We start from the raw sequence: 71,335 nt of genomic DNA on the forward strand, positions 1-71,335 counted from the left end.
CAACACCCCATAAAGCCCTCTGTTTACCCTTTGACCCCCATCAAACCTGGACTACCTGAAACATTAGTAACAACATGTAATAGTGACTGTATGTATGTTGTATTGATGTTGATGTGTGCAGTCATTATATTTTAGCTTTCACTTACTGACAGCATGTTGTAAGAATGACTGAATGAAACGATGTTGTTGTTTACAAGATAACTCCATTAGTTAGCACATGTTGTGATCACAAGAAGAGTAGGATTCAAAAAGAGAATTAAAAACTAAAGGAGCTGAATGTGGATGAGCCCCATGCACACTGTGTTATAGGGCTGAACGATTTTAGGAAAAGATCTAATTGTAATTTTTCTGGCAGATATTGCAATTTCAATTCGATTCATGATTTTCTTCAAATCAAGCTTCAGTGCAATATTCATAATGTACAGTAACATTTACAAAAAGCTAAGAGCTATTACTCTAATGCAAGGATGAAAACTAAAGGTAAGAATTGCTACCAAATGTATTTGTTAACAAGAAACATGCATGTACATTATTTAAAGACCAATGGCAGTTATTACAACTGAAGAACTAAAAGAGCCATCTTTGACTGTTGTAACTTAAAAAAATGTAGTGTAAAAAATCCTTAACTGTGTTAAGTTAAAAAGTTAAATAAATCTCTCTCCTGACTCCCTTCCTGCCCCCCCTATTTTAATCCACCTCACTAGCAAACATGCATACAACAAAAAAAACAAACAAAACAAAATTCAAATCATATCACACACACACAGATCAGGTTTGGCGGGGCCTTAGTGTTTGGCTCGGCCCCACTCGTCGGGGGCCCATCGGGGCTGGGTGGGTGGCTGGTGTCCCTGTCACCCTCCACCCCCCTGCTGCCCCCTCCCCTGTGGGGGCCTGGTCCGCGGCTGCCCTCGGGGCCGGGTTTCCCGGGGTTCCCTCGCGGTCCTCTTGGGGGGGTGGGGGGGTGCGCAGCTGGGGGGGTGTTACTATGGCAGCCATTGGGGTGTCCCTCCATGCCCCCGCGGCCTGGTCCATCAGTCGCAGGGCATGGGTGGGGGGCGTGGCTTGGGGGAGTGGTCGGGCCGTCTGGGGGGGGCAGGTGGGATTGGCCCTGCCGCCTCCGCCCTCCCCCCGCTCCGGCGCGCCGGTTGGTGGGCTCTGGTCCTGGTCCTGCCCGTCTGCCTGGCTGTCTGCTCCTGGTGCTGGGCCCCCTCGGCCCTGGTGGCTCCTTTGGCTCCGTCTGGGGGGGCTGTGGGGGTGGTGTTGTGGGGGTGTCCCTTGGGGGGGCTGCGGGATCTCTCCCCCCTCGCCCCCCTTTCCTCCTACTGGGTGACCTGGCGGTCGCCCTGGGTGCTCCGGCGGTACCTGCTTGCTTCCGGTCTGGGTCCTTGGCTTGTCCCCTGGCCTGGGTCTCCCGCGGCGGGTTGGGTCCTTCGGTCTGACTGCTCTCGCGGCCCGGGTGCTGAGCCACACCGCTCGGCTGGTCTGACCCAGGTGGTTTCATCTGCACCAGCGGTGGTCTTGTTACACAAATAGAACACAGCACGGCGGCAACCCTCTGCGACCCAAGCTTCAGTAATGATTGTGGACACTAAGGGTTGCTTAATCATTAGTATCACCCCACGGATTTTCTTTTTGGCATCATGGTGAGATGGTCCCTCTCCATCTAAGTGTGTTTGGTCTCTCTCTCCTTCTCTCTCCCTGTCCCTTTGTATATCCTTATGTAATCTTTCTTTCACTTTCTCTTATTTTTTTTATTTTTTTTTTTTTGGCCCACCTAGGTGTGCATGCCCTCTTTTACAGAACATGATATTAGCTGCCAATAAAAGATAGGCCAGAGTTCTAAGAGGGATGGTGATGGTTGCATGCACACAGTCACAAGCACAGAAGAAAAAGGTTTTCTTTCTTTTCTTTTGCTGCAAGAATAAAGTGCATGAATATTTGACAGTTTGTGACAAACATGACACAAACCAGAAATATATATGCAGACAAGAGGAAAAAAAAAAGAAAAAAAAAAAAAAAAAAAAAGTTAAATAAAATGCAACACAATACAAAAAAACAAAAAAAACAATGTTAAATAAGTAATAATAAGAATAACAGAATTCAACAATTCCAATAAAGGAAAAAAGGATCTTGCCCAACAGTCTCAAGAGAGCTAGCTTATCAACATCTATAGCAGCAGTTCTTTATTCAACCCTAGATTAAGAAACCTGGACTGTCTGTTTCAGTGAAACTGAAAAGTAATGGTAATACAATAAAACTCTCATTAAATAAAATGACCCTAGCTCTGCCCTTCTGAAAAAGATGTCAAACATTAAAATAGGTGGGTCATTCATTTATGGCTCAGCAGCACCCAAACATTGCACATCTATTCTGTAAACAATAGAGCAATTTTCCTGAAAAACAGCAAATGTCTTTTTTAAACAGAGGCTAACACTACAAGTCAGGGTGAAGTGCAGAACAAATACAATCTCAAAAGTACTTCATCAACAATAATACTTGCTTCACTGACATCTCTACATCACTCTTTACTGATTTGTTGTCAAGAAAACCAACATGTCAACCTTTGATGGTTTTAGACATGAGCGCTGACATGTGACAACATTGTCACTAGCACTAAACAATCTCTCTGATGGTGAACTGGTGGCTGGTATGCACAGGAGTTCACGAGCCAGTTTGCTCAGCCATGGAAAGTTAACATTGTGCACTCTCCACCAGGCCAGTGGGTCTTCCTCTCCATCGATAGTGGGACTCATCAGGTAGTTGCCTAGTTCAGCTTTAATGGCATCCTCCAACTGCATAGTGGAGGAAGGAGCAGGAACAGCCTTTCTCTTGAGGAAGCTGCCCAATGACCGCTTTCCCTTCCTTCCGGTGGATGGCTCTGCCTCTGCTGCACCCTGGGAAACGAGCCCTCTTTTCCTGCAAAACACAGAGATAAGATGATCATTCAGTGTATAAATATATCACTTGTATTGATGTGGCATTTTGTATTACTAAACTACACAAAGAAACAGAACAAGGTACCTTTCGTGCCACTTGTTCCACTTCGATCTTCACTCTTTCTTTGATGTCTGGGACATTCACTGCACTTACTGTATGTAGTCAGTCTTAAATCTAGGATCAAGGAACAAAGTAATGTCCAGTAGCTCCTGTGTGGCTGGATCTCTGTATTTATCTTCAATGTAGCCAAGAGCTCTTGACTTTATTTCCTTGGTAAGATCTGTGTCCTCATCACTTTCAGTCAGGGTTGATGTTCTCAGGAGATAGAGAACTGGCTTCAGGTACGTCACACTTACATAGGCTTCACCGGACAGGGCATCTGTAGACTCCTGAAGAGGACCAAGGGCATTGTTTATTGATTCAAAGACATCTGTGTCCTTGAATCAACCTGCCAAGTGGGGACCAGGTGATGTGTCTTCTTGTCTTCAGACAGAACCTGAGACAACGCCTTGCTCTGCTCCAACACCCTCCCAATCATGTGTTGCCTTGAGCCCCATCTTGTCGGACACTCTGTAATCAGTGAGTGCTCAGGTAAATGGAATTCTTGCTGTGCCTTTTTCAGTACCGTCTTCTTTTTCCAGCTATGGGAGAAGACACCAACCATCTGTTTGCAAAGTCCTGTTGCCCGTTTAACTCTTGCATCATCTTTAACAGCATTTTCTGGACAAACAAAGAACAAGAAAAAAAACATTAAATGAGCATTACAGGCTAAGGTGAGGGTTGGAACGTAGACCAACTGGTAAATTGAAAGCTTTGCCTTCCAGTTCAGCTCCCTCTTCACCACAAGGGTCCGGTACAACACCCGCATAGCTGCTGATGCTGCACCAACCCTCCTGTCATTCTCTTGCTCAAGATACTTTAAATGCCTCAGCTGGTGCAAAGACTCACTCCCCAACCAGAGAGAGCAATCCACCGTTTTCCAACAGAGAACCATGGCCTCAGATTTGGAGGTGCTGACCAGATCCCACCTCAAAGAAGCCAACAGAACCACATTGACTTCAAAAAGCAGAGATCCTGTCCATGAAAATTACAAACAGGATAGGAGACGAGGGGCAACCCTTGCAGAGGCCAACTCGCACTGAGAACGTGTTCGACTTTGTGCGAAATATGCGGACAAGCTCTCACTTTGTTCGTACAGATACCAGAGAGCATGTAGTAACAGCCCCCGAACACAATACTCCTGCAGAACCCCACATGAGACCCCCTGTGGAACACGATCATAGGCCTTCTCCAAGCCCACAAAACACATGTAGACTGTGGAGGACCAGAAACAGCCAGGAACTCAGATCAAGGAAGTGATAATGAAACTGAAAACCCCTCTGAGCCTGAAACTAAAGACATTTGTAATCAGAGGAAGACTGATGAGCACAGGTCAGGTTTAAACTCCAAAAAATCTAAAGACAAGAGAGTGACTGATAAAACAGTGCATAGCTGCTCTGAGTGTGGTAACAGGTTTAAACAGAAACAGGGCCTCATCAGACACAAGGTAGTTCACACAGGAGAGAAACCCTTCAGCTGCTCTGAGTGTGGTAACAGGTTTAACCAGAAACAGCATCTGATCCCTCACATGTTAGTTCACACAGGAGAGAAACCCTTCAGCTGCTCTGAGTGTGGTCAAAGGTTTAAACAGAAACAGGGCCTCATCAGACACAAGGTAGTTCACACAGGAGAGAAACCCTTCAGCTGCTCTGAGTGTAGTGAAAGGTTTAACCAGAAACAGCATCTGATCCCTCAATCAATCTCAATCAATCTTTATTTGTATAGCGCCAAATCACAACAAACGTTATCTCAAGACGCTTTTACAAACATAGGAGGTCTAGACCACACTATGTCAAATTATGAACAGAGACCCAACACCAAGACAGGGTAAGACTCAGTCTGACCCCACCTTAATCCATCATGAGCATTGCACATCACAGTATTTAGCTAGTTACAGTGGTGAGGAAAAACTTCCTTTTAACAGGCAGAAACCTCAGGCAGAACCAGACTCATGTTAGACAGACATCATGCCTCGACTGAGTTGGGTCTGGAAAGACAGATAGAGGGGAGTAAGAGAGAGAGGTGATAGTGATGAGACGAGTCGTAGAAGCTGTTGCCGCTGGAGTCCAGCACATCCGTATCAGCTGGAGTCCAGATCGTCCGCAGCAGGAGGACATCTACGGCAGCTCAGAGGAATCTACGAGACAAGGGAGCTCAGGGACTCCAGAAAGGTCTATGGTTAGTAACTTTAATGGGACAGGGAGAGTTAAAGTAAGTGATGAAGGGGTTGGGGGGAAGAAGGTGAGCTAGGATCCCAGTGTGTCAGTGTGCCAGTTCCCCCGACAGTCTAGGCCTATAGCAGCATGACAAAAGCTGGTCCAAGCCTGATCCAGCTCTAACTATAAGCTTTATCAAAAAGGAAAGTTTGAAGCCTACTCTTAAAAGTGGAGAGGGTGTCTGCCTCCCGGACCCTGACTGGTAGATGATTCCAAAGGAGAGGGGCCTGATAACTGAAGGCTCTACCTCCCATACTACTTTTAGAGATTTTAGGTACAACTAGCAAGCCTGCATGTTGGGAGCGTAGTGTTCTAGAGGGGTAATAGGGCACTATGAGCTCTTTAAGATACGAGGGTGCCTGATTTTTAAGGGCTTTGTAGGTTAAAAGAAGGATTTTAAATTCTATTCTACATTTTATTGGGAGCCAGTGTAGAGAAGCTAACACTGGAGAAATGTGCTCCCTCTTCCTAGTTATAGTCAATACTCGAGCTGCGGCGTTTTGAACTAGCTGAAGAATCTTTCCCTCACATGTTAGTTCACACAGGAGAGAAACCCTTCAGCTGCTCTGAGTGTGGTCAAAGGTTTAACCAGAAACAGCATCTGATCCCTCACATGTTGGTTCACACAAGAGGAAACCCCTTCAGCTGCTCTGAGTGTGATAAAAACTTAAATGTAAACTGAACCTGATCAGTCCCAAGGTAGTCCATACAAGAGAGAAACCCTTCAGCTGCTCTGAGTGTGGTAAAAGGTTTAATCGTAGATTGAATTTGACTTCACACATGTTGGTTCACACAGGAGAGACACCCTTAGGGTGAGGGGTATACTACGAAGCCAGATTTTATGTTTATGTTTATTTATTTGCACAATTTAAAGAAAATACATACCAAAAAAAAGAGCAAAGATAAATAATATAATGTGCAGGAAGAGGCAGAAAACTCAGAGAGCTTATTTGAAGCCTCCAGCCAAATAGTGTTGTAATATCAAAAATGAATTTAAAAAATACTAAGTTGACACATATAAAGACAATAGTTGATACTAAAAATAAAACAACATAAAAATTAACAAAATTAACAATTAATATAAATACAGTTATTACATCAACAGAATTCAGAAGTACAACATGTGAATATGATGTGCATGGACACCTTCTCTATGAGTATTTGGTTGAGCATGATGAGTATATTAAGTAACAGTAAAAAGTTTTTTCAAGCATCTTTTATAACATTTTAAAGATTAACAGTTTTTCACTACATGGGAATAAATATTCTTAAATTTGCTGCTCCTGAAACGTATCGAGAATTGACTTCTACAAGTAAAACATTCAGGAGGATGAAGAATTAAAGTTTGATGAGTTGAATAAGAGTGGACCTGTGAATTTAATTTGAAGTAAGACTTGAAGTGATCAGGGATATTCCCTTCATGTTGTATTTTATATAAAAAAACACATATTTGAGAGATATTGATGTTATAGATATTAAGAAGCTGGAGTTTCTGAAACAAAGGAGCAGATGTAGACGTGAGGCTTCCATCGAGTTCCTGACAAAACGTTTCTGAAGGAGCAACATTTTATGGAGAGTCGTAGGAAAAGTACGAGCCCAAACTATATTCCAATATGAAAGATATGGATAAATGAGACTGTGATAAAGAGTAAGGAGATAGTTTGTGGAAACAAGATGACTAATCCTTCTTATAATAGAGAGATTTATTCGTTTTTCAGCTAACCCAATCCATTTGTTCTTTCCAACTCAGATTCTCATCAACAAAAACTCCAAGGAATCTAGAAGCTGATACCTGAGGCATCTCAACAGAGTCAATATGAATTTTAGACAAATCTTAGAGTATTTTTTTTACCACTAAAAATGATAAAAATTTGATTTTTTAATATTCAAAGATATTTTATTTAACCTGAACCAGTTTAGATAGGCAGATAAACCAATATTAGCATCCCTCATCAACACATTAAAATGTGTGTGGGAGAGAACCAGAGTTGTGTCATCTGCAAACATTATTGGTGAAACAACATTTGAGGCATTGAACAAATCATTTATATAGATCAAAAATAATAAAGGTCCCAAGATGGACCCTTGTGGGACACCACATGGTAGTCTGGCTTTGTCAGAGTAGGAACCCTCAACACAAACAAACTGGCTTCTATTGCAAAGATAACTGTCTAACCATTTATACATTATATAATGAAAAACATGTTTAAACAACTTCTGCAATAAAATATGATGATTGACTGAATCAAATGCTTTTGAAAAGTCTAAAAAAATACTGCAAGCATATTTGTGATTATCAAGAGCAGAGGTTATTTGGTCAGTGAGGTGAAGCAGGGCCATATAAGTGGAGGGATTTTTCCTAAAACCATACTGGTGTTCATAAAGAATTGAATTTGAGTCGAGATAAAAAGAAATTCTTTTGTATACAAGTTTCTCTAATATTTTTGAAAAGCAAGGTAAGATAGATCTTGGTCTATAATTATTAAAAGAGCATGGGTCATCTGCTTTAAACATTGGAATAACTTTAACAACTTTTAAATCCTCTGGTACAATCCTGATGCCATGGACAGAGAACATGAGCAAGTGGCTGCAGTATTGACTGCTTCACTTGTTTAACAATGAGTGCAGAAATATTGTCATGTCCAGGTGAAGATGTTTTTAACTCATCAATTATTTCACGTATTTCTTGAATTTCAGGCAGCTTGAAAGAAGACATAATGGGAAAAGTTCCTGAAATAAGTGGATTTCCTAAACTGGCAGAAATGTTACTGGTTAGTTCCTGACCGATAACAACAAAACAATCATTCCATTTTTGAGCTTTATCAAATGGATTATTGAAAACATTGTCATTATCCTTAAAGACTGAAGGTAATAGTGATGTGTCGGTCCCAAACGATCCGGCTCTGAGAGCCGGCTCTTTGAAGTGAACGACGGGAGTCGGCTCCTGACTGGACTGGGAGCCGTTTTTGGTTTTTTTCTCTCGTCTTTTTCTGTGAAAGCCTCACGTGATTGGTCAAGACATGGTGGCGTCTTGACCAATCACGTGTCTACATTGAATAGAACGGGAAGGGGAGGGGTTACAGACACACAGCACAGTGAGCACCAACAGGAGGGAGACGAGAGGGAGAACGTGCGCGACAGACAGAGAACGCACTGGAAAGGTGAGAAAACGAGTGACTGCAGAAAACACAGAAAACTTTAGACACAGTTCAACGGAATAGACTGTTCAAAAGCAGAGTGTAGACTGTGCAAGGTGACAGTGTCATCAATCAGGGTCCACAAATAGACCTGGAAAGGCACATTAAAACTGTCTGTGAAGGTTCTCAGTCATCCAGGTCATGGTATTAGAACTGTTTATCCATCAGTGCAAGAAGTGAAGAATAAAGACAGTGAAGGTAACCTGCTGTTAATGAAGGGGTTTAAAAGTTTATAAATGATATACAGACAATCAGAGATTGGACGTTTTGTCTAATTGAGATGAGTCTTGTTTTTGTACTTTATAATTCTTTTTTTAGACCACTGCTCTGTGTTGAGTATATAAATAAAGCCTTATGAATAAACATTTGATAGAATGTATGTTTTTACATTAGTTACTCATTTTACATTATTTTAGGTCATACATTAATTTAAACAAGAACAAATGTGAGGAGCCACTCAGGAGCCCAAGGAGCCGGCTCTTTGAAGTGAGCCGAGCCAAAAGATCCGACTCTCTAAAAAGAGCCGGGATTCTCATCACTACCCCCCAGTCCACAAAGTCAGACTCCGCCCCTTGGTTTGCCCCCCAGTCCACAAAGTCAGACTCCGCCCCTTGGTTTGCCCCCCAGTCCACAAAGTCAGACTCCGCCCCTTGGTTTGCCCCCCCCAGTCCACAAAGTCAGACTCCGCCCCTTGGTTTGACCCCCCAGTCCACAAAGTCAGACTCGGCCCCTTGGTTTGGCCCGTCAGTCCACAGAGTCAGACTCGGCCCCTTGGTTGCCCCCCCCCCAGTCCACATAGTCAGACTCCGCCCCTGGCTCCGCTCGTCTCAATGGGAGGAGCTCTTCCATATTCTATTGAAGCGGTTCCTCCATGTAATCCGAAGTTCGGAGCTTCGGTCTTCATCTCTCCAGCTGCAGTTCTCTAGTCCTCCTGGAGAACAGTTTGCTTCAATGTCCGGGTTTCAGGATCTTAAAGATTTCTTCAGCCGGCGGCTGCTCGCTGCGGTTATCAAAGACATTAGAGGACAAACCACAACATCTTTATATGAAGAGGAGCTTCAGCGCCAGAGAGAGCTGCTGAAAGTGATTGTAACACCTGAAATCAAGCTGCAGAGAGCAGGTTAGTGTTTGCTTCTTCTGATGGAAACGTGTTTGTTGGGAGGGTTTCAGGGAGCTGAGCCTTCAGCACACAGCGTGTTAGCCGCAGCTGGCTCCTGATGAAAATATCACTTTGTTGTTTTGGATCTGAAACTCTTTTCTGACTGCTGTGTGATGTTTGGAATGTGTCTGGTGGACATTTCCCTGTTTCGTCACGCTTACTCTGATTATTATCATTTCAATTTAATGAACCAGATTGTATTTGAGTTAAAACACACCTTTTCTAGGATTTCTGAAGACGATGAAAAAAAGGTGAAGGAAAGACCCCAGGGTAAAACCAGGGATCAAACTCAGACACATTCCTGGGAGGGGGTCATCACCCACACCCCCACACCCCCACACCCTCTTTGATGAGATGTGACTGACAAAAGGAAAACACCCTCTCATCAAAGAGGACTGTAATGTTATGTTGTATCTTGACCAAGCGGCAAACTCCAGTCTCAAATGATGAAGCCAATGCGGAAGTGCTATAAACTGCAATACATCGAAAATCCTCTTGAGGCTGGCTGCAGAAACACCGGAAACCACATAGACATGAATGGGAAAAAGACGATCTTTGCAGCATTAATAAACATGTTTACAGCCTGGTTCAAAAAAACAGCTTGGCCCTACGAAGCTAATCTCTCTATCAGCAAACCCTGTAGGGGGGGGGGGGGGGGGGGGGGGGTTCTAACGTGACGGTTCAAAAGATATTAAGATTACGAGTTTTTGCCCAAATAAGGACATGACTGACGTGACTCCCGGAGATTTGTATTTAGAGAAATGAGACGTCCTCTCCTTCAGAGCATCACGTGAAGCGACGTCGGTTTGTGATGACGGCTTTAACAGCTGTTTGTGTCTGCACACATGTTCACTGTAATAACTCTGATCAATATAAACAGTGACAGAGCTCTGTCTCTGTGTTTACCTGTTTAACACACACCTGTTTAACACACACCTGTTTAACACACACCTGTTTAACACACATGTTCACTGTAATAACTCTGATCAATATAAACAGTAACAGAGCTCTGTCTCTGTGTTTACATGTTTAACACACACCTGTTTAACACACACCTGTTTAACACACATGTTCACTGTAATAACTCTGATCAATATAAACAGTAACAGAGCTCTGTCTCTGTGTTTACCTGTTTAACACACACCTGTTTAACACACATGTTCACTGTAATAACTCTGATCAATATAAACAGTAACAGAGCTCTGTCTATCTATTAATCTATTTCATTAGACAGTGAATCTGACAAAAACAATCAGATAGAACATAATCCATCCTCTGTTATATTGAATTGATGATTTTATGTTCAGTATTTTGTTTTTAAAACTCACATCAAACACTTTTTAATCTCAGCTCATGTTGCTGTCTAGAAACTGACGTAGGTTTATATTTATGAACCCTTAGTGACTGTTTTAAGGTCTGTTTCGGGGCACCCTTAGTGACTGTTTTAAGGTCTGTTTCGGGGCACCCTTAGTGACTGTTTTAAGGTCTGTTTCAGGGCACCCTTAGTGACTGTTTTAAGGTCTGTTTCAGGGCACCCTTAGTGACTGTTTTAAGGTCTGTTTCAGGGCACCCTTAGTGACTGTTTTCAGGTATGTTTCAGGGCACCCTTAGTGACTGTTTTAAGGTCTGTTTCAGGGCACCCTTAGTGACTGTTTTAAGGTCTGTTTCAGGGCACCCTTAGTGACTGTTTTAAGGTCTGTTTCAGGGCCCCCTTAGTGACTGTTTTAAGGTCTGTTTCAGGGCACCCTTAGTGATTGTTTTAAGGTCTGTTTCAGGGCACCCTTAGTGACTGTTTTAAGGTCTGTTTCAGGGCACCCTTAGTGACTGTTTTAAGGTCTGTTTCAGGGCACCCTTAGTGATTGTTTTAAGGTCTGTTTCAGGGCACCCTTAGTGACTGTTTTAAGGTCTGTTTCAGGGCACCCTTAGTGATTGTTTTAAAGTCTGTTTCAGGACACCCTTAGTGATTGTTTTAAGGTCTGTTTCAGGGCACCCTTAGTGACTGTTTTAAGGTCTGTTTCAGGGCACCCTTGGTGACTGTTTTAAGGTATGTTTCAGGGCACCCTTAGTGACTGTTTTAAGGTCTGTTTCAGGGCACCCTTAGTGACTGTTTTAAGGTCTGTTTCAGGGCACCCTTAGTGACTGTTTTAAGGTCTGTTTCAGGGCACCCTTAGTGACTGTTTTAAAGTCTGTTTCAGGACACCCTTAGTGACTGTTTTAAGGTCTGTTTCAGGGCACCCTTAGTGATTGTTTTAAAGTCTGTTTCAGGGCACCCTTAGTGACTGTTTTAAGGTCTGTTTCAGGGCACCCTCAGTGACTGTTTTAAGGTCTGTTTCAGGGCACCCTTAGTGACTGTTTTAAGGTCTGTTTCAGGGCACCCTTAGTGATTGTTTTAAAGTCTGTTTCAGGGCACCCTTAGTGACTGTTTTAAGGTCTGTTTCAGGGCACCCTTAGTGACTGTTTTAAGGTATGTTTCAGGGCACCCTTAGTGACTGTTTTAAGGTATGTTTCAGGGCACCATTAGTGACTGTTTTAAGGTCTGTTTCAGGGTACCCTCAGTGACTGTTTTAAGGTCTGTTTCAGGGCACCCTTAGTGACTGTTTTAAGGTCTGTTTCAGGGCACCCTTAGTGACTGTTTTAAGGTCTGTTTCAGGGCACCCTTAGTGATTGTTTTAAAGTCTGTTTCAGGGCACCCTTAGTGATTGTTTTAAAGTCTGTTTCAGGACACCCTTAGTGATTGTTTTAAGGTCTGTTTCAGGACACCCTTAGTGATTGTTTTAAGGTCTGTTTCAGGGCACCCTTAGTGACTGTTTTAAGGTCTGTTTCGGGGCACCCTTAGTGACTGTTTTAAGGTCTGTTTCAGGGCACCCTTAGTGACTGTTTTAAGGTCTGTTTCGGGGCACCCTTAGTGACTGTTTTAAGGTCTGTTTCAGGGCACCCTTAGTGACTGTTTTAAGGTCTGTTTCGGGGCACCCTTAGTGACTGTTTTAAGGTCTGTTTCAGGGCACCCTTAGTGACTGTTTTAAGGTCTGTTTCGGGGCACCCTTAGTGACTGTTTTAAGGTCTGTTTCAGGGCACCCTTAGTGATTGTTTTAAGGTCTGTTTCGGGGCACCCTTAGTGACTGTTTTAAGGTCTGTTTCGGGGCACCCTCAGTGACTGTTTTAAGGTCTGTTTCAGGGCACCCTTAGTGACTGTTTTAAGGTCTGTTTCAGGGCACCCTTAGTGATTGTTTTAAGGTCTGTTTCAGGACACCCTTAGTGACTGTTTTAAGGTCTGTTTCAGGGCACCCTTAGTGACTGTTTTAAGGTCTGTTTCGGGGCACCCTTAGTGACTGTTTTAAGGTCTGTTTCGGGGCACCCTTAGTGACTGTTTTAAGGTCTGTTTCAGGGCACCCTTAGTGACTGTTTTAAGGTCTGTTTCAGGGCACCCTTAGTGACTGTTTTAAGGTCTGTTTCAGGGTACCCTTAGTGACTGTTTTAAGGTCTGTTTCAGGGCACCCTTAGTGACTGTTTTAAGGTCTGTTTCAGGACACCCTAAGTTACTGTTTTAAGGTATGTTTCAGGGCACCCTTAGTGACTGTTTTAAGGTCTGTTTCAGGGCACCCTTAGTGACTGTTTTAAGGTCTGTTTCAGGACACCCTTAGTGACTGTTTTAAGGTCTGTTTCAGGGCACCCTTAGTGACTGTTTTAAGGTCTGTTTCTGGACACCCTTAGTGACTGTTTTAAGGTCTGTTTTTGGACACCCTTAGTGACTGTTTCAAGGTCTGTTTCAGGACACCCTTAGTGACTGTTTTAAGGTCTGTTTCAGGGCACCCATAGTGATTGTTTTATGGTCCGTTTCAGGGCACCCTTAGTGACTGTTTTAAGGTCTGTTTGAGGACACCCTTAGTGACTGTTTTAAGGTCTGTTTCAGGGCACCCTTAGTGACTGTTTTAAGGTCTGTTTCAGGACACCCTTAGTGACTGTTTTAAGGTCTGTTTCAGGGCACCCATTGTGACTGTTTTAAGGTCTGTTTCAGGGCACCCTTAGTGACTGTTTTAATGTCTGTTTCAGGGCACCCTTAGTGACTGTTTTAAGGTCTGTTTCAGGGCACCCACAGTGACTGTTTTAAGGTCTGTTTCAGGGCACCCTTAGTGACTGTTTTAAGGTCTGTTTCAGGGCACCCTTAGTGACTGTTTTAAGGTCTGTTTCAGGGCACCCTTAGTGACTGTTTTAAGGTCTGTTTCAGGACACCCTTAGTGACTGTTTTAAGGTCTGTTTCAGGGCACCCTTAGTGACTGTTTTAAGGTCTGTTTCAGGGCACCCTTAGTGACTGTTTTAAGGTCTGTTTCAGGGCACCCTTAGTGATTGTTTTAAGGTCTGTTTCAGGGCACCCTTAGTGACTGTTTTAAGGTCTGTTTCAGGACACCCTTAGTGACTGTTTTAAGGTCTGTTTCAGGGCACCCTTAGTGACTGTTTTAAGGTCTGTTTCAGGGCACCCTTAGTGACTGTTTTAAGGTCTGTTTCAGGGCACCCTTAGTGACTGTTTTAAGGTCTGTTTCAGGGCACCCTTAGTGACTGTTTTAAGGTCTGTTTCAGGACACCCCTAGTGACTGTTTTAAGGTCTGTTTCTGGACACCCTTAGTGACTGTTTTAAGGTCTGTTTCAGGGCATCCTTAGTGACTGTTTTAAGGTCTGTTTCAGGGCACCCTTAGTGACTGTTTTAAGGTCTGTTTCAGGGCACCCTTAGTGACTGTTTTAAGGTCTGTTTCAGGGCACCCATAGTGAATGTTTTAAGGTCTGTTTCAGGGCACCCTTAGTGATTGTTTTACGGTCTGTTTCAGGGCACCATTAGTGACTGTTTTAAGGTCTGTTTCAGGACACCCTTAGTGACTGTTTTAAGGTCTGTTTCAGGGCACCCTTAGTGACTGTTTTAAGGTATGTGTTAAGGGAGGGGAGTTCCCACGCCACACTAGTCTGTTGTTATCAAACAAGGTTGAGCTCGGGGACATTGAATGGGGAAGCCGGTTATGCTGAAGCAGGCAGAGCTAACTTGCTACTACAACCCATAGCTGGATTCAAGGGACAGACAGTCAAGTTTTTCCACAAAGATGATCACCAGATGATCCTCCTCCCTCTCTGTCCTCACAGTGAGCTCCTGTTAATTCCTGATCCCATAAAAACAGGTAGAGTCACAGAAGCTATGTTCAAGGATTCAAGGATTCGTTCAAGGATTCAAGGTTTTTTTATTGTCATACCAATACAAGCTGTCGCATGATATGGAACGAAATTTTGTTTCTTAGGTACCATATAAAGCCCAAAAAAGAACATACAATAAAAGGAAGACATTAGTAATAAATGTAAAAATATAAATACAAATATAAATAATGTGCATAGTGCAAATGTACAGTGTGCAAATGTACAGTGTGCAAATGTACAGTGTGCAAATGTACAGTGTGCAAATGTACAGTGTGCAAGTTTTGAGGTAGTCCGTTTTATTGCACTGTTCATGTCAGAGTCTGTATGTCTGGGAGCGGCCGAGACTACAGAGCACCACCAGAGTTCAGCAGTCTTACAGCCTCAGGAAAGAAGCGGTTCCTCATTCTGGTGGTTCTGCTCTTGATGCTCCGCAGCCTCCTGCCTGAGGGGAGTGGAGCAAACAGTTTGTGTGCAGGGTGGCAGGTGTCCTTCATGATGCCTGTAAAAAGTCTGTTTTCTCCTGATGCTAGTTCACTGAACAATGTCAGAATCAGAATCAGAATCAGCTTTATTCGCCAAGTATGCTTGAACACACAAGGAATTTGACTTTAGTAAACTGTGCTCTCTTTGTACAAGGCATAAGAATAGGAATAAGAATAAGAACTACAATAAAAAATAAAATAAAAATATAATAACAATAACCTTAGCTATAAATACAAAGAAACAACAAATAGCTTGACTAATATGTACAGGCTAAAATAATATGATAAAGTGCAGTGGTGAGTTGCAGAGGTAGTTTTACATTATAAAGTAGAAGTTAAATAATACAAAAAATAGAAATATGGAATTCTGCTAGAGAATTGTTGCATTGTGTATCTACATGTATATTTACAGAGAGTGTTTATCTGACAGGTCTGACACTGTTATGGTTTAGTGTTAATCAGAGTGACAGCCTGGGGGAAGAAACTGTTCTTATGACGGGTTGTTTTGGCGCACAGTGATCTGTAGCGCCTGCCGGAGGGGAGGAGTTTGAAGAATTTGTGTCCAGGGTGTGAGGGGTCAGCGGTGATGCTACCTGCCCGTTTCCTGGCCCGGGACCGGTACAAGTCCTGGATGGGGGGCAGGTCGACACCGATGATTTTTTCTGCAGTCCTTATAGTCCGTTGCAGTCTGTGTTTGTCTAGTTTGGTTGCAGAGCCAAACCAGACAGTGATGGAGGTACACAGAACAATGTGTGGTGTGAAGTCAAACACGCCGGGTCCAGGGCAGGTTTCGAAGGTTTATCATCAACAGAAAGGATCAGCTCAGTGCAGACAAAGGACTGAGTTCGGATGTGGATGATTTGTACTATCAAACAAAAAGGGACAAAAAGGGAGATATTAAATATCTAAATAAACAATGTAGCATAACACTGATAAAGATAATATAGAAATAAGGCGTTACTTACATCAATAATGCATCCACTCCAGGTAATAGTTCAAAACCACATGATACAAACATTTCAACAAAGGGAGTCACTGGTACATGGCAGGTTTGGAGGGAAAAGGAGGAACAAAGGCTTGGGTGCAGGCTTTTATAGTGTAGGGGGCGTGGCTTAGGCGATCAGGTGTGGCCTGGTGAATTAACAGTCAGGTAGAGTGGAGACTTGTGATTTAACAATGCCAGAGGCCCTTTTTCTGCATCTGCTGGTGTAAATGTCAGTGGTTGGTGGTAAGCTGTTCCCTACAATCCTCTGTGCGGCCTTCACCACCCTCTGCAGAGTCTTCTTCTCTGCAGCAGAGCAGCTGCCATGCCACACAGTGATGCAGGAGCACAGGACGCTCTCCACCACACATCTGTAGAAGGAGTTCAGAGCTGAGCTCCCAAGTCCTGCATGCCTCAGCTTCCTATGAAAGTAGAGGCACTGGTGGGCCTTCTTTACACAGGAAGTGTTCATTCTTCAGGTGAAGTCCTCAGAAAGATGTATTCCCAGGTACCTGAAGCTGGGGACCACTTCCACAGCTGCTCCTCCGATGTGCAGGGGAGGGGGTTGGTGTCTGCCCCTCCTGAAGTCCACGATCATCTCCTTTGTCTTTTTGGAGTTGATGCAGAGGTTGTTCTCCCTGCACCAACCCTCCAGATGTTCCACCTCCTGTCTGTACTGGGACTCGTCATTGTTCGTGATGCGTCCCACCACAGCTGAACACTCAAATCTGGCCCAAATCAGATTTAGACCACCTCCATATGTGGTCCTGAATCAGATACAGATCAGATAGTTTTCAGTGTGAACGGCCAAGGAGGATTTGATGCACATTTGACTTTCACGTCACTTTATAGCGACACACGTCACGATTCTGCGCCGTTTGTTTGGAAGTATATCCAAAGAACTTGTGAAACAGCTGACGTCATTGTTACTGGTCTTTTGTGCATGCGGGGCAGTTTGGAGCTGCAAACAGTTCACACTGGAATCACATACAGGTCACATTATAGATGGTAATGTGAAAAAGGAAAACAAAAAAACAGATCTGAGGAAAAAAAATTGGAATTGAGCTTTAAGCCTTACAGTGTGAACGGAACCAAAGTGTCCCATTTATTCCAGATGAGTGAATCTCCGCTGGTCCATACGTCACCGCCATACATCACTGGGTGATCTGCACCCTGATTGGCTATCACGGTGTGATGGATTCGCTGGAGTTCAGATATTTCAACTTGCACCATTCGCGTTGCCCGATTTGGCAATTCGCGCCGCCAGCCCACTACTCGCGTCTCTGCATTGACTTTACATGTAATTAATATATTAAGTTGTAAAATATCCAATTTAAAATATGACATTAAATGATCAAATATTTTGAAATATAAGATTAAGAGAGAAAGAATGTAAAATTAGTTACAATATTTGACTAAAACTCAGTTACATCTGCATCTTTGATGACAAGGACTTGATCAAAACTTACTAACAAACTCTCTCACCTGGGTCAGTCTCTCTCCCCCAACAGAACATCCATTCTGGTTCACACACTGGTCACCTCCCGCCTACATTATTGCAACTCCCTTCTTTTTGGTTTACCAGACAAATCCATCCATTAACTTCAACTGGTTCAAAACTCTGCTGCCCACATCCTCACCAGAACCCCCTCCACCAGCCACATCACATCTGTCCTGCAGCAGGTCCACTGGCTTCCCATTAAATACAGCATCATCTTCAAGATTCTGTTCCTCACCTACAAGGCCATCAACAACTTAGCTCCTCAGGACCTCATTGACCTCCTCCGTACAAAAATACCCACCCGTAGACTCAGGTCCTCCTCTTCCATTCAACTCACCCTCCCACCTGCTCGCTTGACCACCATGGGGTCGAGAGCCTTCAGCCCCTCGGCCCCCCGCCCCTGGAACTCTCTCCCCCTGGACGTACAAAATTCAACCTCTCCCACCACCTTCAAATCCCACCTCAAAACTCACCTTTTCCACCAAGCATACGCACTCTAATCCGTCTCTCTGGGACTTGAATGACTTCCCCTCCCCCCTTTCATTTCTCTAGTCTTGTATCTTTATTCTAATGTTTGTATTTATTTACTGTTGAGTGTTGCTTTTATTGTTGCTATGTTGTAAGGTGACCTTGGGTGTCCAGAAAGGCGCCTATAGATAAAATGAATTATTATTAATATTATTCTAAAATGTTTCTGATGTATCACCAAGCTGGATTAAATGAAGATATAGACACAGAGAGGTCAAATATCACACAGACGTCTCCCGGACGCTGCTTACCCTCAAATAATACCTCAGCCTGTCACAGGAATGCATCACTTTTATTTTGATAGATTAGACGCACAGCGGGGGACAATATGTTTTTGAATGTTCGGCGCTCCACCACTTAAGTTTTCATCATGTAAAAAAGAGTTTTTATTATCAGCCCCCCCAACAGTGGCCCTTGCCCCCCTTGGAAGTTCAGTAAATTAAATTTTCTATATAGCACCAGATCACAGCAGAAGTAATTGAGGGTTACCTCTCTTATAGATCAGGTCTTAAACTTGTTCTTTTATTAAACAGACTAAATATCCTTCTGTTATTGATCTTATTGACATGATGGGATGTCATTCTGATCATCTGCTCTCACACAAACAGGTGCGCTCACATACACACATCACAGCACAATGATACGATGAAGGATCATCAACAACTCGTTCTTTAAGATGAAAGCTGAAGTGCATCACTGATTATATAAACTCAGATGATGAAAACTTTAGTGGTGGACCGTCGGACATTAAAGGTGACATATCATGCAAAATGGACTTTTTAATGGTTCTTTACCTGAAATATGTTTCCCTGGCATGTCTACAAACCCCCCGAGAATGAAAAGAATCCATTCTGCCCCTGTTCTGATTTCTCCACCTTTCTGTAAATGTGTGTGAAACGAGCCGTTTCAGACTTCCGTGTTTTTGTTACGTAACAACAATATCCGGTCTGTCACGGAGTCAGAGCTCGGAGCTTGTTCAGCCCATAGACTGTATAAAATACAACTCAACCCCTCCTCTGTTTTTCATTACCTGCACACATGTGTGCTAACAAGGAGCTTAGGAGGGAGGCATGCTAGTTGTAGGCTGTCTTAATAAACACAAAGGTAGGTTTTACTCCCCACGTCTGCAGATTTGAAGATCTAGTGGAGGATTTTTATTTGTCATGGATAAGTGCTAGCGCTAATTAGCATAGCCACATAGCTATATGTTCGTAGCTGTAGCTGTAGCTGTAGCTGTAGCTGTAGCTGTAGCTGTAGCTGTAGCTGTGTACCAAGACACACGTCGACATACTTACAAAAAAACAACAAGAAACACTAAATCTGTGACCAATCCTTCATAAAAGGTCCTGCTGCCTTTCTGGCAGAGGTCGGTTTTACTCCCCACGTCTGCAGATTTGAAGATCTAGTGGATGATTTTTAGTTTTCATGGATAAGTGCTAGCGCTAGTTAGCATAGCCACATAGCTACATGTTCGTAGCTGTGTACCAAGACACACGTCTACATACTGATAAATAAAACAAGAAACACTAAATCTGTGACCAATGGTTCAGAAAGGTCCTGCTACAGGCGCCTCTCCGTCAGGATCAGATTCTGGATCAGATTCAGAGGGTTGAAGTAACGTGATCTCTGAGCAGCCGTGTATATTCACCCAACATGTAAACATTAGATCAACGTGCTGGAGAGCCGAGGCACATCCACTTCCTGAGGGGGCGTGGTCAGAGGGAAAACAGAGTGTTCTGAGGAAAGCTGAAGAAAAGGACTTTTCAGGCAGACCAAAATCTGATTTCAAAGTGTTTTTTTGAGCATAAACTTTAAAGACATGTTTTGGGGACCTCTTAGACCAATATATATTGATGAAAAAAGCGTGATATGTCCCCTTTAAGAGTCATATTTCCCTGCTGTGCGTCTAATCTTTAGAAATGAAAGCTCTGCATTCCTGTGACAGGCTGAGTTATTATCTGAGGGGCTCAGTGTTAGCTTGGTCTCTACCTGCAGCAGGTGTGCTTTATGAACCAGTCTCCTCTTCATTGAGGATTTTTACCCCCGGTGTGTGTTAGTGACAAAAACACAACCGGGGGACGTCTGTTTAAGATTTGATGTTGTTGCCGCTGTCACCGTAAAAAGCTCTTCATCTACAGCTTGATTTAATCCAGTTTGGTGAAACATCAGACACACTTAGTAAGTTTGGATCAACTCCTTGGCATCAAAGAGTGCCGTGAGCTGACTGTCACTGCAGGTGCATTCAGGGACCGTCGTAAAAGTGCAATGCAGACCTGTATTTTGTGTTCATGGCATTTTATTTGAATCAAGAGAATCAGATGTAGTGGTCACATGAAGAATGTTCTCTTTTGACTTTTTTTGCAGGCTAGATTATTTAACTTAAGATATTACAAAGCAAAAGTGTTAAGAGAGTGAAATGTTGACGATGTTAGTACTTGGTAAAAACCCTGATACCTGATATCTGACCGATAGATAGATAGACAGATAGATAGATGGCAATGTCTGCACGAACATTTATGTCATCATTTTCGTTAACAGTGTGTTCAAATAGAGGCCTTAATAGGACTTCCTTTAGCTTTTAGAGCCTGCCTCAAGTGGTCACTCAAAGAACTGCAGTTTTCCGCCCTACGGCGTCGGCTCCATTTTTAACATAAGAGGTTGTTTCACATTGAACACTTGATATCAAACAATCATCTGAATATGTTTAAAACCTGCTGTTTTTGTAACATTTCTGATACAATTGATGTCTTTCTGAACTTCAGGGCTTCCTGCAGACTTCCAGCAGCTATCAGGGATTAAAGAAGAGCCTCCTGAGCAGCAGGAGTGGAGCCCCCATCTGGACCAGGAGGACACTAAGCCCCCGCACATCAAAGAGGAACCGGAGGAACTCTGGAGCAGTCAGGAGGGAGAGCAGCTTCAAGGACTGGAGGAGGAGGATGATACCAAAAAGTTTCCATTCACTGCTGTCTGTGTGAAGAGTGAAGTTAAAGAAGAGGAACCTCAGTCCTCACAGCTTCATCTAGAACAGACTAAAATGGTGGAAACAGAAGAAGAAGAAGAAGAAGAAGGCTGTGGAGGATCAGAACAAGCCATGAACTTGGATCCAGAGAGTGATTCACAACCAGAGATTGAGACTGAGGACTCCTCTGAACCTGAGACTGAAGACAGTGATGCCTGGAGCGAGACCAGAGAGGATCAGTCAGGATTAAACTCTGTGGCTGAGAATAAATCTCATGTCTGCTCTCAGTGTGTCAAAGCTTTCAAACAGAAATACCTTTTGACCAGACACATGATAATTCACAGGGAAGAGAAACCCTTCATCTGCCCCAGTTGTGGTAAAACATTCAAAAAGAAAGGGAACCTGAGCCAGCACATGGTAACACACACTGGAGAGAAACCCTACACCTGCACTGAATGTGGTGTTAGATTTAACAGTAATGGTCATCTGACCAGACACATGATCATTCATACCAGAGAGAAACCATTCAGCTGCTCTGAGTGTGGGAAAAGTTTTAAGCATAAAGAATGTATGACCCGACATATGATCATTCATCAAGTAGAGAAACCATTCAGCTGCTCTGAGTGTGGGAAAAGATTTAACCATCAACACGGCGTGACCCAACACATGACGATTCACACGGGAGAGAAAGCTTTAGACTGCTCTGAATGTGGGAAACGCTTTACTCAGAAGTCCAGTCTGACCAGACACATGAGAATTCACACCAGAGAGAAACCCTTCAGCTGCTCCCAGTGTGGGAAAAGATTCGGCCGAAAGTTTTGTCTGACGACTCACATGGCCCTGCATAAAAAACAGAAGCCTTCAGCTGCCCAGAATGTGGTGAAAGGTTCAATCATGAGTCTGGTCTGACCGCCCACATGGAATATCACGGAGGAGAGAAACTCTTCAGCTGCTCTAAAGGCTGATTTATACATCTGCGTCTCTCCGACACAGCAGGGGCTGACGTGGACATGAGCACCACATACTTGTACGTCGATGTGTCCGTGTCTCTGGGCAGTTCTCTGTCAAAACACTTGAGGGCAGGAGCTGATGAAGAGGACTGTGGAGGACCTGGACAAATCAGCTGCTCCGACCGAGAGAGTCCTTTACAACCAGAGACTGAGGTCAAGACTGGAGACTCTTCTGGACCTGAGACTGAAGACAGCGATGATGAGACAAGATGCAATAATACCACAACAGAGACCATGAACACTCAGACTACATTACATTGAGTTACACAAACATTAAGTGGTCCAATATTCTGTATGATCACCTGTGCTGATTTTGTCCACTATTTTAGTTTGAATCCATAAAGGACAATTAAATGAGTTTCAGACACCTTTTGGTCTTTCTGCCCTCGTAGCTTTGGTCCCTGATTAACATTTGAATCTAGTTTTAGTTTTAAGAAGTATGCAAATGTAGTCCTTACTTTCATTCAATAGGTTTTCTTTTTTTAATTCATCTCACCTTCATCAGAAATTGGTACCAAGTGTGTACCCAGCATTCAAATCTGTAATCCACAGCTTGACCCGTAAGGCAACTGGACTAGTAGAAATTCTTGAAGACGTTTCACCTCTCCTCCGAAAGGCTTCTTCAGTTCTGACCAGACTGGGGAAGAGCTCCAAGATACAAACCACTAACAGTCGTGGGTGTGTCCAGGGGTGCATCTCAAAGCTCTAAACGTCCATCCTCGCGTCTCTTCCTCGCGTCTTAGTCCCAGAGATGTGAGGAAATGAAACCAGAGGAGAGAGGAAAGAGGAGATTTGTATTTAGAGAAATGAGACGTCCTCTCCTCCGGAGCGTCACGTGAAGCGACGTCGGTTTGTGATGACGGCTTTAACAGCTGTTTGTGTCTGCAGACATGTTCACTGTAATAACTCTGATCAATATAAACAGTAACAGAGCTCTGTCTCTGTGTTTACATGTTTAACACACACCTGTTTAACACACATGTTCACTGTAATAACTCTGATCAATATAAACAGTAACAGAGCTCTGTCTCTGTGTTTACATGTTTAACACACACCTGTTTAACACACACCTGTTTAACACACATGTTCACTGTAATAACTCTGATCAATATAAACAGGAACAGAGCTCTGTCTCTGTGTTTACATGTTTAACACACACCTGTTTAACACACATGTTCACTGTAATAACTCTGATCAATATAAACAGGAACAGAGCTCTGTCTCTGTGTTTACATGTTTAACACACACCTGTTTAACACACACCTGTTTAACACACACCTGTTTAACACACATGTTCACTGTAATAACTCTGATAAATATAAACAGTGACAGAGCTCTGTCTCTGTGTGTGTCTCTTTACCTGTTTAACACACACCTGCACATGAAGAGAATCAGCTCTCTGTTTATTCTGTCCTGAAACATCACAGATCGATTCACCGGTAAAATGCCTCATTATTAAATTATTTATTACTTTAAGGGAAAATAGAAACCATGCAACTCTTTTCAAACCCTGTGTTCATTAATGATCAGCCTCTCGGAAAACTAGCATGAATTTGAATGTAGCATTTCCTCAGGACTCCATCTAACCCCTCCCCTCCTCCCTCAGAGCTCCTCCAAAACGAGTCAGGACCTCAATAGAGTCAGGGGAAGCAGAGGCAGGGGACGGGGACTTGGAGTACACGCCAGGAAATGTACACGCAGGAGGCGGGCAGAACGGCTGGACGGGATTTGAATGGTTTAAAATTTTGGGTCCCAAAAAACGGTGATTGGTTGGTGTCTTCCCAGGTTTACTCCGGCTGTAGATAGCAGCTTTTCTTCACTCTTTTTTAAGAACACATCATGTAATGATTACCATCAGGACATAAAGATCATTTTAACCAGTATGACAAAAAGTGGATCTAAATCTGATTACCAACCCCAGCTTTAAGCTGACAGGAAATATAACAAGTGTTTTTACTAACAGACAAACTTTACTGTCAGACTTCTCTTCATGAAGAAAACAAGAACAAACAGGGAAACTAACAGGAGGAATAACAGATCATTAATATATATTCTATCTATGATATTAGACTCTATTACTCTATTTCATTAGACAGTGAATCTGACAAAAACAATCAGATATAACATAATCCATCCTCGGTTATATTGAATTCATGATTTTGCGTTCAGTATTTTGTGTTTAAAATTCACATAAAACACTTTATAATCTCAGCTCATCAAATAAAGACTGTTTAGAAACCGGCTCCTCTCTCCTCCAGCGGGTCAGCTGTGAGTCATTAGAGTCACGTGGTCTCTGGTGTGAGTATGGTCTTACTTGTTTTGACAGAGAATTCAAAACAGCATTGTATGTAGGAGACAAATGGTGTCTTAGTCTACCACCTCTGTTAAGAGAAGTGTGTTCAAGCTTAACATAGATGGCTTCCTTCACCCCTCTTTCATACCAGTACACTTCTTCTTTCTTCCATATAGAAGATAGTCCTTTGTTCGTCCCACACACAGGGACATTTAAGTGTCACAGCAGCAAAGTAGACAGTGCAAAAGAGTATAAAGCAAACAAGAGCATACAAATATTAATTATCAAAAAGTTAATATCTTAATCGATATGCACCTGTAATCTTTGCTCACAAACACTGCAGCCGTAGCGTTTCTCTCTCCCTCTCGTGTGAACCAGCACATGTGAGGTCAGATGCCATTTGCAGTAAAACCTTTTACTGCACTCGGAGCAGCCGAGGGGTTTCTCTCCCGTGTGAACCAGCATGTGTGAAGTCTGATGCGCTTGTTGTTTAAATGTTTTGCTGCAAACAGAGCAGATAAAGGGTCTCTCTCCTGTGTGAACTAGCACGTGTCTGGCCAGACTGCTTTTATCGTAATACTTTTTACTGCACTCAGAGCAGCTGAAGGGTTTCAGTTCTGTGTGATGAACCATGTGAGTGATCAGATCAGACTTTCTGTTGAATCTGTTATCACACTCAGAGCAGCTGAAGGGTTTCAGCTCTGTGTGATGAACCATGTGAGTGATCAGATCAGACTTTCTGTTGAATCTGTTATCACACTCAGAGCAGCTGAAGGGTTTCAGCTCTGTGTGATGAACCATGTGAGTGATCAGATCAGACTTTCTGTTGAATCTGTTATCGCACTCAGAGCAGCTGAAGGGTTTCAGCTCTGTGTGATGAACCATGTGAGTGATCAGATCAGACTTTCTGTTGAATCTTTTATCACACTCAGAGCAGCTGAAGGGTTTCAGCTCTGTGTGATGAACCATGTGAGTGATCAGATCAGACTTTCTGTTGAATCTTTTATCGCACTCAGAGCAGCTGAAGAGTTTCTCCTCCCTGTGATTTGCCATGTGACGTGTCAGATACATTTTTTGTGTTAATCTTTTCCCGCAGTCAGAGCAGCCGAAGGGTTTCTCTCCTGTGTGAACCACTCTGTGCCGGATCAGATGATCTTTCTGTGTGAACCTTTTCCTGCACTCTGAACAGCTGAAGGGTTTCTCTCCTGTGTGAACCACTCTGTGCCGGATCAGATGATCTTTCTGTGTGAACCTTTTCCTGCACTCTGAACAGCCGAAGGGTTTCTCTCCTGTGTGAACCACCTTGTGTCTGATCAGATTTCCTTGACAGTTAATTTTTTTTTTACCACACTCAGAGCAGCTGTGTGGTCTATCAGCCTTCACCTTCTTATTTTTAACTGAGTTTAATCCTGACTGATTCTCTCTGGTCCCCCTGCAATCATCACTGTCATCAGTCTCAGGTTCAGAAGAGTCTTCAATCTGGACCTCAATCTCTGGTGTCCTCTCTCGTTTCCATCTGATCAGCTTGTCTCTGATGAAGCTGTGAGGACTAAGGCTCCTCTTCATCATCTTCACTCTTCACAGTGACAACAGTGAATAGGAACTTTGTGGTATCATCCTCCTCCAGTCCTTGCAGCTGCTCTCCCTCCTGACTGCTTCAGAGTTCCCCTTTAATGTGCGGAGGCTTCGTGTCCTCCTGGTCCAGACGGGAGCTCCACTCCTGGTGTTCAGGAGGCTCTTCTTTAATCACTGACAGCTGCTGGACATCTTCAGGAAACACTACAATACAGAGAGACACATCAAGGTCAGCTGAGAGGTTATGTTCTTGGAATAGTGATAAGTGATATAGCTTCTTTTTTATAAATGGAACCCCACATAATAAGACCAAGGGGCAACCTGCGGTCTTAAAATATGAAGCCCATGCAGAAGTGCTAAAAACTGGAGTTCATCGAGCGTCCACTAGAGGCTGGCTGCAGAAACCATAGACTGTATAAATAATGGACTTGGGACGTCACCCATCTGTTTCTGAAATGCTGTTTTGAGGCCAATCGTAGGCGGCGGCCATATTTGTACTGTTGAGTGATTGTGACGTAAAGAGGCGGGCTTTGAGCCTCCTAGCCAACAGCTACAGTGTTCCTGCCTGTCAATCAAGTCAGCTGTGCCTCTCATTGGTAGACTCGTAATCAAAATATCTTGGAAATTACCGTGTTATGAAAACATTTAGCCTCCGTACAGTGTGTGGTGATAGAGAAATGAGCTATCCAGACTACACTCGTCTTTTGAACCAGGCTGTAAACATGTTTATTTCTGCTGTAAAGATCATCTTTTTTGAATTGGTGTGTATGTGGTTTCCAGTACTTCTGGAGCCAGCCTCAAGTGGATCCTCGATGAACTGCAGTTTTTAACACTTCAGCATTGGACTCATATTTTTAGACCGGAGGTTGCTGCTTGACAGAAACCCAGGAAACCACATACACACCCATTCAAAGAAGAGGATCTTTACAGCAGAAATAAACATGTTTACAGCCTGGTTCAAAAAACAGTTTTTAGGTTGGTTAAGATATTTAGATTACAATACAAATAAGGGCACGGCTGCCTTGATTGACAGGCGGGTACCCTGTTAGTGAAAAGGCCCGCCTCTTTACCTCACACTACCTTAAATTAAGTTAGGTTGAGTTCAGCATTTCCAATATGGCACCCGCCGATGATCAGCTTCAAAACATTGCTTCAGGACAGATGGGTGACGTCACGGATACTATGTCTTTTTTCAGTACCCAAGCCTACAGGAACCATTTAGTTCCTTGAAGAGTAGTTCCTGGAACTAAATGGAATGGTTCGTGGTACTTCTGGTTAAAAAGCACTATATTTCATCACAGATGGATTCACTGAATCAACACGTGAGAGGAGATAAGCGCGAGTAGCAAAGACGTTTCAACACGGCTTTAAAATTCTTTTGAACTCAAAAAGCCGTGATCGCAGAGATCGGACGGTGTTTTGGTTTAAACAGCGACCCTGTTAACTGGAGACTTTCAGCCGGATGCATCCCTCATAAACGTCTTTAGACGATCATTAAATATCTGATGAGGATATTGAATCTTAAAACTCCCTCTGTGTTTCAACAGCTGTGTAAACTCCACAAACACTGACACGTTCAGCTGAAGGTCTCCAGTTTACAGGGTCACTTTTAAAACCATAACACCGGGAGGAGAGACACATTGATGGTGGGCTGAGAGAAGACTACTGTTACAAGCTGCTAAATCAAGAGAATCACAGCTTCTTCTTTTGAAAAGTACACACACATACAAAAAAGATAGAACAAATAAAAACTAATGAAAGAAAGAGAAATCAAGAGAATCACAGATGTGTGTGATGTTATTGTGGACGGAGGGAGGAATAAAAACACTGAGGTTAATCTACCAATCAGACACCTTCAGCATTGCAGGCCCCGCCCCCTAAAAACCCTGGGGCTTTTTGAAAAGTACTACCCCCCTAACAGGGGATTTTTATGGGGGAGATTATCTACCCCTGAACTAAATTTAGACCCTAGTTCCACCGGATGAAAAGCACGTAGTTCAGGGGAAAAGTCCCTAGTTCTGGGGTGAAGTTCCTCCGGTTGAAAAACGCCTCTAGAGCCTAAGACATGCAGAGTGTTTCTTTCTCATCACAGATGGGGAAAGGATCCAGTTCAAAATTCTTGTTGTTGTGTACAAGGCAAGGCAAGGCAAGGCAAGGCAAGGCAAGGCAGCTTTATTTGTATAGCGCATTTCATACACGAGGGCAACTCAATGTGCTTTACATTAACACATTAAAAGCATTGGAGACATTCAGACAAGCATAAAAGAACATAATTAAAATGACAAATATGATAAAACAGAAAAGAAAAGGAAAATTAGAAATATATTAAAAATTACATTAAAATTTTAATTTAAAGTGGGTTAAAATAATCTAAGATAGGAAGGCAGAGGTAAATAAAAAAGTCTTAATCTTTGATTTAAAAGAGGTGAGAGTTTGAGCAGACCTACAGCTTTCAGGGAGTGTGTTCCAGATATGTGGTGCATAATGACTAAACGCTGCTTCACCATGTTTCGTTCTGACTCTAGGAACTGAAAGCAGACCAGTACCTGATGACCTCAGAGGTCGAGGTGGTTCATAAAGTAGTAGCAGATCAGCAATGTATTTTGGGCCTAAACCATTCAGTGCTTTATAAACCATCAGCAGGATTTTAAAGTCTATTCTCTGACAGACAGGAAGCCAGTGTAGAGATCTAAGAACTGGAGTAATGTGGTCTACTTTTTTGGTCCTTGTTAGGACTCGAGCAGCAGCATTCTGTATGAGCTGCAGCCGTCTGATGGACTTTTTAGGGAGTCCTGTAAAGACCCCGTTACAGTAGTCTAGTCTGCTAAAGATAAATGCATGGACGAGTTTTTCTGCATCCTGCTGAGACATAAGTCCTTTAATCCTTGATATATTCTGAAGGTGATAGTAGGCTGACTTTGTAATTGTCTTAATGTGGCTGCTGAAATTAAGGTCTGAGTCTATGACTACACCAAGGTTTCTGGCTTGGTTTGAACATTTCATCATTGCAGATTGGAGCTGAGCAGTAACCTTTAACCTTTCTTCCTCCAAAAACAATCATTTCAGTTTTTTCTTTGTTTAACTGAAGAAAGTTCTGTCTCGTCCAGTCATTGATTTGTTCAATGCATTTACTCAGTGTTTGTATGGGACTATAATCCCCTGGTGATATGGTGATGTAAATGTGTGTGTCATCTGCATAGCTATGGTATTTTATTTGGTTGTTTCTTATTATCTGACCTAAGGGGAGCATGTAGATGTTGAATAGTAGAGGCCCCAGAATGGATCCTTGAGGTACTCCACATATGATTTTCATCCGCTCAGATGTGTATTTACCTATAGACACAAAATAGTCCCGGTCATTTAAATAGGACTTAAGCCAATTTAGTACTGCACCAGAGATTCCCACCCAGTTTTCAAGTCTGTCCAGTAGTATCTTGTGGTCAACTGTGTCAAAAGCAGCACTGAGATCAAGTGATACCAAAACTGAAATTTTGCCGTTGTCTGTGTTTAAATGAATATCATTGAGGACCTTGACTAGAGCGGTCTCTGTGCTGTGATGTGATCGGAATCCTGATTGGAAGACATCAAAACAGTCATTTATCATTAGATAATTGTTCAGTTGTCGAAAAACAGCTTTTTCAATAATTTTACTTAAAAAAGGGAGGTTTGATATCGGCCTATAGTTGTTCATTTCTGATGCATCTAAATTGTTCTTCTTCAGGAGGGGTTTAATTACTGCTGTTTTCATGGCCTGGGGGAAGACACCTGTAAGAAGAGACATGTTGACAATTTGAAGCAGATCCGAGGTCATGCAGTCTGAAACCTTTTTGAAAAATGGTGATGGTAGAATGTCAAGGCAGCAGGATGAGGATTTCAAATGCTGTATTATATCTTGTAGGTTTTTGTAATTTATTGGATTAAATTGTGTCATAGTGATTGAGTTGTTTTTTGGTGGACACACAGATAACGCATTCCCAGTACCTCGTACAGTAGTGCTGACTGCTTGTCTGATTTTCTGAATTTTGGCAGTGAAGAAGAATGCAAATTCATTGCAGGCCTTGGTAGATAAATGTTCAGAGGCCACTGGCACAGGGGGGTTTGTTAGCCTGTTGACTGTAGCAAACAGGGCGCGTGCATTATCTTTGTTTTTGGAGATAATGTCTGAGAAGAAGGTCTGCCTTGACTTTTTCAGTTCTAGATTAAACATGTGAAGTCTTTCTTTATAAATGTCATAATGAACCTGAAGCTTTGTTTTACGCCACCTGCGCTCAGCTTTTCGACATTCCTTTTTTTCATGTTTGACCTGCATGGTATTCCTCCAAGGCGATTTTTTCTTATTGGAGACCACTTTTACTTTAGTTGGTGCAATGGAATCAATAATGTTTGTAATTTTTAAAGTGAAATCTTCTACAAGTTCATTTGCAGAGAACCTAGAGAGGGGGGTTATGGAAGAGAAAGCCTGAATAAATATATCACTGGTACTTTCAGTAATGTAACGTTTTGAGATAACCTCAGTTTGAACATTAGTGTTCACAGATAAATCACTTTCAAAGAAAACACAGCAGTGATCAGAGAGAGCAACATCAGATACCAGAACCTTGGAAATGTTTAGACCCTTGGAGATAACCAAGTCTAGGATGTGGCCCCTGTTGTGTGTGGGCTGCGTCACATGCTGAGTGAGTCCAAAGTTGTCAAGGACATAACACAGTTCTTCAGTCACTCTGTCCTCAGGTTTGTCAACATGGATGTTAAAATCACCAACAATTAAAACAGAATCAAAGTCAGTGCAGATAAGAGACAGTAGTTCAACAAGGTTATCAAAGAAATCAGTACAGTATTTAGGTGGTCTGTAAATATTAAGAAATATAGACCGAGAGGATGTATTTAACTGAAGAGCCACATATTCAAAAGAAGTGAAATTTCCATAAAACACCTGCTTGCATTTGAATAACTCATTAAAAATTATACTAACACCTCCTCCTTTTTTATGCGTTCTAGTCTCACTCACAAAAGAGAAGTTTGGAGGGCATGATTCAATGTGTACAGCTGCACTGTTATCTTGGTTTAACCAAGTCTCTGTTAAAAACATAAAATTAAGATTGTGTTTAATAATAAAATCATTTATTAAAAAAGATTTGCCTCCCAGAGACCTGATATTTAATAAAGCTAAGTTTAGTGAGTTAAAACCAGTTGTGTTATTTTTTACAGCTGTTTGTGGCTGACGAGGAAGTGGAGCTAAATTTAATAAGTTGGCAGATTTAGTCGAGTATCTTCTGTTTCTTAGCAGATTACCCTTTTTCTATTTCCTGCCAACAGAGGAATTGAGGAGGCTACCTGAATTCCACAGGGCCCCGGCTTTTCCTGGTTGAAAACATTAATGATATCAGCTTTGAAGCCTGGACCCGGCCCATATCAGTTAGAATTGTTATGATGATGATGATTCTGAGGAGGTGAAGGGGCTTTGTGAAGTTTCTGTGATGGTGGTTTCGGGCACGGTGGTGGGCTGGGGGCTGGGCGATGGGGTAGATTTAGGGGAGAGAATATGGGATTTGGACGGGGTGTAAGCTTGATTCCAACATTGACAAGCTTTTTCATCTCATCCGTAAAATCCAGGAGGGGGGAGGAGGGAGAGAGAGTGACTGGAGAGGGCGGGGAGTTGGCTGGTGTTTGGGGTGGTGAAGAATAGAAATCTCCTCCTGTTGGGAGTGGAGGCCACTCCTCTTGTTGGGGGGTGGAAGATGGCCGCAGTGGAGGCCACTCCTCTTGTTGGGGGGGTGAAGATGGCCGCAGTGGAGGCCACTCCTCTTGTTGGGGGGTGGAAGATGGCCGCAGTGGAGGCCACTCCTCTTGTTGGGGGGGTGAAGATGGCCGCAATCTAGGACGCTCCTCTCGTTGGGGGTTGAAGTTGGCGGCACTGGAGGACGCTCCTCTTGGGGGGGTGAAGGTGGCGGCGATGAAGACTCCTCCTGGCTCAGCGATCTCAGTCGTTTTCCTCCAGAATGTGGTCTTATCTTCTGTTTTGTTTTGTCTTGTCTCTTGTCCTTGGCCAGGGAAGCTGGTGTGTGATACACAGAGTAAAATAGGTTGGAAGTGAACAATCTTACTCCTGACTTGTTGAGGCAAAATCCATCTGCCTTAAAAAGGTGTCTGCGTTCCCAGAAAATATTAAATTGTCAATAAAGTTCACTGATTGAGCAGCACATGTAGCTTTGAGCCATTTGTTCAAAATCAACAGCCTGCTGAATCTCTCGTCCCCTCTTCGGACAGTCGGTAGAGGGCCACTGATAAACACCACAGTATCAACAGATCTGACTTTGCGCAGCAGATCAGTAAAATCTTGTTTCAATACCTCAGATTGTTGCTTCACAACATCCAAGGCCCCAGTGTGAAGAATGAGTGATTTCACCGTTGTGTGGTCAGCAACAATGTCCAGAATTTTGTCTGAAATGTCAGAGACCGAATCGTTGGTGAAGCAGAGGACTTTGGTGTTTCTCTTGCCACAGAGGCTACTGACCTCTTTCACGGCACCATCGCCCACGATCAGTGTTTCAGGCCCAGTCGTCAGCTCCCTCTGCGGCCTTTTGCTTATAGATTTGGTCTCGTACCTTCCCTTGGTCTTCGAGGACACAGGGTTTCTCAGGTCCTGGGATGGAGAGTCAGGATCTTGTGAAAGTGGTGCAAATCTGTTCTCTAAATGTATCTTTGTTTCTTCTACAGGTTTGCTCTTACTAGTAGTTTTACTGCTGTCCATGGCTGTTTCCTCCTTGGTAGGGGGGTTGAGGCGGCACTCCTTCTGGATGAGAGTGCAGGCCAGCCAGTCGCATCAGAAATCTCAGGGCGCTTGGCTCTGCCTGTTATCCGTTCTCTCATGTCCGTGGGAAACGTTTTATCTTTAGGCCTAGCGCCAAGAGTGTTCCAGCTGGTCCCAACTGCACAGTCCTCCTGTTTTGGAGTGTCATTGTTTGGGCTAACTAGCCGTGTGTTAGCAGGTACATGTCTGCTGCTCTGACCCCATGGAAGAGTGGTGTCATTCCCGCATAGTCCATTCACTTCCACATTCACTTCTATCCGATGCATCTTTGTTTCCAGCACAGCAATTTTCTGAAGGATCTTCTGAAAATCGTCCACAGTGAAAGGAGGCATTTTGGTTCCAGTTAGCTTAGCTGCTAACAGGCTTTTGCCGATCAGTAGGCCACGTTTGCAGTTTCGATAAAATGTCGAGATAAGGCAGTTGTTTACTTTGTCGACAGTAAATTATAGTCCCAGTGGTTTCTAAGTATCCTGGAGTGACTGCTTGTAGTCTCTCAGTGAAGAAAAAAGAGTTAAAATGAAAAGAATGCAAGCATAAGCAAGAGCAAGCAAAAAAGCGTCTGCACTCCTCAAGAGCAGGAAGTAGGAATAGGGTTCCATCAAGTACCTCCAAGGAGGTGGCAGTAGTCAGGAGCCCAAGAACATGCATTGTGAGATGGTAGTGTTTTGGTGCACTGGGGGTTTTAACACAATAAAATAATGTTAGATGATTCAGAAATGTTCTGTTTGAACAGCAATGCCAATAATTCCATAGTGTCCTTTTAATACCTGTTAAAATACTAACACTAATTAAACTATGTAAGGGTTTTAATACATACTTTATAAAGGTAAAAACATTTGCACTGTTAATCAATGCTTTTGTTGCAGTGACTTCATACAAAGTAGGAACACTTTCTGTACAGTTTTATGGTATATTTGGGGTACTGTGACTAAAAATAGATATTTTTCACAACTTGTAATATATGAAGCCACCCACATGCAAATACACACACACGAGTTGAGCTGTTGTTACTATTTAAAAAAAAAAAAAATTAATTTAACCTTTATTTAACCAGATAAGTCCCATTGAGATCAAGACCTCATTTTCAAGGGCGACCTGGCCAAGAGGTCAGCAGCTCACGTCAGAATAAATGGCACAACTCAACAACATGGAACATATATGCAGACAGTATGTAGAAGCAAACAATAATAATTTAAAAGTGCAACTTATTTTCAAGTAAAGTGCAGTTTATGATTACAAAACAGCATTTAAAAACACAGGCACTGTTCTGGGGTCTGTCTTTCATTTAAGATAGACTTAAAGGTGTCCAGAGAGATGAGATCCGACAGATTCAAGTCCTTCTGGAGTTTATTCCAAGCAGTAGGAGCAGCAAAACTGAACGCTCTCTTACCAAACTCTGTCTGAACACGGGGAACACACATCCACAAAGTGTCGCAGGAGCGCAAGGCATAGTGACTTCCTGATCTCTGAAGATAAACACATAAATACATTGGGACCAAGCCAAGGAGACATTTGTAAATTAGATGAAGCCAATGTGTTTGCCTGCGCACACTCAGGGATGGCCAGTCGGCTCTGACATAAAGCCCACAGTGGTGAGTGAGCCGTTTGCAACCCGTGACAAACCTCAGAGCGCAGTGATATACACTATTTAAAGACAACAAACATTTAGCCGAGGCTCCCAAGTACAAGACATCACCATAATCAATAAGAGGCAAGAATGTTGCAGAGACTAAAAGTTTCCTCGCTCTGAGGGAGAAACAGGATTTATTCCTGTAAAGGAAACCTAGTTTCACCCTAAGTTTGGAGACCAGGTTGGATATATGAGTTTTAAATGAAAGCTCCCTATCGAGAATAAAACCCAAGTATTTGTAATTAGCGACAAGTTCTATGGGTTTCCCTTGTGAGGTTACGATCGAGGGGACGTTTTCTTGGGACTCATTTGAAGTAGACAAAAGCATCAGTTTGGTTTTGTCTGCATTCAGGACCAGTTTTAGTTTCAGCAGACGAGACTGAATAATATCAAAGGCAGACTGTAAAAACTCAAAAGCTTGAGTAATTGATGACGAACAACAGTAAATAATGGTATCATCAGCATACAAGTGATACCAGGCATTTGACAAGTTATCACACAGGTCATTTACATAAATTGAGAATAAAATAGGTCCTAAAACGGAACCTTGGGGCACACCCTTTAAGACCTCTAAAGAGGAAGAAGAGCTGGCTCCAGCCACCTGTACACACTGTGTTCTGTTTGACAGGTAATTGGCAAACCAGGATGCTGCACCATTTGATATGCCAATGCGTTGGAGGGCATTAATCAGTAACCCATGGTCCACTGTGTCAAATGCCTTTGACAAATCAATAAACAGAGCTATATAGTGTTTTTTACTGTCAAGAGCCTCAGTTACATCGTTTAAAACCTTAAGTGCCGCTGTAATAGTTCTGTGTTGTTTTCTAAAACCAGATTGATATTTGGATAAAATATTATTTAGGTCTAGAAAGTCCTTTAACTGGTCGCTGACTATCCTTTCAAACACCTTGCCAGGACACACAGTTTAGAGATCGGCCTGTAATTATTTACATCTGAGGGGTCGCCTCCTTTTAACAGGGGAACGACAAACGCAGCTTTCCAGACTTTAGGGATCTCGGTACTAACAAGAGTCAAATTGAAAATTTGCGACAGTGGCTCAGCAATAAAATCAGCAGCTAGTTTGATAAAGAACGGACAGAGTTTATCAGGACCAGCTGTTTTCTTAGAGTCCAACTTCTTTAATGCTCTTTGGACCTCGATGGAAGACACCGGCATTAAATGAAAAAGACTGACTGGGTCTACTGATATCCGGAGATGCCGGAATGACTGTTTGACTATTAGTCATATCAGGGTGCAAAGAATCAAACAGGAAGCCTGCTGTAGTAAAGTGTTCATTGAAATAATTTAGCATGGCTGTTTTATCAGTCAGGGTACAAGAGTCTTTAACTAACGAGTCTGGAAGATCATTGGTGGACACATGACCAGAAGAGGACTTTACAACTTTCCAAAATTTCTTTGGGTCGATTCGATTTTTAGTAGTTTCAGAAAGGTAATAATCTGATTTGGCTCTCTTAATTAGGGAAGTACACTTGTTTCGCAGCTGTCGAAAGGAGAGATTGTCTCCCTCTGTTTTAGGCTTTCTTGCCCTGGACCAAGCGTCATCCCTTTCTTTAAGAAGATTGCCGATCACAGGGGTAAACCAAGGATTGTTTCTTCCTTTCACCCTGAATCTACGAAAAGGAGCATGTTTGTCAATTAAGCCCAACAATCCATCATAAAAATAGTTCCAGGCCATCTCTACATCATGAAAGAGAGAAACTCTGGTCTAATCACATGAGCTACATCATGCAGGAAAGCCTGCTCATGGAAATGTTTAAAATCTCGTTTGACCAGCAGTCGAGGCTTACTCTTTGGGAGTTTGGTGCCTCTAATAGCTGCAATAGCACAATGATCGCTCAAGTCATTTGCAAAAAACGCCAATATCAGTGTACTTATGGGGGGCATTTGTTAATATTCGGTCAAGAAGGGAGGATCTTGTGGGTTGTTTAGTATTTGGCCAAATACGGACTATTAATTAATTGTGTTAGGTTTAGCGAATCACAGACAATTTTGAGGCTGTCTGATGATGGGGTCAACCAGTCGCAATTCAGGTCTCCACCAGGAGTAGCTCACTTGAATTTAACCCATCGATACACTTGGCCTCATTGCAGGCTGAGGGTGGTCTGTAGCATCCTACGACTGTAAGAGACTGGCCCTGACAGAATTCAGCTTCAGGGCAAGAAGTTCGAACTGCCTGCTGAGAGACACAGAGGATAACATGGAAGCATGATACTTGTTTTTAATATAGATAGCGATGCCTCCACCTTTCCTAGGACGATCACAACGAAAGACGTTGTATCCTTTATGGAGATATCTCTATCTGAAACAGCCTTCTTAAGCCATGTTTCAGACAGAACCAGGATATCAGTGTCAGTTGCCTGAATCCAGATTTTAACTAAATCTAATTTTGGGAGCAGGCTTCGAACATTTAAATGAATGATACCAAGACCAGATCTACCCCTAAAATCATTGGGTGTATCAATAATATTCAAAACAGGACCTGGATTCGGTTGTACAATAACCACATATAATGTTACAAGGACTCCATCGCCAGCACCAAAACCACCCACTACTCCAGTTTAATCACTGCAAATAATGGAAACACCAAGTCACTATTCTCTCTGCTCAACAATATCACCCAACCCAAGGACTCTCTCCCGCTCACTTGTACACAACCTCCTTCTGCAACTCCCTTATGTCCTTCTTCAACTCAAAAATCAAGAATCTCCACCAGCACCTTGGCTTTCACCCCCACCTCAGCATCTCAGCCGACTTTCACGCATCCACACACTATTCTCCTCCTTCCAGCTCCCCACTCTCTCTGAAATCACAGAACTCGTCCAGAAATCCAAGCCATCCACCTGTCAACTGGACCCCCTCCCCACACAACTTGTTAAAGCTCCCTCCCCTCCCTGGTCCCCCTCATCTCTGCCATCATCCACTCCTCTCTCACCACTGGAACTGTGCCTACATCCTTCAAAACCGCTGCCATCACCCCAATCCTGAAAAAAACTGGCGCCGATTGGCTGTCTGTCTGTAATGGTCAATGAAATGGTCAGCAAGAAGCAGGGCGCCTTTGTAACGCAAGATAACTTTTGAAAATGAAGTTAATTATGACTGGAGCAAAGTTGGAATTTCTGTGTTTCCAAGAGACGCTGGAATTAAAGCGCTTTAGTGCCCAGTGAGTATTTTATCACTCAAACTGTGAAACCAGCCGCGGATTAATGCGGAGCGCTTTATGAAGAAAGTTGTCTAACAGTTAGCATGAACAAGGAGGCTGTGCTGTACGGGTGGAGGACGGGTTTCAAGATTTTAAAACATCTTTCTGACTGAAACGACCTTGATACCAATGGGGTTGCCTTACCTAATGGACAGAAATGCAAAGGGATTTTGCAAGGTATTGCTGGAGACAACCTGGCTCGCACAACATTGGAGGCTTTCTGGAAAATTTCAGTGGCAGTACTTCTGTCGCTACTGTGAAATTGAAAGAGATGCTTTTCAGGCAGATCCTCTCTCCAGAGGGCAACACTCGCACACCAGAGTCATACAAGATCATGTTCAGAACCTTGGTGAAGATACAGTCATAGTGGAGGTATCAAATTGGACTCATTGTTCAACAACCTGTCTTGCTTTCATGTATGCCAGCCTGGGCTTCCTCCTTGTCTTGGCAGGATTTGTTTGAAGGTGTTGTTGCCTGGATCTTGCTATGTATGTCCACCGTCTTTCACTGTTGGACAAACAGTTTACTTACCTTGAACTGAATCACAGAATCAATCAGTTCAAATATCTAGGTAACAATACAAAACACAAACCCTGTGAGGTAACCCCAGGAAGAGATAGACTGAGGGCCATGCTGTACAGAACTGGTGTGTTCCTGAGACTATTGCCTGTATTGATTGGAGAGAAGGTTACCTCTCTCTTGAAATGAGATATGGCAACTAGTTTTACAGCTAAGAGAACTTGTGGCGTTTATTTGCGAGTTTGGGCCACTTGTTGGTTTGTGGACTTTGAGGTTTGAAAGTAAGCACACATGCTTCAAACAATGTGCAATAAAACTGCATAACTTCAGAAATGTGTACTCAAGTATCAGCTTCTGCAAACATATCTTGGTACTGGCAATCTTTTCCCACCTACAATCGTTTGTAGAAAAAACAACGAGTTTTTAAAGAGGACTACAATTAAGGCATCAAGGATTCAGTCAGAAGTTATTATTTTCAATCCACAAATATTCTGATTGCTCATGAAGCAGCTGTAAAAGGAACAAATACAAAAAAGACCATGTATGTTGTTATTGGCAAGGGTGAGGATGGACTTGAGGTTGGCAAGATTATCACTATACTGATTCACAATAATTCAGCAGTATATTTCATCACAGAAAAGCATATGGCTTTGTGTCTGCATGATGTAGGTGTTTATTCCCTCACACCAATCAGGAGCTGTTACTACTGTGGTAATCAGGGGGACCTACTAGATTATTACCCTCTCCCCGAGTACACAATTTGTGACATGGCACTAATAGTTCTTCACCATTCTTCCCCCTCATTGTAGTGCAATCAGTGCAGTGGATGAAGAGCTGAGGATTATCATCCTCAGAGCTTTGCCAACCATTTCTAAAGACATCCAACAGGATTTAATATATACAAGATAAAAGCTGTGGATTGGAATCCATAGAAGACCTGAAATATGTTACAAAGGAAGATATTGTCGACATACTGCCTGCCATTCATCTCCGGAAAATACTGGAAGTATTTCAAAATGGTAATACTGAAGTAAAGTTAATCTGCGTTGCATTCCACTGTAAATTCTTAAATAATGGTGTGGCAAGGTGGAGGGGGGCGGCACTAAGAGTTTGACATAAAGAAGAAAGAAAAATGTAACTGATCCGTCAACGCCACCTGGGGAATTTCACCCCAGGAAATAAACAAACACTTTAAAAAATAAAAATAAAGGCAACACAGGTTCAATAACTGAAGTGAGACAAAAACAGTCAAAAGAAAATGTAAATGTATGAGAATTTAAAAGGGGAGTGGGAAGTGAGGGGAGGCAGCAGAGGGGAGGCAGCCTACACTGATAGAAATAACTCTTAAGATTTACTTGATAAAATCCTCGTACTCACTTAAATTCGCATCAATCTAGTCGCGTATCGCATCAAACGCATCGCCCGGCGCGAATTCGCATCTACACATTGACTTTCCATGGGAGTTGCTCGCGCAACGCGACAAAATCGCGTTTGGTGTGAACGCACCATCAGGCTCGCTCTGAAACACGCAGCTGTAGGTCCTGTAAAGGATGACCGGTCAGAGACGTGACGCTGTTTTATATACCGGCGCTGCTCACGCAGCAAAATAAACGAGCAAGCTGATAGGCTCCTCACCTGAAGTCTGTTACACAGACATTCATTTGGTGAAGCTCCTGAGAGGAAACAGAAACAGGAAACTCAAAACTGAAGAGGAAAATGTCAAAATAAACACCCGAAATAAAATAATACCTTTTATTTCTGAAAAGAATTGGACTTATTGACAAAATGACAAAGTGTGATAGTATTATCATATAATAGGAAATTAGGGCATGAAATACAGTATTGTGTACGCTGTGGTTTCATTAATGTACAATGATATATGCATTATGCCACTATAAAAATAATAACTATTAAAAATATATAAATTAATAATAATAATAATAATAATAATAATACAAAACAGAAATTAAACATGTCTATCCCCGTTCCTGCATTAACTCATCTCTATAAACATTTGCTCATATGAATAGTGTCAGAAAATTACATGTTTGGCAAAGTTTGGCTATGAAAGATGACCAAATTATTACTGTTTTTGCTTTATTCCTGAGGCACATACTACGAGGCAAATTCAACATATCCCAGGCAGATTTTCTGATCTGGCTTCACTGAACCTTACAAAGGAGACCGCACTAAACTGTCACATGAAGCTGGTTATCACGAGCTGAGTCAATCTAGAGCATATGTGTCAAATTCAAGGCCCGCAGGCCAAGTCCGGCCCGCGGCGTAATTATCTAACAGAGGAACATGCCTGTGCGTAACAGAGGAACTTTTGGGATTAAGATCAATGCATGGCACAAATACGGGGAAAGATCTCTATGAAGAGGTATCCAGATGTGTAAATGAAATGAGGCTGCCTTGGGATAAACCTGTGGGACTGACGACGGATGGAGCGTACTATGTTTAGCCTACTTATTTCAATAAGTGTCCGCGTTACACACTCGGTATTTTACCTTGTCCAGTTGTGTGCGTGTGTGTATGTGTGTGAGTGCGTGCGTGTGTGCTAGCTTGAAACGAACGATGCTAAACAACATAATCTGTGTGTGTTATGAGGCTAACCAGGCCCGTGTTTGTGTTTCTTCGTAGGCTCAAGTGTGTGGTTGTGAGATCGTCTCGAAATCCTTTCAACACTTTTTTTTATTATTTAAGTGTCCTCCCTGTTGAGAGCAATCGAATCAACGTGACTCTTTCGCATGCCCACTGACCAGATTGATTTTTCCAAAGAATTGCCCTTGGTATTGCTACCTGCCAACTGAAAACTTCTTTAAATACATTAACAACTCTTTTCCTAATTCATCATTGTACCTTTTTGTGTAATTCTGTTCATGTACAGGTGTTTGCAGAGTTCCACCGAATCAACAACGTTAACCTGCGCAATCAATTCTACAAGGAGCTGGACAGACACACGCCTAAACTCATCACTTTGTTCAGAGACAAGGCCACAAAGACTGGCAAGATAGCGGAGCAGCTAGCCAAGCTTATGAGGATTCTGACCTTCAGGTGAATTTTTTACTTTGCATGATTCAGAAACAGATTATTAACAGATTGTTTGAAGGCAGTTGTAAGAAGCCATAGTGTGATTTGCCTTGACCGTGCCCTGAGATTAAGTGATTATGCCATAAACACAACATTGTCATCTCATCAAAGATACCATCTTGACAAGATGTATTCCATCAGAAAGAGTTACCTTAAAAAGATACTTTATTAGCTTTAATTGGAAGAAGTCCAAATAACAATAATAATATAAAAACAATTTTTACTGAGGGAATGGTGACCCAAATACTGAATCTACCATCTATAGCAATGACCACCATCAGAATATGGAGCTATTAACACTTTGATTTTTTTTAAAGTGTTTGCCTTTGTGTCATAACTATTGTAATGGATCTTTTTTGTCTATCTAGGAACAACCTTATGTAAATATGAGACGAGCCCTCGTCCTTTATGCACTTCCTGTGTACCTGCGTGAAGATGCCTCCAAGTTCTTCAGGACCTGTAATGTAAGTGTACTGGCCTCACTATCAATCCATGTGCCCAGCCATTCAGTCAGCTTAAACATATGACATCACTCAAAGAACTCTAGGAGAACCAGGGTTATGTGAAAACTCAGAGTGAACCCTGAGATTAGGGAAACTGTGAGTTATCAATTCCAGGGGGGTATTCCAGAAAGGAGGTTCAGCAACCCTTAGCCTAACACTGGACTCTGAGTTGACTGACCCTTTGAAGTGAAACTGTTTTCAGTTCCAGAACAGCTGATCTGAGTTAGGTAAGTCCTGGAAAGTGACTGACCAATTTCCCAGTCATGGGAAACATATGGAAAATGAGAAAAAAGGTCAAAGTAAGTTATCCTGGAAAATTATCATCCTTTAATATTTTTTTCCTATCCCTTTATCATTTTAAAAAATGATTAAAAAAGGTTAAACAAAATTTTCCACAGGATAAAAAATGATTAAGACGATTAAAAGGGATAATAAAAGGATAAAATGATTAAAAAAGGAAACAAAGGGTAAAAGAGGATAAAGAAAAAATAGAGGATAATAAAGGGATAAAAATAATACAAAAAAAGATTGAAAATGGGAAAAAATTAATAAAAAGATTTTTAAAAGTATACAGAGGATAAAAAAAATAATTAGAGGATAATTAATAAAAAGATTATAATAAGATTAAAAATGTAAAATGTTTAAAAAAAAGGTATAAAAAAGATTAACAGATGGATGCAGAGAATAAAATATAAGAAAGTGATGAGAGGGGAATAGAGAAATTCAAAAAGTATAGCAGAAGAATAAAAGATGGATGCAGTGTATAGAATATGAATAAAAAATAAAATATGAACAAAATGATTAAAAAAGATGTATATATATTAAAAAGAAAAAAAACTGATAAAGCAGAGAAAAGGATCTGGGTAAATGCAAGTCATAGCTGTAGAAAAACAACACCTTTAAAGAATAAGGGGGACTGGGGAATGTATTAGCGTACAATGTAGGAACTTGTCTCTGTAGTGACTGAAAAGTCCTGGAAAATAATTTCAGGGAAAGAATTGGACTCCTGCATGGCTGAGGCTGTAATAAAAATCACTGACAGAGTTTTAAATGTGGTCGTCTTTTCATTATGAATTTAACGTCACTGTCTTTTACAGTAGCCTTTAAGGAAGTGTTTGAATGTTGTTTTATTTTATTAGCATGATTTGTATCATTGAGAGGCTGAACTCACTCTTGTATTATTTGTGTTTTGTAGTCACCAGATGGTCCAGACCTCACTGAGACTCCGGTGGCTCTCCTGACAGTCGTCACAGATGACACTGCTGATGCGGCCCTCTTCAGCCCTGAGAGCATCTCTATCGTCGTGGAGGATGAAATACTTGTGAGTGGACCCACAAATCTGGCTGACTCCTTTCTCCTGCTATTTGGGTACGTCTATGCACTAGACCTACTGTACCCAAAGAACCTTGAGCTTACATTCACATTTATCCAAAAGTTGTGATGTGTCTTGAGGACAACAAACCACTGAAAGGGGGGGTCTACTGACGCTGAAGACTGATCTGTTCAATGTGTGAATCACTCAGAATGGACTATTTGTTGAGCCGAGTATAGAGGAAGTTTTTTGTTTTTTCCCCTCCTTTACAAAATGCTATCATTTGCCTCTTCTACCTCAGATTTAAGATGTGCCTACTGTTCAATTCATGCACTGTACATGTGTTATGTTCTGTTGCCTAATGCCTTTTTGATGCACTACCTGCTATTGCCAGTTGAAGTATGGCACAGTACAAAGCAGCACTTTATTTGAATGTTTTATTTAAAAAAAAAAAGTGAGTTGCAGACTATTTGTTGAACTGAGTGTTGAGGAAGGGTTTCCCCCCCCCCACTCTTGACATATTTAACAATTTGCCTCTTCAACCTCAGATTTAAGATGTGGCACAGTTTGCCTCTTCTACCTCAGATGTAACCCATTGATTGCTAATACATAAATATCACAACATTGATATATTGCCAAGCACAAGTTTATGCACTGAATAGCGTCTGTTAAATTCATGCACGTCACATGTTCAATGTTCTGTTGCCAAATGCCTACCTTGATGCACTACTTTGATGTTGCCAGTTGAAGTACAGCACAGTAGAAACAAGTACTTTTTTGATTTGTTTTAGTTTGAAAAAGTGAGTTGCAGCCTTCAAGGTACAGTAGGTGCCAAAATGTTTTTACAGTGTTACATTTCTCCACATTCTAATAGTTGTCATTGCTGTTGAGGGTGGATTATACTTAAAATTTTATTGAATTTTATCATGAATCCTTAGTGAGTTTTTATCATAATCTTTACTTGATAATATGAGATGGAGACCTGAAATATTGAATCTACCCTTTGTAGCAATGACCACTATCAGAGTATGGAACTATTAACACTTACTGTACTTTAAAACACATTTTGTTTGGCTAGAGTCATTTCCTTTTCCTTTTTTTTTAATTTATGATAAGCACTTTGTTTTGACTGAGCTCCTTTGATTCGTGCATTGTAAAAAGCACATTGTGTTGAATAAAAAAGTTGTTAAATTGTCACTGTGGTCACTTTCATGTTTTCTAACATTATTAGCTGATTATAATTGTGTAGTATGCAGACATCAGTATTTAAGTTTATAATTAATTTTGAGTACACGATTATGAGTTGAAGAATATTGAAAATTTTGAGTGTATTTCCCCTCATTATGAGTTGAAAAATATTGAAAATTTTAAGTGTATTTCCCACATTATATAAGCTGAAAAATATTGAAAATTTTGAGTGAATTACTCCCTAATTATAAGTTGAGGAATATTAATATTTATAAGATAACATTGAGATAATTTAAGGCAACTCCAAATGTAATTTTTATTTTATGTTAACTCAAAACATTTAAAAACATCACTAAAATATTTTTGTGTAATCTGTTAAAAATAATTTTTGAGTTCTGTGAACTTATTAGGGTTTACAGTGTAGTTAACAGTCAGGAGTAATTAATATACCTATACATTACGTTAATTACCGTGAAGTGACTTTAAAGCTAGGCATAAAAACTATAGCTTGGCATATGGTTTAACTTTGACAATTGATTCATAGTTAAGTAACCCTGACCTTAATTTAATATTAAAATGTGTCATGAATCTTAAAAACCAGATTGAGAAGACTAGATTGACTGTAAGTGGATAGATAGACAGATTTAGCATTATCTATCAAAGCTCTAAAATTAACTAGAATTAATTTATTAACTTAAATTATGGAGCTATTGTTTAATGGACCATTTTTCTTCTCCTGTTTTTCTCCTCTTCTCCTAATCCAGACCAGACACCTGTACTGCAGGATCAACCTGGCTGTTCCTGTACTGGACACATGTTTTGGGCAGGGTGACACCAGGCCAGACTTCAGGCTGAGCAGAGAGTCTCTGGCAGTGCTGCTGGACCCCCTCCACCAGGAGCAGAGACAATAATAAAAAATCTTCTTTAATAAAATAAAAAATTCAGTCCCTTTTTGTCTCTGAAACATAACAATATTGTAATTTTTTCACATAAACTCGTAAACAATCTTGTGTACAAATAAATCACGTCAACAGCAGTCATTTTCAGCAGTGTTTATTAACTTGCATGGTAAAAACAGATACAGTAAAACAAATCTCAGGGTTTCCCTGAGAAAAGTTGTTGGGCCCGGTGGCAAGCTGGTCAGGGAACACACGTAGGACAAGTTTTTGGGTAACTTTTTGATGTACAAACTGTCATTTGTACGTAGATGCTACATTAAGTCAGTGCTAAAAGCTGACAGGAGATTTGAAAATATGTCTATGTGATGTGAATGTTGTCATACACCTTTTCAGAAGTGTTCTGTTGATTTTCTCTTTGCCAGCTCTGAAAAAAAAAAACATCTTAAAAAACATAGTAGCTTCAATATCATCATCCATGTCTGTACACATTGTATTTTATTTTCAGGTTGTCCCATTTGTTTTAGCCTGCTGGCCAAGACACATGTTGTTAAATAACACACATTTGTGTGTAAATACTGTATATATATATATATATATATATATATATATATATATATATATATATATATATATATATATATATGATGTCATCAAAATATAAAGCCTTTTAAATAAATTATCACAATCTTTTGGGGAAACTTTCTGGTTAGACAATTAGGCCACATCAAATAGTCTGTGAAATATTGTTGGAATTTTGAATTGAAATCAGGGCTGTAATGTTCAAATTATTTGCAAATGATAATGTCCGGGGGAAAAACTGAATATGTCCAGTCAAGAGACCTTTCTAAAACACTATCCTCTTCGTCATGGAGAAGGTGTACACTGGCGTATGTATGTATGTTCAAACACCTGGTGCATTAAGATCACACCTCTCAAGGTCACACACATCTGTGAAAATCCAGGAAAATTAACTTTTCAATGTAAATTGTGTGATTTTAGAGAGATTTGCAGTGACAGAAGGTTTTTGAACCACCTAGGCCATCATTTAAAGAATCGTGAAACTGTGCCTTCAGTATTTAAAGACATTACACTTGCAGACATAGTAATTAGGTCATCAAACATAATCACTATACAAATATTGAAAAAATGTCCATGTAAAGGAATATTTTATAGGTTTTCAAGGTTTACTAATCATGTTTCCCCTATTTTCCCTTTTCAGACTTTGTTACTTCGTGTGGTTGTCTCCTCCAAAGAAGCCCGCCGACTACAGCTTTCTCAAGTTCCTGAATCTGTAGCTCTACTTATCGATGTGATTAAAGAAAGACTTGAGATTCAAGAAGACTTCTCACTCCAGTTTGAGGATCCAGAATTTGGAAATGCACTGTGCAACTTGACAGCAATGTTGGAATTGCCAGCTGAGCACGCAGTCATTCATATCATGTGGGACTGTGATTCATCTTCCACTGACCGTTCCACTAGTTCGCTGTCCTCAACAGATACCATAAGTGTTCCCTCTGACATGTTCAGCTCTAGCTATACTGACTCTATTCAGAGCAATTTGAGGAATCTCAATGAGTGGCCCTCTCCATTTCCTATCCCTGAGTTCTCACATGATGTTGAACTGAAATTGCGTAAGGGCAATGAGACTTATGAGAAGTCTAAGAAGGGCCTTGATGTTACAAGAGACATTAAAAGTGACATATTGGATAAAATTGCACAGGCAATTTTTGATGTCAAAGGTTACCCTGAGAGAGATGAAATCGAATCAGTTGCTTCTTCACTGGTTCTGAAGTATCCGTGCCTAAAGGAACCAGGTAGCATCACAGGCTATGAAGGATGGAAAACAAGTATCCATTACAAGCTTGGAAACTACAGGTCAAAGCTGCGTGAGGCAGGCTGCAATGAGGTGAATGTAAACAGCAAAAAGAAAAGGGGAGATGAAGATGGTGGTCCATTCATCCTGAAAAAAGAACACAACATTGATACAGAACAAGATGGAGCTGACATTTTCCCTAAGACGTATAGAGGTTGTAGAGGGGCAGCCCATGGTGTCAGAGGTCCAGGAGAGATGGCCTGCACTGTTTACATTTGAGGAGGTAAGACTGTCCTCATTTCTTCACTAATTGTCCTACACCATTGCAGTGTGTGTAATAAGGCATGAGTGATTTATATTGACTGTATTTAAAGAAAAACATGATATACTGTGAAGTGTGGATGATATATTACTGAATTCTACCTTTACCCTTTCATTAAATACTGTCATATTGAGAGAGATGTACAGATACACTGAGACACAGACCGGAGGAGAGAGAGACCTACCTGTCTATGGGGCGCCGTTTGTAAAGTTGTGCACACTGATAATAACAGCAACAATTCTCCACATTTAGCTCCAAAACGTCATGAAAATTCAGAGTGCATTTTTAAAAGTCACTTTTTTATCACTTTTAGAGGAATATTTGTGATTTTCTTCACATTTAATTTTGTTCTGAATAATATAATGAGTTAAAATCACTGTTAAATCTAAATATTAAATCTAAATCTAAATGTTAAATATAAATCTAAATATTAAATATAAATCTAAATGTTAAATATAAATCTAAATTTTAAATATAAATCTAAATGTTAAATCTAAATCTAAATGTTCAAAGTTAAATCTAAATGTTCAATGTTAAATCTAAATGTTAAATCTAAATCTAAATGCTAAATCTAAATCTAAATGTTAAATCTAAATCTAAATGCTAAATCTAAATCTAAATGTTAAATCTAAATCTAAATGTTAAATCTAAATCTAAATGTTAAATCTAAATCTAAATGTTAAATATAAATCTAAATGCTAAATATAAATATAAATGTTAAATATAAATCTAAATGTTAAATATAAATCTAAATGTTAAATGTTGCTCCGCGATCCTAAATATTTAGCTCATATGCAAATTCACACTGCCGCCGACCGGAAGTACCAAAATAAAAGCTTCACAAAGCGATACAGATATCGCGGTCATCCATAGTCTGTCAGGAGAGTCAGAACTGACTTGGACTGACTTGGACGGACTGTTGGCCGGACCAGCCACTGTGAAAAATGTCGTCAGAGTTGGCAGAAAATATTGGAAGAGCTGTTTTGGACGCCATTCGGAGTTTCCAAAATGCACCTTTGGTGGCAGCGACGACCACACAACAACCACATCGTTCGGTAAGTTTCCTTTCGAAGCTATGTGGGATAGACTGTGTTCAGTGTTAGCCTATGGTGTTATCGTGCATATCAAGCTAGCCAAAATGGGTCAGGTCTGTTAGATAACGAACGATGTACCTCATTTTATTTTATATATTTAGTTGGTGATAGGCACATTACCCTGAGGAAAAAGTGTTTTTAATGCAGTTAAAACATAAATGCCCCCCAGAGTTCTGCCAGTACCGCGCCTGGACCAGGACCATCCCGCGTTTCCACCTTGACAGCACAACGCACGGTAGGTTTTCATACTTATAGTTAGATTATTTTAATTCTTATCTGAAAATATATGATTCATTTTCATTTTCACCAGTGTAACATATTTGACACAACATGATAATAACGGCAAATGTCATTTATTTGTATTTTATTACTCCTCAGGGCACCAGTAACTCAACTCAATTGACACCAGGATCAAATTTCCACACACCGAATGATCATTCTGTAAGTATTCATTCAGTCATTACATTTTTCACTTTAAAAAAAAGTCTTGGTAATGCTATCTTTAGATTGCAATTTTCAGAAAACATTTCTATATTTAATACCATATGTAATTATCATTTGTTGAAGCATTCAAAACATTTTAACCTGTCATTGATCTGATTAGTGTGACTGGTCTGTGTATATTTTTCCTCTCTAGAAATAAGCTGATTGTCATTTTGCTGTTTTGCAGGATAATTACCAAGGAAGGCATGCTATTTCAAGAGAAGAGCTGGAAAATGTTCTCATTTTGAAAACCACCTTTACTGAAGCTGCTTCTATTCTTGGAGTGTCTAGGCCAACATTTTACAAGTTATTACAAGACTTTAATATCCCAACATCAAAATTTAACAATATCAGTGACCAACAATTGGATCTCAAAGTGTCACAGTTGAAAACTGAACATCCAAATGTTGGAGAGGTGATGCTTATGGGGCATCTGCGCTCCATAAATATTGTGGTTCAGAGACGGCGTGTAAGAGAGTCACTCCAAAGGGTAGACTCAGCTGGTGTCCTGGACAGGAGAAGAACAGCAATAGCTCGGCGAGTTTATACTGTGCCGCATCCAAATTTCATTTGGCATGTCGATGGAAACCATAAACTGATCAGGTGGAAATTTGTTGTTCATGGGGCAATGGACGGCTACAGTCGAATGTTGATGTTTCTTCATTGTTCTAACAATAATCGAGCAGAGACCGTGAACGCCCTCTTTACTGCAGCCATTGGACTGTTTGGCAGACCCCTACACATCAGAACTGATCACGGAGGAGAGAATGTTAGGATTTGGGAGGACATGCGAGCAAGCAGGGGTGAGGGCTCTGTCTTACTTGGGAGTTCTGTACACAACCAAAGGATTGAGCGTTTCAACAGAGACCTGAACAAAAACTGCAGCCATGTTTATGCACCCATTTTTTATGAAATGGAATCCCAAGGTATCCTGGACTTAGAAAATCCAACGGACCTCTTTTGTCTTCATTACATCTTTCTACCCAGAATCAACCGCACTTTAGAGGAATTCAGAGCTGCGTACAACCATCACTCAATTTCATCTGAAGGAAATAGAACTCCAGTTCAGCTTTTTGCACTGGACAATCATTTGCTTCATCTTCACAGCTTGGAACTCCAGGCAGCAGAGGTTGTTGCTTCTTCCTCACTAAGCCCCCAAGCTGTGTTTCTCCCATTAAATAACAGAGATTTTCAAGAACTTTATGCTACCATTAACCCCCTGGAAAATGACAGCAATAAGGGCAAAACATTGTTTCAGAGAACACAGCAGTTTATTTTTGATAAACTTGTAACTTAGTGACCTGACAGGTAACAGTGACCAAGGGAATCCATCTATCCCTGGAGGTGTAAGTGAAGTATGCATATACATATAAAAATAAACAAAATGAATACTCTCAAAAACATTCTAAAATGCTGTGAACATACGTTTTCTTGTAATACTGCCAAGGTTGAAATGTGTCCTTTTTCTGGAAGTGAATGCATCTACTGTATAGATGTTTGAAAACTACAAGACTTCACATAGTTACTGTAGAGTTATACAAGGCTATAAGTATACCATGGTAAGTACCACATAGTTTTGAGATAAAATGAGTTTAAATATTCCTTTGGGCTCTAGCATCCTCTGAAATTACACAGGTTAAGTGATGTATAAACAGACTGTGTATCACTACAACTGTATGACATTACTTCAAAATGTATGTATGACATTACTTTGGTCTGAATTTCTGCTTGAACAATATAACAACTTGCTGTGTGATATCTTAATGTAAGAAACTTACAACTAATTCTGTGCAATTCTGATATTAAACCTGTATCTGAGAAAAGAGAATTCAAATAAATGTTGTCAGTGCCTCTTCTTCTATTTGTACATCTGTAGATCATATTACATTTTAGTTTGTACAAGAGCAGCTACTGTAATAAAACCATAACTTCAGCCTCTTATACTCAGAGTTATAAAATGTTGGAAAGTAAAAGATTTTAAATAATAATACAGAAGGCATAAACTCTTCCTTTATATTCCTGTTTACTCCATTTCCCATGAAGCATTAACATAGAAGGGCTATTGAAATATAACAACCACAGTAATAAGTAGTAATGCTTAAGGAACACAAATGCAGTCATGTTAAACTTTCATTTTGAACCTATGGAGTCCCATAAAGCACATGTGATTCATTAAACTTTACACATGAAAACACACAACACAAAAAAATGAATTAACATCTGAACATCAGAGAAAAAAACGTAGCTGGTGCTTCAAACATATCAGGCCTGACCTACATTTGTTAATGCTTTTCTGTGCATGACAAATCTAAGGGACTAGTTTTCATTTCATTTCTTCAGATGGTGCTGAATAAAGACCCATTCATCAGTGCTACCAGGAAGCAGTAGTGAAATTCATCATCATCAGCCATTAATTTTGTGTTCACAAAAAGCTGAAGCTCATTAGCACATGTATGTGCAATAGGGAAATTTTTGCTTTCATCGTGAATAAATGTAACTTTAGGGGTTGGATGAAAACCGATGGCAGGGACCTTGCTGCTTCCTGTAGCAAATGCCAGGATGTGACCGGGGCTCAAAGCCTTCAGGAACGCCTCCTCGTCCTTGGTTAGAGTTCTGTCTCCAAATGCATCTTGCAGTTCTTTATCTAAAAGCAAAGTAAAAGTAATGTTGACTTAGAGACTGAAAGACAACCTGGATCTCAGGATGACTATGTCAGTGACTGAAAGATTATTGTTTTAATAGTTTGGTGAGAAAGAAGCTATATTCTTTGCTAGAACTTGAAAAGATGGTATTCTTTAGCATTGTTATTTTTTGAGGGGTTGTAAGCAATCATTTAACAGTCTTCCTGTGTTGGGATATATTAATGTAAGACAAGTGCAATTCTACTTACTTTCCACACACTGTAGAAATTCCCGAAATTTTACCACCGTCATCTCCTCCTTAGCTCTCCTGTTACTCCCCAAAACAGAGTAGCTTGGCTTGAGGACACCAGCAATGAAGTTGGCTCCCAGCTCTTGGCCTTCCTCTGGTTTGTCAAGCAGTACACGCAAGCAGGGGTTCTCTCTCAAGAGGGACAATACCTGGAGGGAGATTCAACAGCATTTGAGACTGCTAATGAAGAGTATTTGTGGTTAAATATTGATTTATTTTCTTTCTTTTTTTTAATCACAAACCATTTCTCTTAAACATTTTATTTTTATTACTACGCAAATGTTTTATTGCTACAATTATTTGTGCAAATGGGAGAAACAATAGAAAAAAACCCCAGAATGCTTATGTTTTCCCGAGTATGAAAGTAAATAAAACACCTCAGATAGAATTTGGACCTACATACAAGACACATTAGTCTCCAGCATAATCACTAACACTGTAAAATAAAAACTTTAATTACCCATATGTATTTACTTTATCTGTGATGGTCTCTAATTATGTGGTTAAATAATAAATGTATCTTCAAATTAGTTTCTTTTTTTTTGGAGGGGGTTTATCTCTGTCAAACTGAGTTCCACAGACTTTGCAAAGAGTACTGAAGGTGTTCTAAAGGCTCATTGAGGCTTCATACTAACACCATACAGAACAACAATAACAACAGCTCACCCCATAGTAAGACAAGCCATCAGTGAGTTGATCAAGACAGCTCTGCCGTTGCAGAATGGCATGGTACAGAGATGCATTTTTCACAAACGCATCTCTGTTGGACATGGTGACAGTTAGTGGGAGACCTTCGACTTGAAATCGCCATGAGTCACAGCAGCTGATGGCTTCCTCCAAATCCTCCTGCGTGGCTGCATGTTTAAACTAAAAATTATAAACCAAGAATTAAAAATGTCTGCACATGTACTGTATTTAATAAACATATAGTGTAAGTTGTGCATTCTATCTTACAATCCTTTTAAAATACCCTTTCTAAAACTTTTTTTGTGATTCAACTTTTAGTATGTAAAACAAAATAAATTTGACTGAATTCCACAAATACAAAAAAAATCTAAAAAAATGTAACAAATCAAATTCAGTTTCTATTGCTGTACTCCGATTGATACTTTTTGAACTAAAAAAAATTCTTTACATAGGGGAAAAATAATACCTCACTTAATTGTTTTCTATGAGCATATGTTTTGCTAACTTGCTAAGAAGCAATGGCATTTAATAAACACTTAATAACAGTTAAGCCATGCTCTGTATTTCTTCGTCTCACCAATTCAAGATGGATACAACCTAAAGTCAGCCATCCTATAATAACAATCATGAGCTTACATGCTGTACAACATTTACAGTATTACTAAAATAGCCTACAGTTCACAATTACACATCACCTTTTTGAGGTTCTCCCTTAACCCAGGGTCACCTATATTGTCAAGTGTGACGTGTACTTGGAGGACGTCACCCGACACGATGTAGTCCACAACATGTGGGGACAGAAACGCTGGTGGTTCACCTCCTTGTACAATTATCGTTGACATCATTCTGCCAATGGTTCGGTACACTCCTTGTTGCAAGTGGAGAATGTTCAATCTTGGGGCACATCCATTTGGGGTGCCTGAAAGATCAGAATCAGAATCAGAAATACTTTATTTATCTTGGGGGGAAATTCAGTCATTATAGTTGCCCCTATCCACAATAAGTAAGAGTATCAAATAATATTAATAGAAGAAAGTAATTAATAAGATATAAATACAAATACAATGAAATTAATGATAATAAAAGTATGTACAGAAGACAAAATAAGCTATGTAGAAAATAAAAGATGATTTGAGTCAACATCAACATGTTTTGTAAGGAAGGTGTAAACTGGCATTCCAACCCAATATTTGTGACCATGTAACCTTTAGTAGGAGACATAATAGGAGCCATACAATGGAAAATACATTAGAAATCAGAAAACTCTGCGATTCTGGACTACAAAATCATTTTAAAACCTTCAAAAGCTCCGCTGTCTTGGAAGATAGCCTTCACCAGTAAACGGAAAAACTCTCGTCTGGGTCCACCAAAGTCAGCAGCATCTTCCTCAGCATCTTGCTCATCACTGGCAAATTTGACATAGAGCATGTCATGGCTTTCCACAAAACTTGGTCTTTTAAACGGACGCAAAGCTGTGATCCACACATTTGCGCGACTGATATGGACTTGTCTTGTTCCTGCTGATACAACTCTCTCACTATGAGCTTTCAGAAGGCCTGCAATCTCTTCTCTGCTGAGCATCTCAGAGGACCTATATATGAAAAAGACACAATAAGAAAGACAAACACACTTCTGGACATATTTTACATGTGCATTGCAAACATGAATGCATAATTATCTTAAGTGCACAGTGTTACATCATAAAAAAGTCAATGTTGGTAAAATTACTGATAAAATACAGTTATCAATCTTTGAAATGTACATGATGAAACTTGATAATTTGATGCACATCTGTTTTGACAATTATCTCCAAAAATATTTCACTTGGCGTACAATGTTCACACTAATGAATATTAGTATATGCAGTAATAAAAAAAACCCTGTAATCTTACCTAACAACATGAACAGAACTAGGCATGTCCGACTCTTCCAGGAGACTACGCTGAATTGCCTCTTCAAGAGCATCATCTTCCTCTAGATAAACAGGGCTGAAAAAAATGAAGACAGGGACAACAGAAAATGAATCAGGCAAAAAGCGAAAATACAGTATAAACCTCAAAGAATCAGAGATATAAAAATGACTGAAGATTTTAATTCACTGTTGACTCAATGACTCATAACATCAATGACCAAACGTATGCATTGTAGTGTTTCTATGAACCTCTAACAATATCTTACACAAATTCTGCCAAGTTATAAGGAAACAACTGCCCCAAGTCTTCTGCCTGTCCCTCGTTTTCACTCTCTAGAGTGCTTCCCCCTGTCTCCTGATGTCTGGCCTCACTTTCCATTGGTGAAGAAGACACTGGATCATGCACTGCATAAAGAAAATATCATCAGGAAAAATGTTTTGACATAACACATACTTTGTTAAATGTGTCCTAAATTAGCCCTAATCCCATCTTTGAGTATGCTTCTTTAAGAATTCTCAAGAGGATTTTCTTAAAGGATTTAGGTAAAAAAAAAAAAAGCTATTCGGAAAGTACTACCTCTCATTCGTTTTCAGTGGTAAAATTCTCTTTACCTTGCTAAACAAGAAAAAGCTGCAAAATGCTAAGAACAAGATAGCCAAGAACAAAACTGATATCTCAATAACACTTCTGAATAAACATACAACCTGTAAAAACACAAATTAGATAAAGGTTTTGACCTACTTCTGTCTTGGTGCAATGACATTTCTTCCTGTCTGCCATTATCACTCCCATCATCACTGAGGTCTTCTGGGTCCTGATAGTGGAGCTCACTTTCCCTTGGGGACAGTGGCGCTGTACGCACTAAAATATATGAGCAGAAGAAGGATATATATATATATGTATACACCAATATCAACAAATTAAGGCATATAATTTAATTTAATATTCATACTTAATATATTTATGTATTTTTTCTGACACGTTTATATCATGACAGTTGAGAAAACTTTCCTTTTCACAATGGCAACAATGTCATTTTGTACTCCGAAACATCAGGGACAATTATCTACCCATCAAGAAAACAAATTAGATTCTAATTACAATGTCGACCAACAGGAAAAATCAACATTCATCAAACACACCTTTTCTCCTCTGCCTGGCTGGACTTTCAAAGTCACTATCCGACAGCTCTTCAGGTTCCTGTAGGGGGGGGGGGGGGGGGGGGGGGGGGATTGGACGACACAGAGATACTTATTGTATATATTTATATCCGCCTCTATAAATTTTGCAGGACAGAGGAATTGAGAGTTGTACAGAGTTTAACATTGACATCTGCTGAACATTGTAAGACATGTTTTACCTGGGCAGGTTTGTGGATTCTTGCCATTATGTACAGACAGGTGCTGGAGGAAATCGAGCCAACTTCTTTCCCCCCCCATGAAAAATTGCTTGACACATTTGGTTTCATTAACCTTTTAGATCCCCGGATTGTACTCAAATATTCAAATGGAAAAGGCTGGCCCACGGGTAATGCAAATGTCTTTTTAAATATGGCAGTTATTTCCTCTTGAAGTTCTGTTTCGCTCCAGTCAGACGTAAAGGAGATCTTTCCTATGAGGCCATCTCGTGCCAATTTAGTTCTGGAGTCCCCTCTTGGTATACAGAACATTGATTGAGGAGAAAAAGGCAAGCACACAATATCTTTGGTGTAATGCTTGCAGGCCTTGCTTTTTCTAACAAAACGTGGGCATGCAGCTTGTCTAGGAAATGATGGAAGGGGAACCTATAATAAGGAAAAATATAAACCCAAACAGAGACATACATTACCAGACGTCCATAGCAAGTGCTGGTTTGGAAACAAATGTATTTTTAAAAAATATCTTGTAAATACTCTCTTTAGATTGCCGATGTTTTAAAGTGAAAAATGTAATGACTGAATGAATACTTACAGAATGATCATTCGGTGTGTGGAAATTTGATCCTGGTGTCAATTGAGTTGAGTTACTGGTGCCCTGAGGAGTAATAAAATACAAATAAATGACATTTGCCGTTATTATCATGTTGTGTCAAATATGTTACACTGGTGAAAATGAAAATGAATCATATATTTTCAGATAAGAATTAAAATAATCTAACTATAAGTATGAAAACCTACCGTGCGTTGTGCTGTCAAGGTGGAAACGCGGGATGGTCCTGGTCCAGGCGCGGTACTGGCAGAACTCTGGGGGGCATTTATGTTTTAACTGCATTAAAAACACTTTTTCCTCAGGGTAATGTGCCTATCACCAACTAAATATATAAAATAAAATGAGGTACATCGTTCGTTATCTAACAGACCTGACCCATTTTGGCTAGCTTGATATGCACGATAACACCATAGGCTAACACTGAACACAGTCTATCCCACATAGCTTCGAAAGGAAACTTACCGAACGATGTGGTTGTTGTGTGGTCGTCGCTGCCACCAAAGGTGCATTTTGGAAACTCCGAATGGCGTCCAAAACAGCTCTTCCAATATTTTCTGCCAACTCTGACGACATTTTTCACAGTGGCTGGTCCGGCCAACAGTCCGTCCAAGTCAGTCCAAGTCAGTTCTGACTCTCCTGACAGACTATGGATGACCGCGATATCTGTATCGCTTTGTGAAGCTTTTATTTTGGTACTTCCGGTCGGCGGCAGTGTGAATTTGCATATCAGCTAAATATTTAGGATCGCGGAGCAACATTTAACATTTAGATTTATATTTAACATTTATATTTATATTTAACATTTAGATTTATATTTAGCATTTAAATTTATATTTAACATTTAGATTTAGATTTAACATTTAGATTTAGATTTAACATTTAGATTTAGATTTAGCATTTAGATTTAGATTTAACATTTAGATTTAACATTGAACATTTAGATTTAACTTTGAACATTTAGATTTAGATTTAACATTTAGATTTATATTTAAAATTTAGATTTATATTTAACATTTAGATTTATATTTAACATTTAGATTTAGATTTTATATTTAGATTTAACAGTGATTTTAACTCATTATATTATTCAGAACAAAATTAAATGTGAAGAAAATCACAAATATTCCTCTAAATGTGATAAAAAAAGTGACTTTTAAAAATGCACTCTGAATTTTCATGACGTTTTGGAGCTAAATGTGGAGAAATGTTGCTGTTATTATCAGTGTGCACAACTTTACAAACGGCGCCCCATATATGCGTGTGTATATATACTATTTTTGTGAAAAAAGAATTAATAACAAAGTCATACCATTTAGCAATGTTGCTCCAGCTTTCCATGTCTTGTAGTTTCGGTGTCTGACTTATATTGTGCTAATATTTACTTTGTAAACAACTCCTCTTCCGTCTCAGAAACTTTCTTTACCATTACTTCTTTGCAATGTTTGGGTCCAACTTCATTTTGAATGGTACAATAACACTAATTAATCATGCTGACTGAACAAAACTAAAGGAAGTTCAATCCATCCATTATCTTGACCACTTATCCTGTTCGGGGTCACAGGGAGCTGACTTCGGGCAGAAGGCAGACAACTATTCACGCACACACACACACACACCTACGGGCAAGTTAGAGAGACCAATTAACCTGGTGAGCATGTTTTTGGACTGTGCGAGGAAGCCGGAGTACCCAGAGAGAACCCACGCATGAACAAAGAGAACATGCAAACTCCACACAGAAAGGCCCCTGACTGGAACCCGGAACCTTCTAACTGTGACAGCGCTACCCACTGCACCACTGTGCAGCCCGTATGTTCAATCATCAGAAATGATTTAGACTGTGAGACAAAGAAAGTTCTCATATGAAAATAAACTCTAAAATAATGATTATTGAGAAAATAAGACATTTTTGACATATCAAGAATATTTACATCTAGCAGTTTAAACGTGCCCACTCAGTTTCCCCTAGTTGGTGTCAAGTTTGGAAAAAGACCACAAAACAGACTGGCTTTGTTGGAATAGAACTCTATTCCCCAGAGGAGGCAAAATATGACAAACAGAAAATAATGATCTTGACTTGGTAGCCTTTAAAATACGTGCTTACTAGGGGTGAGCCAGACTAAGGATTTGCTTAGTCGAATCTGATTCATCAGATTTTGCCCATAGTCGACGAATAGTGGAATGTTTGTTGTTTTTCCTTATTGACCCAAAGTCTGCATGATGGTGACCACATGACAATATTACACATAACCCTTTACAATTAAGAGACTCATAGCTTAAAGTAAAAGGGACAACAGAATATTATAAGCATAAAACTTAGATTTTTTAAATCTATATTGCAAAAACAACGAGGTGATGAAGGAGCGAAAACTCAAATAAGGCCACCATCCGTTAAACATGGAACAAAGCGCCGTTATAGAATAAGGAATCAGGAGATATTTAAACAGTGTTCACACAGAGGAGAGCAGCACTGCAGAGGGTAGTTTGTCCAACTTAAGACTAAACATTTGTATAATGTTCAAAATCAAACCTGAACCAGCTAAAGGGTTTTTAAATCTCTTAACAGAACCTTTTAAAACAGTCTTTCATCACGTCTTTGTCCGCTTGAGTCTTTTCAAATTGTACGTGAGGAAAACCATCGTGTGTACGGGCAGAAGTGCGCTCCTTGCTTTGTTGACTGTAAATCCTGTCTTTGAGAATATCCTCTCTGATGGTGTGGAGGTGGATGGGATGCTGTGGATTGTTTTTGAGGCTTCAGACAGCTTTGGGTATTCCTGCTCGTTCTTTTGGCCCCGTACAGTTTTTGTGTGGTCCGGTAATCCTTGATCTCACAGCCCTCTTCATGAAGCTGCTCCTCATCTTCATCACTAGTTTTTAGGATCAACTGAAGTTTTATTTCCTAACATTTTGAGCTACCATGAACGTAGAAAGATTTAAAGACCAGCTGAGGTACGTCTGCTCCACAGCTCCTGCTAAATGTGAGAGTCCACCTTTAATTACCAGGGGAGATTTAATTACCACTTTAAGGAGATTTAACACTTCAAGAGCTGTTCTCAGAATTACATTAAATAAGTCTATATTTATATAAAATAGGATATATGAGACACTATTTTACAGGAAACAGGAAAATAATGTAAAATTAGACATTGAGCACCCCCATGGTTTGAATGGAATGATCCACGTTTCATATGCAAATATTCGACTATGAGATTGGCAGTCGACTAAGGCTCGTTAGAACGAATCGTCGAATATTCGACTATTTGGGGTCACCCCTAGTGCTTACTGATGAAGACATTTCTCCACCGAGTGTATGCTCACCAAAAGCTCCTGTAATAAAAAATGATTATATTATAAGTTTGTATTATATCAACCTTGTTTTAAACGTAGTTTAATCATGATCTCTGGGAAATGAACTGCATTACCCACAATCCTAGACTGTCACAGAAACATCTTCTGTGTTTTTTTTCTCTCCATGGCCTTCAAAATAAAATAATGTTATATGGGAATCTGATATGTAGCGCTTTATGAATCATAATGGTATCACACTATTATTGGTTAATTATGTGTATGCTACTTACATACATTATTTAAGCTGAATTCAAAGATAAGCCACTGTTGGAATTATGCTGTTGACAGTCAAAGACCGCTTTATTTGCCCAACTGGAATCAGGAAACTTATTTTTGAAGGAAGCTTGTCAAGAAAAACATTAAAGCTTATTAAATATCTTCAGAAAAAAAAAAAACATCATGAGAAAAGCTACATGCTGCATATGTCACCGGAGGATGAAGCTTGCCAAAAAGAGTGGACAGGATTATTACAGCTGGTAAGCATTTCAATGTGTTAGGCTTCTTAATTCACTCATTGGGGGGTTAATCATACAGTTTCTGCAGCACAGGAGCACCACAGGGGACAGTGCTCTCCCCCTTTCTCTTCACTCTGTACACCTCGGACTTCAGCTACAACTCTGGGAGCTGTCACCTCCAGAAGTTCTCCGATGACACAGCCATCGTCGGGTGTGTGTCTGAGGGGGACGAGCTGGAGTACAGGGAGGTCATCATGGACTTTGTCAACTGGTGTGAGCTAAACCACCTTCAGCTCAACACCAGCAAGACCGAGGAGATGATCGACTTCGCTGGAAAACACACCGGACTGCAGCGGTGAACATCCAGGGGTTGGACATCGAGGGGGGGGAGACCTTCAAATACCTGGGTGTTCACCTCAACAATAAACTGGACTGGTCACACAGCACCGACGTCCTGTACAAGAAGGGCCAAAGTCGTCTGCACCTGCTGAGAAGACTGAGGTCCTTCGGAGTGTGCCGGACTCTTTTACGGACATTTTATGACACTGTGGTAGCGTCTGCTTTCTTCTATGCAGTGGTCTGCTGGGGAGCAGGGAGCACAGACAAGGACAGGAAAAGACTTAACAGACTGGTCAGGAGGGCCAGTTCTGTCCTGGGCTGTCCTCTGGACTCCATAGAGGAGGTTAGATATATTAGACTCCCACCCTGCAGAACAGAGCGCTACCGCAGGTCCTTCATCCCATCTGCAATCAGACTGTTTAACACCAGCACTGCTGTGTCCCTTAATCATCTGTTCTCATCTTTCATTCCACTACATGGAAGTTACTATGTGACTTGGCACATTCACAAATAACTACTGTATCCATCTGAATCCCACTGCTCTTCATACTGTGTATGTCTGTTTATAAATCACCTGGTGCAATTTTTATCATGCAATAACTTACCTTATCTATTTATCAGATAGAATGGAGGGACATGGAGGGACGCTCTAAGGCCAAATAACAGGAAACATGTCTGATCTGGAGATCGACACCAAAGCAACGGAGGTAGAAACATATAACTGTGTTGATTATCAGCCAGAAAAGAGGCATTAAAGGGAGTCAGAGAAACCATGTCTGGATGAAAGTCATTGCAGCAGCATGGGTTTGAAATCTAAACTCCAGCTGAAGTTTAAACATTTGATTTATAAATCCCTTGATAAAAAACAAACTTATTCAGCCGTGATACAACACTTTAATAAAAGTAATTATTTATATTCAGGGGAAGAAACTGCAGACCTTAAGATCATTATAAAAAAAAACGTGGCTACTCTCAAAACAAGCTGCACAGGAGACCCCAGCCTGAAACTGTGTCTGTTCTGTAAGAGGGGAGCGGCAGCACTTACTGAGTCTGTGTCGGGGTGCTGAGGGCACAGACCAACCTGCGCCGTGTCCGATGGGGTAGATGGAAAATATTAATATCGTAGACCGCACACTGTTTAACCTACCAATTGTTATTAACTCCAACTGTGGTCATTTTGTGACACGCAGCCTCTGCAAGAAATCGCTAGTGTGCAATTACGCACAAGTCAAACTGGAGTGTTACATTAATTATTAATAACTCAGGACGTGCTGACAGGTTTTGATCTCATATGAATGAATGTTTTTATTCTTAAATGGTCAGCTGACACACACACACACACACACACACACACACACACACACACACACACACACACACACACAGGCCATCCATTCAATAAAACAATCAGGAGTAAAACAATGGTCTTCATGGTAAGTCCTGTCATCAATCACATCTTTCTGTTTGAATCACCAACAATATTTTCTATAGAGAGTTCTCTGTGCACACAGGAGTATTGATACTGAAAGCTTCGTAGATTTTTAAAGTAAATCAATAAAGAAAACACAGATTTGTTAAAGGAAGAAATCAGCTGACAGCTCACGCTGCTCAATGTCAGTTCAAAAACGTTTCACAGGATGGATAGAGTGAAAAATAAAATACATATTAGGTATCATATCTAGTCTTACGATCTAAACATGAATCTGTGAACCTCCGTCTGTCTGTCTGAAAATGCACTGCACTGTTATGAGCTGATTCTCAGCCACAGTCAGATTTTCTTTGCTGCACCGTGCTCCACACTGACATGAAAACTTGCGTACACGAAGTGAGACCTGGCGTGGGATTTGAGCGTATCCTCCACCCACGCTCAAATTGAGAAATGCAGACCTGTGCGTGGAAATGGTCATACACCCTGTTTTCAACATTTAAAATAACACAATATGACCATACAAAAATAATGAATTCATTTGAGCGTCTCATGTTCTACCTATGTACTTTTTTGAACCTGTTAAATAGTGTTTATTTTGCAATGAAATGATTTAATTCAAGAAAAATCTGAATAAAGTTAATTTGTTTTTTCAAAACATAACAAAAGCACTGTAAATTAATAAACAATCTATTGAACAAATAACTGATGAATACAACTGAAATAACTATAAATGAAACAATTACATTCAAAATGTAAACAACAATGAAACAACACACTTTGCATTACAGAAAAATCCCTCTACTCATCGTTCATCATTCTCGTGCGCGTATCGTTCGCTCGCGTTCATCATACACGCGCTTATCTTTCATCATTCGCGTACGCGTAAGGTTTATCATTAGCGCACGCACATCGTTCATCATTTGTGCGCATCGTTCATCATTTGTGCGCACATCGTTCATCATTGTTAAAAACTCTATTTTGTAATGAAATAATTGATTTAAAAACAATCTAAATTAAGTTAGTTTGTTGTTTTAAAGCATAGCAAAAGCACTGTAAATTAATACAAAATAATTTATTGAACAAATAACAAGAAATAATCAAAACTGATGAATGCAACTCAAATAACTATAAACTAAACAAATACATTAAACATTTTAAAAAAACAACGAATTCTCCCTCTACTGCGCCCTTATTTTATCCCTCCCCCTGTCCTTCCCCTCTCCCTTACTTTTGTCCTCTCCTTCTGCTTCCTCCCCCTTCCTCCCCACCACCTCCGCCTCTGTAATTTACCCCTCCCCTCAAAATGATCCTTCAATAAAATGTCAGCCCCTCAAAATGAGGTGCTGTCCAGTTGCTGTCAGTAGATGCAGCATCCCTGGCCTGCCCTCAGCCTCCATGGTTCCCAGAGCGTTAACCTCCTCTTCAAAGCAGGCTTCCTGTTGGAACAAAATTACAATTGGATAATATAATATAATATAATATATAATTAATATAATATATAATTAATATAATATATTAGCACACTGACAATAGTATTTATCAAAAAGACAGAAGTTTGGCCAACAGTCAGATTTTCTTTGCTGCACCGTGCTCCACACTGACATGAAAACTTGCGTACACGAAGTGAGACCTGGCGTGGGATTTGAGCGTATCCTCCACCCACGCTCAAATTGATAAATGCAGACCTGTGCGTGGAAATGGCCATACACCCCGTTTTCAACATTTAAAATAACACAATATGACCATACAAAAATAATTAATTCATTTGAGCGTCTCATGTTCTACCTATGTACTTTTTGGAACCTGTTAAATACAAGCGTGCCGGATACGGCCCTGGTGGTGAGGCTTTCAGCAGAGTGTCTGCCCCCTGGTGGCTGGCTGCAGTATAGGTCAAAAAATCCGTCTCCCCCATTCATTTGAATGGGGGAGCAGTCAAACTAAAAAAATAAATACACATCTTACGAATGTCTCTCACATCCGTATGCTGTGGTGATATGTAGTTAGTATTTGACTGTTTTGTGTTCAAGGCCTTTTTTTTCTGAAAAGTTTCTTTTTCGTTAGTTATTAGAGTTTAATAAACGGGGTTTTACTTCCGGGTTTCCTTTGATTCACAGCCGCCGTAGAACGAAACTTCAAAGGACACACAGCGTCTTGTGACGTTACGCTGTAGGGCGGAGCTTATTACAAAGGCTTCACAGGCTCTGGCTGCACAATGGCGGCGCCCAGGAGAGGGATTTTTTGGCTTCAGAACCGTACAACAGGAAGAGGCGGAGCAACACTGTCCATTTTTATTTACAGTCTATGGTTAAATAGTGTTTATTTTGCAATGAAATGATTTAATTAAAGAAAAATCTGAATAAAGTTAATTTGTTTTTTCAAAACAGAACAAAAGCACTGTAAATTAATAAACAATCTATTGAACAAATAACTGATGAATACAACTGAAATAACTATAAATTAAACAATTATATTCAAAATGTAAACAACAATGAAACAACACACTTTGCATTACAGAAAAATCCCTCTACTCATCGTTCATCATTCGCGTGCGCGTATCGTTCGCTCGCGTTCATCATTCATCATTCATTATTCTAGGGCGCATCATTCATCATTTGAGCACACATCATTCATCATTTCAGCACACATCATTCATCATTTCAGCACACATCATTCATCATTGGCACGCGCAGATCATTCATCATTTGCGCGCACATCGTTCATCATTCACGCACATCGTTCATCATTGACGCGCGCACATCATTCATCATTGGCACGTGCAGATCATTCATCATTGGCGCGCGCACATCATTCATCATTTGCGCGTGCAGATCATTCATCATTGGCACGTGCAGATCATTCATCATTTGCGCACGCCCATCGTTCATCATTCACGCGCATCGTTCATCATTTGTGCGCACATCGTTCATCATTTGTGCGCACATCGTTCATCATTGTTAAAAACTCTATTTTGTAATGAAATAATTGATTTAAAAACAATCTATTTTAAGTTAGTTTGTTGTTTTAAAGCATAACAGAAGCACTGTAAATTAATAACAAAGAATTTATTGAACAAATAACAAGAAATAACCAAAACTGATGAATGCAACTCAAATAACTATAAACTAAACAAATACATTAAACATTTCATAAACAACGAATTCTCCCTCTACTGGGCCTTATTTTACCTTTGTCCTCTCCTTCTGCTTCCTCCCCCTTCCTCCCCACCACCTCCGCCTCTGGAATTTACCCCTCCCCTCAAAATGATCCTTAAATAAAATGGCAGAACAAAATTACAATTGGATATAATATAATATAACATAACATAACATAACATAAATAATATAATATATTAGCACAATGCCAATAGTATTAATCAAAAAGACAGAAGTTTGGCCAACAGTCAGACTCAGAACCCACCTCCATGGCTGTATGGACTGTGGCGTTCAGTCCATAGCCGTAGGGACTCTGGCTGCCTCTCTATGGCTACACTGAACAGTGCAGCTTCCCTCCACAGTGTCACCTGCACTCTGATGGCTTCCTGATGTAAAAGAAAAAAGTGGGTTAAATGCATCTGTTGTATATTTAAGCTAAACGTATTAATAATGTTATAAACATTTATTTCTTACTACACTTTCACAATTTAAATCTTAAAAAACTCCTTTTTTGAGTGTGTTACAGAAACTTTGTTTTCTCTATTTTAAATGTATCCAGTGACACTCTTTGATTCTGAAGCCCCAAGCTGACCAAAGACAAACAGAGACAGAGGTAAAGAGAGAAATTCTGAAATATAGAGAGACACTGAGAACCTTCACACACACTCCAGTCTTAATACTTTATCTGTCTTTCTCTCACTCCCTCTCTTTCAGTCATCCAGGTCATGGTAATTCAAAGCTTGATCCAAAAAGGAAAATGGAGTTGGTATGTAAGGCTTCTTCAGGTTGGACCAGACCTAGTTAGAGCTAAAAATAATTTCTTGGAGAGGAAGACTTGGAGTTTCAGAGAACGATGGAAAGAGAAGACAGAGAACTTACTTCTTCCAATATCAAGGTTTTTCTTGGGACAGCACAAAGGCTGCACTTTAGGGATGGTGGGTAGAGGAGCCGTCTTCCTCTCTTCTCCAGATCAGGGGTAATGACCACTCCCACAGAACTGAACAGTTTGGTGTCTGTTGTACAATGAATTGTGAATGGGGGGTTCTCCCCCCTCAGGGCATACCCGGTCAATATGTAACCCTTTTTCTCACTGAATTGCAGGCTGACTGACTCAAACAGAACCACTCTTTCCACCTCCTTTCCATCAGTTATTGCAATGACCCGTTTTGTTTTTTTTTGTCATCCCTTTGGACACCCCCTCTCCACTGATACTCCATGAGAGTGTCTTCTCCTCCTCCTTTCTACACAAAATAGCAACATGAAGAGGCAGGAGTTAGAATAAGGCTTCCCAGCCTTGCATTTCAGTACACTGAAGTCCATGCTAGAGAGAAAGGACAGAAACAAAACCAAAGCTGTTAGATAAGGATAATAATAAAATGAAGAACAAGAAGACAAGAAGTATAAGTATAGAATAAGTATAAGGACTCTGTAAGTCTGTCCTAGTGTGTCTGTTTGTGTGTGTGTGTAAATGTGTATTGGTGTCTGCCTCTGTGTGTACATGTCTGTCCAGCTATATGTGAATATGAATATGTATGTATGTATGTATGAATGAATGAATGAATGAATGAATGAATGAACACTGTTAAAAAAAAAAGTAAAAAAACGGTAAATGACTGGCAGCTACGGCTGTTAAACAAAAACTGTAAAATTAAAGTAAAATATCCTAATTCAAATTAAGTGCAAATACATTATTTTCACAGAAATTTTCATTAGGAGTTCTGCAGAAAAATACCATTATTTTACAGATTTATCCTAAATTATTACGATCAAACACCTTCAATAAACTGACAATGCAAAGAGTTTTGTAGAAAAATAACATTTTACAGATTTAACTGAATTATTACGATCAAACACCTTCAATAAACTTTAAATACCACTGTTACGTGTCTGCAAGCCGCATGACATGAAGGTCAGAGGTCATGGACAGGGACACTAACAAAAAGAAACTTCAAACCCTCAAATACAAACAGATGTAAGGCCTTTGGGGTTTAAAAGGTGGAGTGGAGGTGTAAAGCTCCACAGCCACCCACTAATACTACAAAGAGTAGACAAACTAAGGAACAGGCCTAAACCAACTGTAACCTGAAATAACTCTCCTGAGAGATCAATCCTCTTTTTAATGATCCTTTAGTCACCCTCCTTCCCTCCACAATACATCCACAATCATACACACTCTCTCAACACACTCTTCAAAACAAACCCAGAGAAAACAACTGAAGGTGTTGTCTTCTCTGTTGCACACACCTAACTGAGGGAAAGGAGCTCCTTTTATTGAGCAGCCAGGCTGATGAGCTCAAGCTGGGTACAATGAGGGCAGGTGCTCTCAATGATGGGCTCCTTAGGAGCCCTGGAGGTCACAGACTACCTCCATCTGTAACAACCACCTTTAACAAACAGTCAAATGACTGGCAGCAACGGCTGCCAAACAAAAACTGTAATATTAAAGTAAAATATCCTAAATTAAACTGAAAACATACACAAGAAATTCAGAATAGATACATCTTAATATTTTCACTGTTTCAATTAAACTGGGGTGGGAAACTTAATTAAAAATAAAGTGAACACTACTATTAATTCTAAAAATGTTATGTAATGTATTCAGGTGTAAATTTACAATATCAAATATTTCTTCAAAAACAGTTCTTCAGTGGTCCCAGGTTTCTATCTTGTCTGTTATGGTGCGCTCACACCAAACGTGAATGATCGCTCTATTTGTGCGAATATGGACGCGAGAATGTTTTGTGTTTACTCGCTCTATTCGTGCAAATAGCGCAATGCAGGGTTTTCTGACTTTTATCATTTCATGTTTATCAGATTCTTTAGCATGTATGTTCTACTCACTGTGACATCACTGATTGGCTGGCCAGAGGTGCAATGCCTGAAAGTTTCAACCTCAAGAGCAAAGCAGATTTGGGTATACACTCTTTATTTTAATTTTTAAATTGTGTCATGTTTGATGTAATGAAAAAAGTTTACTAAATTTGTTTACAGAATTAGTTTGAATGTAAAAGCACACATAAATATAAAACTAATGAGATTTACCTTAAAATTACAGAGAAAAATGTTAGATTGTTAGTACTGACATGAACCTTTATATAATGAGCTACATATTTAGTTACAGAGAATTATTGTCTTTTTACATACATTTGACTGTAATTTAAGAGAGCAGAGAAGATCATGTATAAAAATACAGTCATTTTCCCATAAAAAAATGAGAATTAAACATAGTTTGCATTATTGGCATAATACTTAAAAAAAACAAAAAAAAAAACAGGTTGTTAATTATGTTGAAATGCTGAGTCAGCATAATGTTATTCCTAAACTTTATTATTTTTCTTCTTCCGTGCCGGGTTTCACAGCCTTCACATTTTGTCCGATTTTCACCGTTCAACTTTTCAACTATTCAGCTTCTTCACCATTTACAGGCTACTACTTTTCACATATTCAACCCATAGACTGTATAAAATATGGACCTCACCCATCTGTTCCTGATGCTGTTTTGAAGCAAATCAACGGCGGCAGCCATATTGGTAATGCGGAACTCAACAAGGCAGAGTGTGACGTAGTGTGAGCCTCCTAACCAATAGCTATGTGTTCCCGACCGGGAATCACGTCAGTCATGTCCTTATTTGGGCTTTGAAAGCTTTAACCTGTCTGAATCTCTGAATCTCTTGCACCTCACTTAGACGAAACGTGATTCTAAGGTTAAAGAGAGCGGAGTTCAACGGTCTGACTGTCCCTGAACGCCTCACGACGATTTGATTGACAGCTCTGCTTCAGCTCGTTCATTCCGTTCTCTGCCTCGACAGGTAGTATTAGTAACTAATAACTCAAGCCCAGGTGAAAGGAAGGTTGAAAATGTTTAATTCCAGCTTTAAAGACTTTGTTAGCTTGCTTGTTAGCTAGCGGCTCGCGCTAACAGCAGTCTATGGCTAACAGTCGCTAACATCAGTTGAGAGTGACGTAGGCAGTAACGGTCTTTATCTAAACAGAAGAGGACCTCGGTCTTCAGTCATATGTCTGACACTACAGTTCAGAGCAGAGCATGTTGATATGAATAAAGACTGACACTTCATGTGTGTGCTTTAGTACATCCAGTTATTATTAAATATGACCGTTTCAACGTCCTGACCATAGACTTGACAGATAAGAACCACCAGACAGCAGTAAGACGCCATCTTATTGGCTGTCTTCCCGCCACCACTGTGACGCGTCCTGCTCTCTGTTAGCAGGGTAGAAAGTTAATAAATTAAAGGGGGATGAAAAAACAATAGTTGAGGAAGAATATGTTTTATTTTGTGAGTTTCAATTTATGTAATGTACTGTATGAAGCTCTGTATTGTCACACAACTAAAATGTTTTCTCTTCCTCTCCTCCCTCTCATCATTCCTCACGGCTCTCTCCCTCCTCTCACATTTGGCTGATCATCACGGGCTCCTCATCCAACAAAGAGTAAGATCATTTTGTTAAACTGACATTTACTCTCTTCTTATTTACTGAATCAGGTCTCAAGCCATTAACAGAATGACATAGTATACATTGAGAAAATGTAGTAGTAATTGAAATGTGTCTTATTAAACCAAATCATGCTTTTAAACATATTTTGCTTTGCTGAATTTTTAAAGTAGATGCTGATTCACCCTGGTGACCAGTTAATGTTGAATTGACCTCTGATATGTTTCTGAAATAATCTGATGATCTCTCTCTCTCTCTCTCTCTCTCTCTATGTCCCCTGCCCCCCTTTTCTGTGGTCAACCCTCCATCATCACTGCAGACTTGGAAATGTAAGAAAAGGTTCTGTACTCAGTTTAGAATTGGGCGAATGATAAGCTGCTGTAAACACTGTTCATGCATGATTAACTGTTTTTATTTGTACTTTTTAAAAACACACAAACACAGACTGTCCTAACATGTCTTTTACTTTCTTCCACACGTTTATCTAGCAAACTCTGTATCATCATAGAACTCTAATGTTTTCTTTTTCCTCCCTCCCTCCCTCCCTCCCTCCCTCCCTCCCTCCCTCACCAACCAACCATCTCTCCTCCTCACGGCACTCTCCCTCTTCTCTCATTTGGCTGATCATCGTGAACTCCTCCTCTCTAAAGTGCAAGAAAACACACAAGTTAATACTAAACTGATATTTCATGGCTTTATATTGACTGAATCATGTCTCACTGCATGAACAGGACGTTATAATATAATGAAGTAAACAGTCGTAGTATTTGTCATGTCTCATAACATTTTAATTTGTAAACATATTTACTCTTAGATTTCTGAGTGTTTTCAAAAGTATAATGTAATGTAGCTGTGGTAATGTAACTTTAGTATTTATGTGTCCCTTTTTGAGACTAATAAGAAATTAGGAAAAATCTGATTTTTACCCTGACAAACATTTTAGATAGAAATGATCTTTGAGATGTTCCTGAAATAAGACTGAAGATCGCTCTCTCTCTGTCTGTTTGTCTGTCTGTCTGTCTGTCTGTCTGTCTGCCTGTCTGTCTGCCTGCCTGCCTGCCTGCCTGCCTGCCTGCCTGCCTGCCTGCCTGCCTGCCTGCCTGCCTGCCTGTCTGCCTGTCTGCCTCCTCTCCTTCTTGTCTGTGACTGCATACCATCTTTGCCATCCTGCAGACTCTGAAGAGTAAGTAGATACACACAAATGATTCTATCATTTTACATTCATACATGTCCTCTTACTGCATCAATAGCATTTTGTTAAGGAAGTGGTCTAAAGCAAACCCCTTTTTCTACTTTACTGTAAATGGGTCCCAACTTGACAAAAGATCATGTTTTATTAAAAAAAGACTTGACACTAAAAACCCTGCTGGGCTTTGGAAAGAGTGCAGGTTAAATGCACACATTATCTTTTCTCAGTGATATTCACAGAGCTTGTTGGTGATCATTAAAAGCAGACACATTTGAGTTTTTACTGCTAATTAGGATTATAATTCAGAGGTACAATTACAAGATCCATATTTTCACATTCAGGATGATTCCTATCAGATGTAAACTGTTTGTAACTGGCCCTGGCTTTATTTTCTGACTGAAAGTTAAAGCCAGTCCACTTTCCTGATGTGAACTACCTGAGTGATGTCATCCCAGCCACAGAGAGTCAGCCAC

General features: G+C 40.4%; 5 protein-coding genes and 1 long non-coding RNA gene across 37 annotated transcripts in view; 3 read left to right on the plus strand and 3 right to left on the minus strand.

The window, feature by feature from the left end:
- Positions 1-4,104: 4,104 nt before the first annotated feature.
- LOC117812781 (gastrula zinc finger protein XlCGF8.2DB-like) lies at positions 4,105-7,034 on the plus strand. Its single transcript, XM_034683755.1, is given in 6 exon segments — positions 4,105-4,129; positions 4,221-4,731; positions 5,413-5,420; positions 5,789-5,923; positions 5,926-5,994; positions 7,003-7,034. Coding segments are annotated over 6 exon segments (780 nt in total).
- A 2,256-nt stretch (positions 7,035-9,290) lies between these two features.
- LOC117821587 (gastrula zinc finger protein XlCGF57.1-like) lies at positions 9,291-22,544 on the plus strand. The gene is made up of 2 exons (XM_034695977.1): positions 9,291-9,569; positions 21,039-22,544. The coding sequence occupies exons 1-2, from the start codon at positions 9,401-9,403 to the stop codon at positions 22,142-22,144; spliced, it is 1,275 nt and encodes a 424-aa protein (XP_034551868.1). The 5' UTR covers positions 9,291-9,400; the 3' UTR covers positions 22,145-22,544.
- On the minus strand, positions 16,050-16,315 carry LOC117822450. The gene is made up of 2 exons (XR_004633177.1): positions 16,231-16,315; positions 16,050-16,130 (listed from the first exon to the last, which is right to left on the minus strand). It is a non-coding gene; the product is annotated as an uncharacterized LOC117822450 (long non-coding RNA).
- A 28,502-nt stretch (positions 22,545-51,046) lies between the features above and the next one.
- On the minus strand, positions 51,047-52,702 carry LOC117813020 (G2/M phase-specific E3 ubiquitin-protein ligase-like). The gene is made up of 3 exons (XM_034684100.1): positions 52,598-52,702; positions 51,891-52,080; positions 51,047-51,644 (listed from the first exon to the last, which is right to left on the minus strand). Exons 1-3 carry the CDS (start codon positions 52,700-52,702, stop codon positions 51,337-51,339), a joined length of 603 nt encoding a protein of 200 aa, XP_034539991.1. The 3' UTR covers positions 51,047-51,336.
- A 587-nt stretch (positions 52,703-53,289) lies between these two features.
- On the minus strand, positions 53,290-57,123 carry LOC117813094. The gene is made up of 10 exons (XM_034684216.1): positions 56,961-57,123; positions 56,687-56,752; positions 56,481-56,543; positions 55,892-56,314; positions 55,674-55,731; positions 55,273-55,392; positions 54,797-54,935; positions 54,511-54,606; positions 53,917-54,209; positions 53,290-53,537 (listed from the first exon to the last, which is right to left on the minus strand). The coding sequence occupies exons 1-10, from the start codon at positions 57,069-57,071 to the stop codon at positions 53,290-53,292; spliced, it is 1,617 nt and encodes a 538-aa protein (XP_034540107.1). The 5' UTR covers positions 57,072-57,123.
- An 11,765-nt stretch (positions 57,124-68,888) lies between these two features.
- The window catches only part of LOC117821670, a 393,061-nt gene continuing 390,614 nt past the window's right edge, over positions 68,889-71,335 (plus strand). For 5 of the 32 annotated variants that reach the window (XM_034696126.1, XM_034696135.1, XM_034696143.1 and 2 more), the window contains exons 1-5: positions 69,176-69,670; positions 69,993-70,002; positions 70,324-70,340; positions 70,847-70,856; positions 71,318-71,335. The exon at positions 71,318-71,335 is cut by the window's right edge. In XM_034696126.1, the coding sequence (XP_034552017.1) occupies positions 69,536-69,670; positions 69,993-70,002; positions 70,324-70,340; positions 70,847-70,856; positions 71,318-71,335 (190 nt within the window). In that variant the 5' untranslated portion in view covers positions 69,176-69,535. Of the gene's footprint in view, positions 69,031-69,175; positions 69,671-69,992; positions 70,013-70,045; positions 70,202-70,233; positions 70,424-70,846; positions 70,857-71,265 lie in introns of those variants that run through there. The other 27 variants (XM_034696169.1, XR_004633024.1, XR_004633032.1 and 24 more) reach the window with 27 other exon arrangements.

Source organism: Notolabrus celidotus, chromosome 1 (assembly GCF_009762535.1).
Source record: "Notolabrus celidotus isolate fNotCel1 chromosome 1, fNotCel1.pri, whole genome shotgun sequence".
NCBI lineage: Eukaryota > Metazoa > Chordata > Actinopteri > Labriformes > Labridae > Notolabrus > Notolabrus celidotus.

What these genes read in the sequence shown, in the direction of transcription:
- LOC117821587 (XM_034695977.1), top strand. Translation starts at nt 9,401, where the DNA reads ATGTCCGGGTTTCAGGATCTTAAAGATTTCTTCAGCCGGCGGCTGCTC. An exon ending in AATCAAGCTGCAGAGAGCAG is followed by an intron (nt 9,570 to 21,038) that starts GTTAGTGTTTGC and finishes TCTGAACTTCAG; the next exon opens with GGCTTCCTGCAGACTTCCAG.
- LOC117813020 (XM_034684100.1), bottom strand. Translation starts at nt 52,702, where the DNA reads ATGTCCAACAGAGATGCGTTTGTGAAAAATGCATCTCTGTACCATGCC. An exon ending in ATGGCTTGTCTTACTATGGG is followed by an intron (nt 52,081 to 52,597) that starts GTGAGCTGTTGT and finishes ATCTCCCTCCAG; the next exon opens with GTATTGTCCCTCTTGAGAGA. An exon ending in ATTTCTACAGTGTGTGGAAA is followed by an intron (nt 51,645 to 51,890) that starts GTAAGTAGAATT and finishes CTTTGCTTTTAG; the next exon opens with ATAAAGAACTGCAAGATGCA.
- LOC117813094 (XM_034684216.1), bottom strand. Translation starts at nt 57,071, where the DNA reads ATGTCGTCAGAGTTGGCAGAAAATATTGGAAGAGCTGTTTTGGACGCC. An exon ending in AGTTCTGTTCATGTTGTTAG is followed by an intron (nt 54,210 to 54,510) that starts GTAAGATTACAG and finishes TTTCATATATAG; the next exon opens with GTCCTCTGAGATGCTCAGCA. An exon ending in AGACAGCGGAGCTTTTGAAG is followed by an intron (nt 53,538 to 53,916) that starts GTTTTAAAATGA and finishes CTGATCTTTCAG; the next exon opens with GCACCCCAAATGGATGTGCC.